At 54.1% G+C, this 69858-nt stretch overlaps 2 protein-coding genes across 2 annotated transcripts; one reads left to right on the plus strand and one right to left on the minus strand.

The window, feature by feature from the left end:
* Positions 1-864: 864 nt before the first annotated feature.
* NMNAT1 (nicotinamide nucleotide adenylyltransferase 1) lies at positions 865-15856 on the minus strand. The gene is made up of 6 exons (XM_056110992.1): positions 15685-15856; positions 15469-15601; positions 4142-4269; positions 3083-3266; positions 1944-2086; positions 865-1275 (listed from the first exon to the last, which is right to left on the minus strand). The coding sequence occupies exons 3-6, from the start codon at positions 4254-4256 to the stop codon at positions 881-883; spliced, it is 837 nt and encodes a 278-aa protein (XP_055966967.1). The 5' UTR covers positions 4257-4269; positions 15469-15601; positions 15685-15856; the 3' UTR covers positions 865-880.
* A 346-nt stretch (positions 15857-16202) lies between these two features.
* Positions 16203-29433, plus strand: LZIC (leucine zipper and CTNNBIP1 domain containing). Its single transcript, XM_056110995.1, has 7 exons — positions 16203-16224; positions 22280-22398; positions 25103-25238; positions 25639-25737; positions 27469-27564; positions 27929-28010; positions 29071-29433. Exons 2-7 carry the CDS (start codon positions 22298-22300, stop codon positions 29127-29129), a joined length of 573 nt encoding a protein of 190 aa, XP_055966970.1. The 5' UTR covers positions 16203-16224; positions 22280-22297; the 3' UTR covers positions 29130-29433.
* The last annotated feature ends 40425 nt before the right edge of the window (positions 29434-69858 follow it).

A 69858-nucleotide genomic window follows, 5' to 3' on the forward strand; every position in this document is an offset into this window, starting at 1 on the left:
GAATCAGTTCAAGTGCGATGGCCTCTCCGGCGTCTCGAGGGCTCTCTTGCAGGACGGCTCTGACCCAAGGCCGAGCAAGGGAAGGCAGAGGGGTCGAGGAGAGGGCCCCCTCTCCGAAGGGGCCGTTGGGATGGGGGCGCATGGCAGTGTCACCCCACGGTTCCAGCACGGCTGCTGCCGTGGGCGCATTTTATCTTCTGCAGCTGCCAAGGATTGGAGCACGGGGAGGCAGGGGTCGAGGCTGCAGAAGGGAAAGGGCCCTGGAAACCGCACGTGGCCCTGTCCCCGGCACCGCACCAGGGTCCCCAATCTCACGCTGTTCTCACAGAAACTCCTGGGTCTCCTGGCTATTTCGACTGGCTAAAGCTGCCACCGTTTTTTTTTTAAATCAGTAGCAAACCACGTGACAGATGTTTCTCGCATTCGAAGCTCTGGCTTTCTTCCTCCGTTCTGCTTTGGTCATGTTTATCTGAAAGGACCAATCAGAGAAAAGCTGAGAACCCGGGGGTGGGGGTGGGGGGCTCCCGGCTGCTTAAATTTTTGCAAGTGGTGAGCACAGTCGGCCCCCACGAGCGGGGGCCCGGCAGCGGGTTGGGGGGGGGGCGGGAGGGGCCTTCCAAAGTCGCTTCTCGCACTGGATCCTGGGACGAGGCACTGTTGTTGGGGGGGGGTCTTCAGCAAGGCCCGGGACCCTGGTTTCTGGGCCACACCCGGCGGGGCTTGGGGCTGACTCCCGACTCTGCACTCAGGGATCTCTCCGGGGGGCTCGGGGGGCGACACAGGCCGCGGTCAGGCCAGGCCAGCGCCTGCTCTGCTGTGCCGTCGCTCCGGCCCCCGTTTCTCCTCCGGAAAGCTCTAGCGTGTGCCGCACGCCCGCCGCCTAGGAGGGGGCGGCGTTCCTTTCCAGCGGGGCCAGCGTGAGCCCCGCGTTCAGCTCCTCGCTCTCGTGGCTGTACAGGCCGTGCTGCGCGATGTAGTCCCGCACGGGGTCGGGCACCAGGTAGCGGATGCTCTGGCCCCGGCGCAGGGCCTGGCGGATGCGCGTGGACGAGATGTCGTTGGTCACCCACTCGTTCACCAGGTGGATGTTGTGGCGGTGCTGCCACAGCACCTCCGAGTCGTAGATGAACTTCTGGGCGTCGCTGCCGGCCCGGGTGACGCACACAAGCCCGTAGTGGCCCACGATGAGGGCGATGTCCTCGCTCTTCCACAGGCGCGGGACCCCGAAGGACTCCAGCAGATCTGCCCCGCACAGCAGCTTCACCCGGGGCGCACCTGGGAGAGGAGCTGTGATCAGCCCGGGAGAGCGAGGGAGGGAGGGACGGAAAAGGATGGAAGGAAAGGAGGAAGGAGGGAAGGCGGAAAAGAAAAGTGGGGGAGGAGAAGAAGGTGCAAGAGAGTAGGAGGGAAGGAAGGAGGGAGGGAGAGAGGGAGGGAGGGAAGGAGGGAAGAAAGGGAGGAGGGAAGAAGGAAAGGAGGGAGGGAGGGAGGGAGGAAAGAAGAAAAGAAGGAAGTATGGAAGGAAGGAAGGATGGAGGGAGGGAGGGAGGGAGGAAGGGAGGGAGGGAAGGAAGGAGGAAAAGAGGAGGGAAAGAGGGAGGGAGTGAAGGAGGGAAGGAAGAGGGAGGAGGGAAGAAGGGAGGGAGGGAGGGAGGGAGGAAAGAAGAAAAGAAGTATGGAAGGAAGGATGGAGGGAGGGAGGGAGGGAGGGAGGAAAGAAGTATGGAAGGAAGGATGGAGGGAGGGAGGGAGGGCGGCAGGCAGGCTACTGCAGAATAGGCTCGGGGCTTCCCGCACGCTCCCACCCGCCCCCGGGGACATCAGGTGACAGCTTCTCCTCACCCCCCACACACTCATTAAGAAATGGGAACCAAGGCACTTGCCCAGCCCTAGACTCATCAGCCCTGTCTGGTCAACTCTGCTTTCCCCGGGAACATACAGACCCTTTCTGGGGGGCTCCAGGGCCTTCTTTGGACTTAGATCCTGTCTCTCTTCAGCCCACTTCCTCTTCCGTCCAGGCCTTTCCAGCACAGGCGAGTCCAGCTGGTCTTCCTGGTGGCTGGCCTGGAGCTTCTCCTGATGGTGCCTGTGAAAGGGCAAAGCACACGTATGTGGCTTCTCCCGCACGCCTCCGAGTTGCCGTCCCTCTGCCCAGGGGTCTCGGGGCCGAAAAAGGCAGGTGGGGGCACGCCCGGCCAGTTGCTTCCAGCGTCAGTGCTGCGGAGTGCAGCCTGGCCGAGGGAGAGCCACGGTCAAGGCCAAGGCCAAGGGCGGACGACGACGACGAGGGGCCCCGAAAACGGGGACCAGAACCTCGCTGGGCTCTGGGCTCTGGCCTATGGGGGCCGCGACCAGCCGGGCTGAGCTGAAGGTCGGGAGTCAGCCCATTGCCACAAAGTGCCCTTGCGAAGTCCCTGTGCCAGAGAGCCTACTGGCACAGCTGCCAACCCCCAGCACACACACACTCGTGCGCACACATCCTCACCCATGTGCACGCACACAATGCACTCACTGCTCTCACGCAGGTGCACACACGGACACGCACACACACACATGTTCACACTGCTCTCACGTAGGTGCACACACGCATGCACGCACACACACGTGCTCACACACACTACTCTCCCACAAGTGCACACATGCACACGTACACAAAGCACACACTGCTCTCACGTAGGCGCGCGCACACACAGGCGTGCACACGTGCTCACACACACTGTTCTCACGCAGGTGCACACGTAGACATGCAAACACTCTGGTTCCGGCATCACACCATGTCTCACGGTCTGAGTGTGGGGGCGGGTGTGAACCTGCATTCTGAGAGGGCAACCGCACGCGCCCTGCCCCCACCCGGTCCCTTGTCACCTCCCGGGTCAGCTGACTCCTACACTGGGGAAGCCAGAGCTGTGCCCTGCCGGACAGGTGGCCACAGACACGGGACGCAGTGACGAGTGTGCAAATGGCACCAGGCCACGAGGTCCCATGGGCTCCATGCCAGGGAAGAGCCACATGCAGGGAGGCGGGGGCAAACCTCCCACCCTGCGGGACCGAGGCCCGGCCCCCCACCCCCCTGCCCAGGCACCTCAGCACCTGCGCCGTCTCCGTCCAGCGCTTCTGGAGACTCTCCCAGGCGTCCACTGTCACCCACTGGGAGCTCTGGGTGGCGAGCTCAGCCATGGCCACCCGGTGGCGCGCAGCCACCAGCCCTTTCTTCCGGTAGGCGTCGCTGACGGGAGAAATGATGCCCTTGACCACTTGGTACCTTCCTGAGGACAGACACGCAATCAATGGCACCGCGTGGAGACGGGGCAGGGGTGCCCGCTTCATGCCCTCCCATCCGCTTTATTTTTTTCTTTTTGGGTTACCCCTGGCGATGCTCAGGGGTTACTCCTGGCTCTGCACTCAGGAGTTAACTCCTGGCGGTGCTCAGGGGACCACATGGGATGCTGGGAATCGAACCCAGGTCGGCCGCATGCAAGGCAAACGCCCTACCCGCTGTGCCATCTCCCCAGCCCCCGCTTTTGGTTTTTAAACCCCAACCTCCACCCCCCACCACGCAGCTTCCCCTTTCCCTCAGCTTTTAATCTTTTACATTGTTCTTTTTGGGGGGATCCAGACCCGGTGATACTCAGGGGTAGTTACTCCTGGCTTTGCACTCAGGAATTACTCCTGGTGGTGCTCGGGGGACCAAATGGATGCCAGGGATCGAATCCAGGTCGGCCATGTGCAAGGCAAATACCCTCCCCACTGTACCACCTCTTCGGCCCCAGTTTTTAATCTTAAAAAAATTTTTTTTAACTTGGGGCCACACCTGGTGCTCAGAGTACCATGCATGGTACCAGACGTGGTACCTGGGTTGGCCGTGTGCCAGGCAAGAGCCACCCCACTGTACTGGCGCTCGGTCCCATAACCTGTTTTGGTGTGAGGCCACCCCAGCCGTGTTCGGGCCACTCTGTGTTCTCTGGCTCAGTGTCATTCCCAGGGGTGCTGGGGGACCGAGCTGTCATTTGTTTGCGGTTGGCCATGGGAAGCACAGAGATCTGGGGACACGGCCCATCTCTGGGCACAGGGAACTGCCACAGGTGACCCATTCTAGAGGGGCCCTTCCCTCCACTGTCTCCCGAGTCTCTGCCCGGCCCACCTGTCCCATTCATGTGGTCCCTGGCCAGCTCGAACAGTCGGAGGTGCATGTTGGTGATGGGGTTGAAGGAGCCGCACGCGAGGAGGACCACTTCCGTCTTCTCTGCATCCTCCATGGCGGGAGTGCAGCTGTGGGTGGGCAGGAGAGGAGGGGGGACACTCAGGCATGGCACCGGGGGGCACGGGTGCACGTGCCCACACAGATGCCTGCTCCTTCCCCTGGTGCAAGCCCCGTCTGCCTGCCCACACTTGCTCTGCCTTGAGAGTGAGCCCAGGAAGGTCACAGCAGCAGGATAGACGCCTCCAGCCCTGCGACTAGACGGCTCCCAACAGCCACGGGACAGACTCAGGCCGCCACACTCACGGGCGAGCCACCCACCCAGCCTTTCTCATTAGCATTTATCCTGATAGTTCCGTGAAGATGGCATAACATCCGAGTAACTTTGTTTTGTTGCTAGGCCACACCCAGCATGCCCAGGGCTTAGTCCTGGCGGCCTTGGAGGACCATATGGGGTGCCAGGGATCAAACCCAGGCCAGCGGTGTGCAAGACAAGTGCCCTACCCACTGTACAATTACTCCATCCTTCTAAACATTTTTAGCTCAACAGGAGTCCAGGGAAAGAGCACAGTGGCACAGCGTGTCTGCCTTGCGCGCAAAGGGGCATGAGTTTGAAGCCCTGGCACCCCACATACCATAAGGATACCACAGGCAGCCCTGCCGTTTGCAATCTCAGTGCTAGCAGCCATTTCTGGCCAAATGATGTGCAATTCCCTCCTCACCCCACCCCCCAGTCCCTGCAGCTAGTGTGGCGCTTAAGAAGATGGCTGAGTACCACAGCCTTGAAGTGTGACCCACAAACCGTGCATCTTCACTAAGACTCACACACACAAGTACTGCGTCAGGAATGCCAAGGGCAGTGGGCATCCCGGCTGAGAGGGTGCTAGGGCGTGACAGTCCCCTCCCCCCCACCCCCGCCACGACAACAGTGAAGGAAATAGGGAGGAAGGAATGTCACCAGGGAGAGTGCCACAGGCAGGCCACAAGACTGACACGCTGTCCATCGCCCGAGCAAGTCCCCTGAGCCCCCTTTCAAATCATCCTCGGGCTTCTGGGGGGGTCCTCCCTTCCCCCCCTACACCTGCCTCCCTAGAGGTATGCCACAGGGAGCACCAAAAACAGGCCCGGGGCTACCGAGGTGCTGCTCGGGGAGCAATGAGGGAAACTGATCTCTCCATTTGCTCAGTCGCGGGGCTCTCCCTGCCACATCCAGGCCGACTCCCACATCCGTCCTATCCGCCACCTGGGGCCGAGACAGCCCGATCACGGAGGTCAGGAGTGTCGGGTTCCGGTGAGCTCTGGCACAGCCAGGGGCACTCAAAGAACACGGATCCCGTTGCAGACAGATCCAGAGGAGGGGCCAGCGGGGCTGTGGACGCAGAGGCCGCATGGAAGCTCTCGCCGGCTGCTGTGGATCCTCCTCACTCGCCTCCGTTGCCCGGACCCGTCGTCTGCATGATTCACTTCTGTCTGGCCCACACCGCCTGCCGTCTACACTGCTGGCTGCCCAGGACGCACCGGCTCCGGCTGTAAGTGCCCGGCCCAGCCCAAGGCGGCAGAACGTTCAGGGTTTGGAGCCACAGCATGGTGAGGCCCTGGGTTCCATCCCTGCATCCCCTCTGGTCCCTCGAGCACAGCCAGGAGTGATCCCTGAGCACCACCAGGTGGGAACCCCCCCTCGGCCCCCACCCTCCGAGGAAAAAAAAAAAGAAACCCAGAAATTTCCTTCCTTCCTTCAGCACTCAGGGGTCACTCCTGATGGGCCTGGGGGACACCGTGAGAGCCAGGGACCAACCCGGGCGACAGTGTGCATGGCCAACGCCCGCCCCAAGCCTTTTAGCTGCCCAGCCAACCTGCGGAACACTGGTTGTGCTGGGGCCAGAGCCAGTTTCATGGGCCGAGCACAGGCACGAGGCCTGGGTTTGACTCCCCGTGCCCTGAGCATCACTGGGAGATGCTCTGAGCACTCAGCTGGGAGTAGCCCTTGAAACTGCTTGCCGAGTGTAATCTCAAAGCCAGAAGTTAAATAAACTAAAATTCTTTTTTTTTTTTTTTTGCTTTTTGGGTCACACCCAGCAATGCACAGGGGTTCCTCCTGTCTCTGCACTCAGGAATCACTCCTGTCGGTGCTCAGGGGACCATATGGGACGCTGGGAGTCAAACCCGGATCGGCCGCATGCAAGGCAAATGCCCTACCCGCTGTGCTATCTCTCCAGTCCCAATAAAACTAAAATTCTTATGCGTAGACACAAATAAAGTCGCTTGTAAATCTTAAGTTTTTTAAATGCAAACTTAAAAAAAACTCAAACAAACCTAATATTGTTTGACTTTTCTTGCCGCATTCCAGAATGTTCACAATTAAATCTAATGATGAACTTGCCAAATGTTCATAATTTTCACTTCTAAAAAAAAGAAGCTACTTAATCAATGGCTGAATAGCAGTGCTCCTACATTATAAAAAATAATTTAAAAAAAATTAACAAAAGGAGCTATTCCCTGCAAAGAGTAATTTGAATTAGGTGATTACTTTTGGTTCTAATGATGTTCTCGCCTTAAATATTCAGAAGGTTTTGAAACTGTCTTTTTCTCCCTTTGAGTTACCTCTCATTGAGGAAAAACCCCTGCCCTTGTAAGATAGATTTGACTTCTATAAATAGCCACGTGGGCTCTAACCCCAAGCGGCAACACAGCCCGGGTGAGTAGTTTCCGTTGGGAAAGGCAGGGGCGAGCCCGAGGAGGAGACGCAGTTCCTGTGTGTGGCGATGACCAGCTGGCACGCCCAGAGGAGCCTCGGCCTTCCTTTATTTTGGCTTTTTGGGTCACACCCAGCGATGCTCAGGGGTTACTCCTGGCTCTGCACTCAGGAATCACTCCTGGCGGTGCTCGGGGGACCCTATGGGATGCCAGGGATCGAACCCGGGTCGGCCGTGTTCCAAGCAAACGCCCTCCCCACTGTGCTATCGCTCCAGTCCTGCCTCAGCTTTCTGAGCACTAACACAGACCCCATCTGGCCGGGAAGCGGGCCGACCACGCTGCTGGTCTGACACGTGGCGTGAGTAGCCGAGGGCTGTGGCAGGGACCCCACACCTGGCCCCAATCTGTCTGTAACTTCCAACCGGTGTTTGTCCCTGAACCAGCTACTTCACTGTTCTCAGATCCCCTTACCCCATTTTTCACTTCGGTTTTGGGGCCTCACCTGGCAGTACCAGGGGCTTACCCCTCTCTCTGTGCTCAGGGATCGCTCTGGCGGAACTCGGGGGGCCATCTGGGGCGCAGGGGATCAGGCCTGGGTCGGCTGCACGCAAGGCAGGCGCCCTCCCGTGCCTCATCCCCACGTGTGGGAAGCTCAGGCCCTGGAGAGCTGTAGGATGCACACTGATGATCAACGTCACTGACTCTTCCTCACGGGAGGTCGGCGGCTGCTGGGGGACCCACGGGGGCCCGGGGAGCCTCTGTCCATTTACCCCCTTTCTCTCTGGGGTCTAACCAAAGGGTCTCAAGAAACCGAAGCACAGTGTGGTTTCTGCACCCATGTTAACCCATGTTAACACTAGCCAGCCACAGAAACTCACTGCTCGCTTCCGTGCCCGCAGCCACGTGACGGTGTTCCTGTTTGCGCTCGCCTCCCTGACGCTGCAGCTCTATGTCCTTTATTTGTAAGTACTCTGGCCCCTTTCCTGGCCGCCACTCCTGGGCGTCACCTTCCAGAGGTCATGACGCAGTGGGAACAGCAGGGGCGAGAGGCTGGATGAGTGCGGGAGAAGGGAGACGTGAGGACCAAACAGCTCAGGGGAGGGACTTCCTAGTCCTTCCCAGGGTCTCGCCGGAGCCACTGCCTGCAGACCACGCAGACACGACACCAGATGACCCAGCATGTCCGCTCGGCTCCTACACTGGACATCCAGTCTCACACCAAGGTGCTTAATCACTATCAGTTGCTAACAAGTGACATCAAAACCACAGCCCTCCAGGTGGGCCTTCTGAGGCACGTGAGAGCTGGGTGAGAGTAGGGGAGGGACAGAGGACGATCGCCCTCAGGTAGAAGACGAAGAAACACAGTAAGGCAAGAACAAACGCCCAGGGGACGGACACTGAGAACTGGTCCCCAGCAGGAAACTCGCCCTAGTGGAGGCGGGGGGAGGGGGAGGATGGCGGGGGGAGCGGACAGTCTGGTTCGAGGTGCAGAGCTGGAATGTCTTATTCTTTTGAGCTGCATCTGACAGTGCCCAGGGCTGACTCCTGGGAGCACTTGGGATCAAACCTGGGCTGGCCGCATGCGCAGTAAGCACCTCAGCGCTGTACCGCTGCTCTGGCCCGCGAGATGTTCTCCTGCAGAAATCCTTCCCATTGCCCGTGAATCATGGTGCCCACAGCAGAATCTTTGTAGAACGCCAGCAGGGGGGGCTGCAGCTGGTGCTGGCAGGAGGCTGCTCCCACCCTGAGCTGCTTTTTGGGGGCGCTCAGGCCAATTCCCTGCTCCGAGATTCCCAGGGCTCCCTGTGGGCCAGGCCAAGACACGCAGCAAGCATGATCCGTCACTGCGACTCGGCAGTGTCAGTATCAGCCCGCTGCAGGGGTGAGTGCCTGGGCCTGAGCGAGGCGGCCAGTCCGCCCCCGCGCCTCCTGCTGCTCTGCTGACCGTGCTCATCGCTCCCCGAAGAGGGACACGGCCCCACACCCTGACTTGCTCCCCAGGCCCAGATCGTCCCGCTACTGCAGCCAGCCTCTCCTGCCCAACCTGGTCGGCAGCATCGTCTTCACCTTCCTCGCCATCGGTAAGCCAGCCGGCCGCCAGGACACCAAGCGGCACCTACTGCGGGGACTGTTTACCGGCACGGCAAAGTGCTAAAGGCTGGGCCGGGCTTCCTCCAGGCGGCTCCCAGAGGGAAGAGACTCAGGGATAAGTTTTAAAATCGGGGCAGCAGTTCCCCAGCCCTGGCAACACGTTTGTTAAAACCTCTAGGGCCAAGGCGTATGTCTGTACGAGACCTTACACACATGTACACCAGTAGGGTTGGTCCCTGGCACCACCAACAGGAAGTTTGTTAACTTTGATTAGTTGTCCTACAACCTGAATACGAAATCAAACTAAAGCTGGAGTGATAGCACAGCGGGTAGGGTGTTTGCCTTGCACTCAGCCGACCCGGGTTCGAGTCCCAGCATCCCATATGGTCCCCCGAGCTACTGTCCGGAGTAATTCCTGAGTACAGAGCCAGGAGTAGCCCCTGTGCGTTGCCAGGTGTGAACCAAAAAGTAAAAAAAAAAAAAAAAAAAAAGATGAAATCAAATTAACAAACTTTTTAGGGCTTTTTTTTTTTTTTTTAAGTTTTGGGACCACACCTGATACTCATGGGGCTTCTCTGGGCTCTGCACTCAGGAATAACTCCTGGCGGTGCTTGAGGGAGCATATGGGGTGCCGGGGATCAAACCCATGTAAGGCAAATGCCTGACCTGTTACACAACCGCTCCGGCCCCAACAAGCACTTTGTGTTTGTGCCAGAATTCTTTGCAGTTGGGGCCAGGGGGAGCATGAGCCTGTTTTGCATGCTCTGAGCCTGGGTTCGGGCCTCGGAGCACTGCCAGGAGCGACACCTAAGAGCAGAGCTGGGGCAAGAGCTGCTGGCTGTGGTCCGAAAACAAAACAAAACAAAAATCATAAAATATGCCTTATTAACCTGTTCAGTAATCAGCTGAGCAGAGGGTGTGGAATGAGACAAAAGAGAGAAAAACTTCTTGTACATCCTGGCAGGCCGAAGAAATGTGGAGTCTCAGGTCTGTTTATTCAGGTGTCTGGATCTTTCCTGCTTCGGGTGTGCTTCTAAGGCCGGGCCCTGGGCGGAACCCCTGCCACAGCCTGCCCCACCCCCAGCCCTTCCTGACCCTCAGGTACTGCCAAGCACTGCCCCGGAAGCCTTTGACCCAGCGCCCCGAGCACTGCCTACTGTGGCATCTGTCATCTCTCTTAGAAAGGGGGGCAAGGGGGGGCGGAAGTGATGGCACAGCGGGCCGGGCACTTGCCTGTATGTGACCGGCCCAGGCTGGCTCCCTGGCACCCAAACGGTCCCCCAGGCCCCACCACGAGTGATCCCTGAGCACTGCGGGGTGCGGCCCTGATCCCCCCCTCAGACTTCTGAGGCAGCGGAACGAGTAACCGCTGCGGTCTGCCGCCTTCCAGGGTTCACGGTGCTGCTCACCCAGATGGAGCCGGTGCCCCGGACGCTGAAGCAGCTGTTTGCGGGGTTCGGCGTGGGCTCCTTCGGAGCGGGGCTCTGTACCACAGTGCTAACAGTTCAGGCATCCGACTGTGTAAGCTCCTATTGTTTCTTTTTTTTTTTTTATTTTGGGGCTACATCTGGCAGTGTTCGGGCTCTGCACTCAGGGGTCACTGCTGGCGGGCTCAGGAGACCATTTGGGATGCCAGGGATCGAACCTGTCAGTCACACGTATGGCAGGTGCCCTACTATCTCACTGTCGCTCCGGCCCCCTAAGTATCAACTTACCGGGGCTAGGGGTGGCTTGGTCTTTGGTAGTTATGCTCTCCTTACGCTGAGACCAGTGATGGAGAGGTAGGATTCCTAGGAAGACACATGTCACACGTGTCACAGTCAAAAGTCCCAGTCTGGGGGCTGGAGCAATAGCACAGCAGGTAGGGCGTTTGCCTTGCACGCGTCTGACCTGGGTTCGATTCCCAGCATCCCATATGGTCCCCTGAGCACCGCCAGGAGTAATTCCTGAGTGCAGAGTCAGGAGTAACCCCTGAGCATTGCTGGGTGTGATCCAAAAAGAAAAAAAAAAAAGTCCCAGGCTGAAGAGAAGTACAGCAGGGAGGTGCTTTCCTGAGACGTGCCCAGGTCAGTCTAATCCCCACACATATGGGTCCCCGAGCCCACCAGGAGGGACCTCTGAGTGCAGAACCAGGAGTAAGCCCTAAGCACCGCCAGGTATGACCCCAAAACCAGGAAGGCGAATAATAAATATTATAATCACCCGCTTAGCAACCCAGGCCCGGGCTGAGAGCACGCAGCACTGAGGACGCAGGCCTGGTGAGGCCCCGTTAGTCTGATCCTGCTGGGTGGAGCCCTGGAGGCCTGAGCACTGTACGGGCAGCCTCCGGCCCTGCTCTGACCCGCTGACCACCAGTGGGGTCCTCACAGTAACAGCTCTAGGCCAGGGGCCAGGGAGGTAGTGCAGTGGGGGAGGTGGGCACGCACAGACACACGCATATGCATGCACGTGCTTGTACATGCGTGCACACCCCTGAGCCAATGAGCCGGAACATGAGTTTGAAGCCGCGTCGCTCACACGCACCTCCCTCTGCCGCAGGTGAGAACCACCCCGGAACTTTACTACCTGTCCGTGCTGCTGGCCGGGAGCAGCTCTGTGGCCACGGGTGCGTGGGGAGCCCCTCCCACAGCCCTCCAGGGTGGGGTCCCCCTCCTTCTTTGGGGGAGTGTGGGCTCAGAGAGGGTCATGCCACTCCCCGGCCCCTTTCCCAGGAAGCTCAGGAGTCTGAGAGGCACAGGAAGGAAAAGCAGGGGGGCCGGGACACGGCTCGAGGGGCCAGCCTGAGGGTTCCGAGGCTGAGCCTGGCGTCAGACGCACCTGTCTGGCCGAAGAGAGCCCTGGGGGGCTCCAGCCCACCGCTGGGCGGCCCCCAGCACTGCGGGGCTGGGCAAGGCATGAAAGCACCTGCACAGTCTGGCCAAGAGCTCCTGGCAGTGCCACTGCCCACCCCCGCCCCTCAGCACCACTTGGGAGGTTCCCCCAAACAGCAGGGCCAAGGGTGCAGCTCGGTGGGATGCAGGTGCCGTGTATGCAGGGACCCTGGCACCCCACACACCTGGCCAAAGGGCAGACGGGCTACAGCGGGACGGTCCCGGCCTCAAGTGGCTGCCACCCAACAACCCTGCTCTTCCTCCTCTGCTCCCCGCAGTGCTCTTCTCCAGCCAAGGGCTCATCTGGCTGGCCGGCACGGCCTGGCCCAGGCTCAATACCAAAGCAGGACCTGGAAGCTGGCACCGGAGTCCCGCTGGTCCTGCCGCAAACCCATGTCTTCAGGGAGCACTGCCACTGGGCCACCTGTCAGCACCCCCCAACTTCCCACCCACTCAAGGAGCCCCAGGTTCAGCAGAGGGCACTGTCAAGACCAGTCTTTTCTGATCGCAGACGGGAAGAACGGCTCCAGGTCCACCCCGCCACGCAGCAGCCGCCGCTTAAGGAAATTCCCGTTTTTGTTCCAATCAAGTTAGCCGTGGAGCTGGTGGCAGGAGCTCACGGTACTGAAAGCAGCGAGATGAGAATTGGAGTAATAAAAAGAAGATCCTGTTTCCAAAGGACGGGACGAGCTTACTGTGTATCTGAGCACCACTTGGTCCCCCCCCCCCCCACACACACACACAGAGTCTCTTCTATCCTGACACCAGCCTAGAGCGAACATCTGCTTCTATCTCCAACTTTTTGAGTGCATTCAAAGATCTTAAGGGATTTCACCTAGGAGCTTGTTACACAGGAGCAGCGGGTAGGGCATTTGCGGCCGCGCGACATCTTATTATGACATGTCATTATGTCATTCCTACTTTGGACAAACTGGAAGGCTACCGAATGTAGCCTGCCCACACGGCAGAGTCTGGCAAACTCCCCGTGGCGTCCCCAATATGCCAAATACCAGTAACAATGATGGGTCTCATTCTCCTAAAGAGCCTTGAAGATAATCTCAGGGCTAGGATGAAGGAGACGTTACTGGGACCTGCTCGAGGCAATCGACGAATAACAGGATGATTTGTGATTTGTTTGTGTGTGATTGTGGCCGACCCGGGTTCGATTCCTCCGCCCCTCTCAGAGAGCCTGGCAAGCTACCGAGAGTATCTCGCCCACAAGGCAGAGTCTGGCAAGCTCCCCATGGCATAATTGATATGCCAAAGACAGTTACTGGTGCCTGCTCGAGCAAATCGATGAACAACGGGAGGACACTTAACTACAGTTACACACTCTTAGAAGTAAGGGAAACCTCAATTCTTGAGAAGGGCAATAGCCTGGGATGGGGGGGGGGGGGCGTTAACAAAGCACAAACAGCTCTGATGGACACAAAGTTTCCTTCTATGGCTGGGGTTGGGTGGAAAGTGAAGAAAAGGAAACCCAAGTCAGCACACAGGGCCCCTGAGAGCCAGCAGTCAGCCCTGTTACTACTCTGACACAGCCCCCTGCCCCAAACCCCATGACCAATGCAGGTTGGCTAAAAGTCTCCCAGTTTGGCGGGAAGAGAGATGGTACAGCCTGCCCTGCATGCAGCGGGCTGGCTGAGGTTCAATCCCCAGCACCCCAAATGGTCCCCTGAGCCCTGACAGGAGTGATCCCTGACCACAGACCCAGGAGTAAGCTCTGAGCACTGCCAGGTGTGGCCTCAAAAAAAAAAAAAAAAAACCAACAACAAAAACTGAAGGTATCTCAAAGTTACTATTGCTACAAAGTTTTCTTTCCAACCACTTGTCCTGAAACCTGATCCACCCCCAGATGAAGTGATGTCATGGCTGAGGTCAGGTACCTCAAACACCCCCTTAGGCGTTTCTTTTCTCCCCTCAACGCTTTAGCAGGAAATTCTTTTCACTCCACCTTCAAATAATATCTGAAGTCTAAATCCACCACTTTTCACTATATGGAAATTTGTAACTGATCATTTTCTTTTTTGGCTTTTTGGGGTCACAACCGGCAATGCTCAGGGGTGACTCCTGGCTCTGTACTCAGGAATCAACTCCTGGCAGTGCTCGGGTGGACCATATGGGATGCCAGGGATCGATCCCGGCATGGCCGTGTGCAAGGCAAATGCCCTCCCCACTGTGCTATGGCTCCAGCCCTAACTGATGATTTCTTGAAGCTCAGGTATCATCCCTGGCAGGCTTGGGGTGCCGGGCATTGAACCCGGGTCAGCTGCATAGAAAGCAAGTGCCCCACCCACTGTACTACGGCCCTGGCCCCTGATGGTTTCCATCTGTGAACTTGCCTTCTCGAACTATCAATTCTGCTGCCATGGAGGCCACATGGAGCAGCGCAAGAATCAGAATCACACAGGACCTGACACGTGTCAGGCACACACCTGGCACAGCCCCCGCCCCCCGACCATTTCTAAAGATTAGGAGCCTCGATCTTTGCTGCTGCTCTTGTTTGGGGGCTTAAGGGGTGGTTCCCAGCACAGGGCACAGGGGACTCCATGGTTCTGAGGACTGAACCCGAGACTCCCACATGTAAAGCCTGCCCTTCACCCCAGCGATCCAGCGATATTTTGGATTTCCGCCTTGAAATTATACAACACTCTACAGAGTCAGGAGTAAATCCTGAACCCCACCAGGTATGGCCCCCAAACAAATGAACACCAAAAAGCAACAAAAAGACTTATAGAGGGGCCAGGTTATCTACTGGTAGACCCTGAAAAGAAGTCCAAGTTTCCAAGAATCTGAGGGCAGCACATTTTGTTGGGGGGGTTGGATGGGGCAAGGTGTCATTGTGGTCTTAGTTTTCTCCTGTGCTAGGGAGTTGCTGTCCCCCACTATATGGGGGACAACGCTGAACCTGAAACCCACGGAGGGGTGTGTGGGGGGGGCTTCTCTGACTCTCCCTCCAGCCCCCATGGGGCTTCCTGTCAACCTCCAGAGCTCCCTCCCCCCCACCCCCTTGGAGCAGCTCCTGCCAGGCTGAAGCACCCTAACTCCCTCCAGCTGCAGGGAGGGGTCAGTGCTCCCCCAGCTGTGACTCACATGATCTCTGTGAGACCCCCAAAGGGTTGTGACTCTAGGGTTCCATCTCCTAGCTCTGCACTCTGGGGCACAGAAGATGTAATGCGGAGCTGGAAATGAACTGGGTTCCGCCACGGGGGAGCCAGCCAGCGTCCACACTCTGTCTCTGCCCAGCCACAGCTCCCAGCTCTCTTCTGTGACCCCCCTCACTGCCCATCCTTCCTCAGTTTCTTTGCTCTTGTCACCCCACCTTCAATCCCACCCCACCCCCCTTCCCAGCTTTTGAGAACTGGACCTCAAGGCAACCTCCGACTACTGCCATCCCCAATGACCCGCCGACAGAGCGCAGAGGGTGGGCAAGGGAGCATCCCTCGGGATACCTCCGCCACCCCAGGGCCCCAGGAGTCAGGAAGAGCTGCCCCCACCCAGTCCAGTGCAGAAAGTAGGAAGTTTCCCTCCCGGCCAGCCGAGGACCGGCCCAAGTGGCTTGGCACCGAGCTGCAAACGGGTGCAAACGCTGCCCACTTCCGCGTCCCTACTCACCCAGAGAGGAGGAGGTGGAGGGCAGGGCACTGCACCCAGGCACGGGTCACGCGAAACTGGGGGCCAGGCGGCTGCTGACTCGGGTCCGGGACACTGCGCGGGCTGAAGCGAGGCTTTCCCTGCACACGTCCCCCTGGAACACAATCAAGGTCCAGTATGGGAGCCCGGGCCGGCCGGGTCCCGCCCGCACCTCGGGGTGCACCTCGGGGGGCTCACTTTGCTGTTGGCTTTAGGTGCACGCCTTCCGGGGCGGGGGGCTGGACAGAGTTCCCCTGGAAGGCAGCCCCCCTCGAGAGCTCTGACCAGACGCAGGGGTCCCAGAAGCTCCCCTGGCGCCCCTGGCCCGGGAGGCGGGAAGCCGGGCCCGGACGGTCCAGGGAGGCCCTGGAGGACGGTGCAGGCAGCGGCCGTCGAAGGTCAGCGAGGGCCTGACCAGGCTCTTGGTGTCTTAAGAAACAGGATCGAGACTTCCAGCCCCAACCTGGAGCCTGACCTGGCCGGGGCGCCGCTGGCTCTCAATTTCCGTTTAACCCACGCCCGCGCCAACGCCCCCAACGGCTCCCGCGCGGACGCCCCAGGGGCGGTTACTCCGGGGCAGCGCGGCGCACGGGCCCAAGTGCTGGCGGGCGCGCGCGCAGCCCGGACGCCGGCCGGGGGCGCACCCGCCGCGCGCCCTCATTGGCTGGCGGGCGCCGGAAGTGGTTCGGCGCCGGAAGTGCTCCCCGCGCGCGGCCCCGCCGGACCGCGGGCCCTCAGGTAGGCGGGTCCCTCCCTGCTGCCCGCTGCGGGGGCGCGGCGGGGCCGGGCGCGATCGGGGCTGCGGGGCTCGGCGCTCTGCGGGCGGGGGGCCGCGTGCGGGAGCCCCGAGCTCCGTGCGCGGCGGCCGCAAAGGGCTTTGCTCGGGCGGGGCCCGTGGGGGCGCGAGTGACGCCCCCGCGTGCGGGCTCTGCACGGTCCAGAGCGGGCGGGCGGGGCTGGACAGCGTCCAGGGCCCCCTCGGCTCCCCCGGGACCGAGCCCTGAGCCCCGCGGGGTGTGGCCCCGTGAGGCGTGAGCGCCTTCCTGCTTCTGCACCCGCAGAAGCAGGTACTGCGGGTACTGATGCTCGGTACCCAAGGCTGCACCCCAACGCCCCCGAGTGCTAAGTGCGGCCAGCGAGTGCATTGGGCGGACGCGTTCTTGGGCTGTTGGCTTTTCGTATATTGCACCGGTGGTTTGTTTTGTTGTTGGGGAGATGCTCGGGGACGACACCCGCGTGGCTCCGAGCCCGGTTCTGGATCCTGCGTGCGGGGCTCGTGCACGGTCCAGAGCTGACTGGGCGGGGCTGGACAGAGCCCAGGGGGCCGCCGGAACCGAGGGGTGTGGCCCGAAAAGGAAGGGGAAAGTCCCGGGAGGCTGCAGAGAGGGAACCCGGGGCCCGGCCTGCGGGGTCCCGTGCCCGGGAGGGGCGAGTGCGGCCGCGGGGAAGGCACCTGTCGCGGACCAGCTGCCCCCGACGCCGCTCCGAGCTGGGCCTGGGCACCACCAGGCGTGGCCCTTGCAGGAGCCCGCAGCCCTTAGGACTGCGGAGAGGGAATGCTGGGCATGTAGGACAACCCCGCTAAGTCCCCAGAAACAGTAACTGCTGCCCTCTGAGAATAAGTCACACAAGGAGACACTTTACGTGCTGAACGACAGCTCCTTGGGCTCTGCAGGTAACTGTTACTCCTTGGGCATAGAGCAGTTGGCCTGTGTGTTGTAAGAATATTCCTGCAGTGGGAGGTGCCGAGACAAGGAACACGAGAGAAATTATTTTCCACGGAGGGCCCGGATTGGCTCAGATCCAGTGACAAAGGTAGAGAGTCCTGAGATCTCCTTTTATTATCCCCTCTAAACAAAGTTCAGAAGTCCAAGGAGGAACATTGTGGCATTCAGGCATACATTGTTTCATTGTATCCTAAGCCTGCTAGTTTCAACCCTCCTGAAAGCAACTGCACAGCCAAATGTTCTGGCATGTAAATTACAACCTCAAGCACCCGGGGTCAAGCTGGGCCTGGGGCCGAGCTGGGTCTGTGAGAAGAAGACGACTGACTCTTTCATTATACTAAGATTTAGGTTATTTGCTGAAGGCAGCTTAAAGAAAGAGATGTTCAACTTCATCCAAACCAGTCTGGACGCATGAGTCATGTCTCGCCCATTTTCATGGGTCCCTGTGTTCCTGCCCGTTTGCAGGACAGTCTATGCGGGCTCATCCTGACCGTCTAGTCCGGCCCCAACACCTGTGTTTACATAGGAGTGATGATTAGGATGATTTAAGCCAAGGTTAGACAAGAGCTGGGTAGATGACTGAGAGTGAGTTGCTTGAGTGCCCTGGATTTGAGCCCATACTGCAATTCCCTACCGCCACCAGCCCCTCAGGTGTGTCTGGGAGAGCATAATTTTGGAGGAAAAAAGCAAGTATTAGGTTGCTAGCTCAAAGGGCTGAAGCATATGTGTTGTATACTTGAAGCTCCAGGTTTGAGAGCCGACTCTTAGAGCCCTGGTGACTCCCAAGCACTCCTGTTTAACAAGAAAAATGGAAGGGCATTATGGGGCAGTAGTACAAGGGGGTTGGGGGCTTGCCTTGCCCATGGCAGATCCTGGACCATCCGAGCATTACCAAGTGTGGCCAGAAAACCAAAAAGAAAAAAAAAATAGGGCTGGAGCGGGTAGGGCACTTGCCTTGCATGTGGCCGACTCAGTTTTTATCCCTGCCACCCAATGTGGTATCCTGAGCACTGCCAGCAGTAATTCCTGAGTGCAGAGCCAGTAGTAACCCCTGAGCACTGCCAGGTATGGCACAAAAAAACTGAAAATAGAATTTCAGTCTGTTTTGACTATCAGGAATATTTCTGTTCAGTATCGAGTGTTCTCGTAATATGTGATGCGTTGGTGTTGGCGCAGGGGCAGAGCACTTGGCCTTCGCATGTGGGAGGCCCTGGCTTTAGGGTTCGCTCCCTGCACCCTGAATTTTAAAATGTCCTAATAAGTTACTCTGGGGGTTAAGTTGTGGTGAATGCTGATACTAAGCACACCATGTTTCCTGAGAAGGATGATGTTTAGTTTTTGGGGATAAACCTATAACATTTTGGGCGGGGGGGGGGGGGGCTGGAGCGATAGCACAGCGGGTAGGGCATTTGCCTTGCACGCGGATGACCCGGGTTCAATTCCCAGCATCCCATATGGTCCCCCCTCCCCATCCCCTGAGCACTGCCAGGAATAATTCCTGAGTGTAAAGCCAGGAGTAACCCCTGTGCAATGCCAGGTGTGACCCAAAAAGCAAAACAAAAAAAAATTTGGGGCGGGGTACCCTCTCAATCAGTCATCAGGGGCCACTAGGGTCATACTTGGTGGCTCTGGAGGACCCTGGACCTAGGAAGAATTCGGGCCTCTGTCTGCCAGGCAGGCGCTCCAACCCTTGAGCTGTTCTCTGGCCGTTGAAAGCGATCAGTGGAGGCGGGGAGAGAGTGCAGAGGGCTAACGTGGCTTTGCCCACAGAGGTCAGACTTTGACCTCCAGCTGTGCCTGGCCCGAGCCCTGGAGGGAATTACTCTCAACAAATAACTGGGCGTAGCCCCTAGGCATCCCCAGTGCCCTCTTATTCCCCCCAAACAAACTTAGAAACATAAAGCTCCTCGTGTTAATTTAAGGGGGATTCATTCATTCATTCATCATCCTGTTATTCGTCGATTGCCTCGAGCAGGCCCCAGTAACGTCTCCTTCATCCTAGCCCTGAGATTATATCCAAGGCTCTTTAGGAGAAAGAGACCCATCATTGTTACTGGTGTTTGGCATATTGGGGACGCCACGGGGAGTTTGCCCGACTCTGCCATGTGGGCAGGCTACATTCGATAACCTGCAAGTTTGTCCTAAGTAGGAATGAGATAATAAGATGTCATAAAAAGATGTCTTGATAACATGTCGCGCGGCCGCAAATGCGACCGCGCGGTTCCGGGACCTGGGTTTTATAGTCTCTGAAGGGGGGATGCAAATAATATTAAATCAATAGCATTTCTCAACACTAGCAATAACCAGAATTACAATAACGAAGACTATTCCCAATAGTAACCCCAAAACAGTATCTGACAGTAGCCACTTAGAGACCTATGTGAACAGAATAGTGCTTTTAAAAAAGAACTAAAAATCTGAATCAGGGTTACTTCAGAGGCCAAGGTACTTTCTTTGCATGAGGATGGAACAATAGTTTGAACCCTGGCACCACCCATTGTCCCCCAACCATCACCAGGTGTGACCCCTGAGTACTTCAGGGTGTAGCTGCTAAAAAAAAAAAAATCAGACTGAAGAGATAGTGGCTAAAATGCTTGCCTTGCATACAGCTGACCCTGTTCTAATCCCTGGCACCCCATGTGGTCCCCCAAGGCCCTCCAGTAATGATCCCTGAGTCCAGGGTACAGAGTAAACCCTGAGCACTGCCGGTGTGGCTCCCACACCACCCAAAAAAGGGAAAAGGACTCTCCATGGAGAGGGGTGTCGCAGGAGAGTGGCCGTTCCAGGGACATTCTTATTCAAGGCTGCTATTTTCTACACATTCATCTCCAGTCACACTTTGAATCAGGTGCTCACCCTTCCCTTCTTTTCGTGGCAGTGACTGGTCACGCTCAGCAGGTATGCAGGCTCGGGTCACAGTGCTCGCTTGGGTTGCAGGTGGTTGTTGCCCCGGGGACCATAAATTGCCATGCCAGGATTGAACTCCGTATGAGGCCAAGCCAGCCGTCCGATTCTGCCTCTGCCTGGCCCTCAGCCCCCAAGTTGAAATTGTTTTGTTTTGTTTGGAGCTTCACCTGCTGGTGCTCACGGATCACCACTGGCTCGAGGCTCAAGAAGTGACCCTTCTCGGTGCTTAGGAGAGCATCAGCACCAGGGATTAAACAGAGGTCCACTGCCTGCAAGGCAGTCACCTTTTCCCTCTAAAGCTCCAGCCCCTTAAAACTTCTTTTGGGCCGGGAGTCCCCAAGGGACTGGGGCACATGTCTGTCATTGGAGGCCCCACATCGGTCTTGGCACCTGATCTGAGCTTCCCCACAGGCTGTCTCAAGTGGCCGGCACAGTGCTGGCCCCATGTGGCCGAGCACTGAACTGTCTAGCCCACATTGTTGGCCAGTATCACCGGGAGAGGCGGCCGGCTCTGCCTGCAAGTTGCCAAAATAAAATCATAAAAAAAATCCGAGATGTTTAGGATGTGCCCTCATGGGACACAACACTACAAAACCAAGAACACGTGGGCACCAGCGCCATATCACAGCAGGGAAGGCGCTTACCTTGCATGCGTCTGACCCGGGTTCTTTTACAACTTAAGACTTAAAGGGAAAGGTCTATAGAATTGGTCCTTAAAGATAATAATCTATAGACTGGAATTCTAGTACAACTAGTAGGGTGCTCGCCTTATACACAGCCAACCAACATTCTATCCCCAACAGCCCATATGGTCCCTGGGTCTGCCAGAAGGGATCCCTGAGTGCAGAGCCAGGAGTAACCCCGGAGTACCACCACCAGGTATGGCCCCCCCCCCAAAAAAAAACAATAATAATCTGCTATAACAGACACCAGAAATAAAATTGTTAGAGAGCTGGAGAGATAGTATAGCAGGTAAGACCCCTGCCTTATATGCAGCCAACCTGGGTTTGATCCCCAGCATCTCGGGTGGTCCCCTAATCCCCCAGTGAGGATCCAGGAATAGGCCCTGAACACAGGTGGGTGTGACGCAAAAAGAAAAATGAAAAGAAAAAGTCAGGAGTTGGAGAGATAGCAGAGGGGTTAAGGTGCTTGTCTTGCCTGTGTCCGACCGGGGCTCCCATATGGTGATCACATATGCACCACATATGGTCCCCCATCGCCACCAAGATGATTCGGTTCCTTAGAGTAAAACTCGAACAAGCCCTCAGCACAGGTGGGTGTGGCCTCCCCCTGCCAAAAAAAAAGCCAGGAGATAATATTTGCTATATGATGACAAAGCCTTCATTTCTATGCAGTTTAGAGCAGAGAAGGGCAAGCCAGTAGGAAAAAATGAGCATATTTCTTCAGAAGGAATCCATACCAGGATGGCAGAGATAGTTCAGTGGGTAAGCCTTGCAAGGAGTGATCCTGAGCACCGCCAGATGTGACCCCAGAACTAAAAAAATAAAATAGAAAAAAAAAGAAAAGGAAAAGAATGATATTATGGATCTTTCTATAGACCAGTTCAGTCATATTTGACCTGTTTATAAATGTACATTTTTGTCACATTTATATGGAGACCAAGAATGAAGACTTCTAAGATTTCCCATACTTTGTAGCTTAGTAAGAGTATAACTAGCTGGGACTGGAGCAATAACACAGCGGGTAGGGCGTATGCCTTGCACGCAGCCAACATGGCCAACCTGGGTTCGATTCCCAGCATCCCATATGGTCCCCTGAGCACCGCCAAGAGCAATTCCTGAGTGCATGAGCCAGGAGTAACCCCTGAGCATCACCGGGTATGACCCAAAAAGCAAAAAAAAAAAAAAAAAAAATTAAAAAAATTTTAAAAAATGTTAAAAAAAGTATAACTAGCTGATTTTTAATTTTTTTTTTTTGTCTGGTTTTGCTTTTTGGCCTCCTGGGTGGTGCTGGGGCCCTGAGGGCTACACCCAGCAGTGTTTAGGAGATGTCAGGACTAGGTATACCCTCGGGGCCCTGTTCATGCCAGCCACGCACGCTACCCTTTCCCTGTCTCCCCGGCCTTTTACGGCCTGTCAGATTACTGTCCGTGGATCATTTCAAATGACCAAATATATATTGTACTTGGGTTTTTGCAGCTCTACTGAGAGATCAAAATGGCTTCCAGAGGAAAGACCGAAACAAGCAAGTTAAAGCAGAATTTGGAAGAACAGCTGGATCGACTCATGCAGCAGTTACAGGATCTGGAGGAGTGCAGGTAGCCGTGCGGCCATGTGCTCCCTTGCCGGAAGGGGCTTTTCTCCCCGTGGCGGGACCCTCAGCTCCGCTGCAGGCCCCCACTGGGCTCTGGCTTCCCCCAGGCTGGTCACAGCACTTTGGCTGTTGGACAAATAAACACATGACAGGTCAGAGGTCTCAAAGGCGGGGGCTGGAGCGATAGTACACAGGGAGGGCGCTTTCCTGGCATGTGGCCGACCTGGGTTCGATCCCCGGCATCCCATATGGTCCCCCAGGCACCACCGGGAGTAATTTCTGAGTGCAGAGCCAGGAGTAACCCATGAGCATTGCCGGATCTGACTCAACCCACCCCCCGCCCCCACAAAAAAAAAAAAGAAAAAGTCTTAAAGGCTGGGGAGTGAGAGTCTGAACTCTGGCGTAATCCTCAGTAATCCTGCCCAAGTCCCCATTTCCTTCAGTATGATGTCATGATCACACCTTCCTTGTCTTCAGTTCTTCAAAGAACTCTGCATCTGACCTTTGGTTTCTAGCAAGCCTTAACCGAGTCGGGGCCAAGTGTGTTCTCTCTTGTGAAGCTGGGGACTGAGCTGGGGCCTCATCTGGTCGAGGCGTGTGTTCTGCTGCCGAGTGCTCTCCGCAGCCCTCATGTGTGCATTTCTAGCCCTCAGCTGGTGATTCAGGGGGCTGCTCCCACCTCAGTGCACAGCCTTTGCTCCTGTTGGTAGGCATCAGACACAGCCTCCTGCTTGCAGAGTGCGCTCCGGTTGGTCTCACTGCTGGTCTCACTCCAGCCATTTCCCTTTCTTTAACAACCTTAATAGGTTATAAATAAAACAAACAAAAGAAGGTGCCAAAGCCTTAACACCCAGTGAGTGGGGGTATTATTTGCAGTGAATGTTTAATGAGTGGATTGTTGGGGAGCCTCTGACACAGGTGACAAGTACTGTATTGTTGTAGCTCAGTGGACACAAGCTATGGGTGAGGATAGTAATATGATCAAGTACCTGTCACATGCAAACACTTTCTATATCTCAGCAAATAATTATAACAAGGAGGGGCTAGAGAGATAATACAACGAGGAGGGTATTTGCCTTGCATGTGGCCAACTTGGGTTGGCTCTGGGGCATCCCATATGGTGCCCTGAGCCCGCCAGGAGTGATCCCTGAGTACAGAGCCAGGAGTCACCCCTAAGCACTGCAGGAGTAGCCCAAACCTCCCTACCCCCAAAATAACAATAATTATAACAAGCTCACAAAACACACAAATATTTTATAAAAGTATAAAATAAAAGGGCTGGAGCAATAGCACAGCGGGTAGGGCATTTGCCTTACATGTCGCCAACCCGGGTTCGATTCCTCCACCCCTCTCGGAGAGCCCAACAAGCTACCGACGGTATCTCGCCCGCACAGCAAAGCCTGGCAAACTTACCCGTGACGTATTTGATATGCCAAAAAAAGTAACAAATCTCACCATTTGTCGTGAGACATTACTGGTGCCTGCTTGAGCAAATCGATGAACAACAGGAGGACAGTGACAGACATTGCTACAAAATAAGTACTATCCATATCTGCAACTTGAAGATAAGGGAATTGTCACTTGGCTTTCCCTTTCTCAGAACATGCCATTTATATGCTATTTAAAAGAAAAGATGTGGGGGCTGGAGCAATTGCACAGCGGTAGGGCGCTTACCGGGTTTGATTCCCAGCATCCCATTATGGTCCCCTGAGCACCGCCAGGGGTAATTCCTGAGTGCAGAGCCAGGAGTAAAACCCCTGTGCATCGCCAAAAAGCAAAAAAAAAAAAAGATGTGGTTTATTAACTGTGCTTCACCTTAATTAAAGAAAAACATTCAATTTTCTATTTTGAAAAATCGTTAATTTGGGAACTGGAGCAATAGAAAAGTGGGTAGGGCATTAGCCTTGCACGCAACTGATCTGGGTTCGATCCCCAGCACCTGATAGGGACCCCCCACCAAGGACCACCAGGAGTAATTCCTGAGTGAAGAACCAGGAGTAACCCTGGAACATCATTGAGTGTGACCCAAAAAACAAAAAGTGTTATTTTCAATAACACTCTCTATATTTTTTTTTCTTTTTGGGTCACAGCTGGCAACGCACAGGGGTTACTCTTGGCTCTGCACTCAGGAATTACCCCTGGCAGTGCTCAGGGAGACCATATGGGATGCAGGGAATTGAACCTGGGTCGGCCACGTGCAAGGCAAATGCCCTACCCGCTGTGCTATCACTCCAGACCCTCAATAACTATATTATAAGAAAAAGTCTTTGCTGCTAATATTTGAACATACCCATCATTAGTATTTTAATATTTCAGCCTTTTCCCCCCAAGAATATTTTTTGTAAATGATATTTTTGGAGGGTCTTGACTGTGCAATCAGAGGACCAGCCATATGTGGTGTCAAGGATTATGTATTATCTCTCCTTCCCACTTTGTGTTAATATGAGTATCTAGTGTCTTAGTGTAGGGGGCTGGAGCGATAGCACAGCAGGTAGGGCGTTTGCCTTACATGCGGCCGACCCTGGCTCGATTCCCAGCATCCCTGAGCACCACCAGGAATAATTCCTGAGTGCAGAGCCAGGAGTGACCCCTGTACATCGCCAGATGTGACCCAAAAAGCCAAAAAAAAAAAAAAGTCTTGATGTATAAATAATAGAGCTTTTCACTTGGAACTTTTGATCTGGTTATGATGTTCATTGTATTTTCAGAGAGGAACTTGATACAGATGAATATGAAGAAACCAAAAAGGAAACTCTGGAGCAACTAAGTGAATTTAATGATTCACTGAAGAAAATCATGTCGGGAAATATGACTTTGGTGGATGAACTGAGTGGAATGCAGCTAGTAAGCATAAGTTAATTATTTTGATGACACTGGGTACTTAACTACTTAGAATCTATTGAATATAGAAACAGAGCATTTTGGGTGGTGATTAACTTCCAGATGAGTGTCAATTTATGGACAAGCGAATAACATTTTGGGTTTTATGGATAAAAAGTATTGCTTCTAGGTCTTTGCTGGGTAAAATCCTGATTCTGCTGACATGAATAGAAATAACAAAACAGTAACAGTGTTTGATAAAGCAAAGAAGGGCTAGCAGTAGTTATTAGGCATCCTTGTATTGTTGTCTTGCTAACAGACTTCCAGCAGTGTTAACATAAGATAAACGGGTGTTCCAGAGTGTTCTGGTCAACCTAACCGTAAGCAGACGTTGCAGTCAGCTTTCACCTTCTTGCGTTTCTAGGCTATCCAGGCGGCAATTAGCCAGGCCTTTCAAACCCCAGAAGTTATCAGATTGTTTGCAAAGAAGCAACCAGGTCAGCTTCGGACAAGGTTGGCAGAGGTAAAGTTTCTTTAACTTCATCTAATTGCTGAGTGTTCCTTTTTCCAGCTCCCAAATTTGCTGATTATGGTATTTGTGGGTTTTAATTTGAAAATCGGTCACCAAGAGCCAGGGCTCAACTCTGGCGCCAGCTGCAGCCTAAGTGTCACTGAGCAGCGCAGGCTCCATCGGGCACAGTAAATGTGCCCCCTGGGTGGGGATATTTATAACGAACGGGGAGGCTGTTTGCCAGTGCAGGCGGGTGCGGGTGGGAAATCTCTGTCCCTTTAGCTTGACTTACTGGAACCATAAAGCTGCCCTTTAAAAAGAAGTCTATTGGTGGGACCCGGGCGATAGTACCGCAGGTGAGGCGCTTACACTGCACAGAGCTGACCTGGGTTCTCTCCCTGGCACCCCATATGGTCCCCTGAGCACCATAGGAATGACCCTGAGTGCACTGTCAGGAGTAAGCCCTGAGCATCGCAAGGTGTGGCCAAAACACCAATAATCATTTACTTAAATAAACTGTCCAATCTACTATTGACCTCCCTAAAGGCTGTGTGGGCCACCAGGGATGCCCAGTGTTGCTCAGGAGACAGGGCAGTGCCAGGGACTGAGCCTGTGTGTAATCCATCCCTTTGAGCTGGCTCCAATCCCTGCCAAGCTTGGGACCCTGAACCTCACCTTGGAGATACGCACTTCATCTGTGGGCTCACCGCTGGCCCTTACATCTCTGACTCTATGAGTTCACATTTCCATTCAGAATGATTGTTTGGCTTTTGTTTATGGCGGCCACACCTGACAATGCTTAGCGTTTACTCCTCGCTCTGTGCTCAGGGATTATTTGAGCAGGGCTCTGTGGAACTTACGCTGTGGGTGGCAGAGGGGAGCGAGTCTGGGTGGCCACTTGCAAGGCAGGTGCCCCACGCACTGCACTGTAGGCCCAGTCCTGCCTTTGGAGTTTTTTTGTCTGTTGGTTTGTTTTTTTGCTTTTTGACTCACACCCAGCGATGCACAGAGGTTACTCCTGGCGGTGCTCGGGGGACCATATGGGATGCTGGGAATCGAACCCGGGTTAGCCGCATGCAAGGCAAACGCCCTCCCCGCTGCGCTGTGGCTCCAGCCGCTGCCTTTGGAGTTTTGAGTTGACACTGCTATCTCGATTCTTTCCCATGCGCTTCTTTATGTGTATGGACTTAAGTCTGAAGAGTTTCATGCATCTACAGAACCTTACAGAACAAACATCTGCAGCTGTTATACTCAGAGATACTTTCACAGAGTGGGATATAAGTAAGTCATTCACTGTAGCAGTTCAGTAGTGAGATAGTAACATGAGCTTAGGTCACACTGGCCGGATTCAAGCGTTCAGGGAGCTTGTGGAGCTCCCTCTTGGGCAGGTTATTGTTTGCTGTCTCTTTGGCCTCCAGATTCCCCTTCCCTGGGAGACCTAATACCATTTACCTTCCTAATCCCGGGGATCATACTCAGGTGCAGCTGAATGAGTTCGCAAAGGGCGTTTCCTCTCAAAGGCAGCCGGGACCCATCGTTTTCTCATTCGAGTTCATTTCGAAGACGTTGATGATGGCTGGCGTCAAGATTTATTAGAACTTACACTTCTGTTATGCGTGCCTCCGTCGTTTATATAAATTCCTTCTGATAGTAATTAGCCAGAGGAAGTTTTCAGTGGGTCTGAAAAGAAACTTTTCGGCTGTGTGTCTTTAGCCAGGTGCTTTGCGTTTATCCGTTATATAGATGGATCGAGACCTCATGGTGGGGAAACTGGACAAAGACCTGTACACGCAGCAGAAAGTGGAGATCCTGACGGCGCTCAGAAAGCTGGGAGAAAAGGTACCAGTAGTTCATTGATTAGGTATAGAGGAAAGGTGTGCAGTATTCCGTATAGAGCTGGGGGGGAGGGGGGCGGAGGGGAGGGGTTACAGACCCACCGCTGCGTAGGGGTCTTCTCAGCTCTGCTCAGGGTTCACTCCTAGCATTGCTCAGGGACCATTTGTGGGGCCAGTTATCAAAACAGAGCTGGCTACGTGCCAGGCTAGCGCCTTAACCCTTTTCCAAGTGCTCAGAGATCACAGACCAAGGACAGACCAAGGAGTGGCCGAGAACCTCTTGCTCTGTGCCTACTTTTGTGTGCTCCTGAGTGTCCTGTGGCTCCTGGAGCCCGCGTCAGTCGGCGCTGTTTTGTTTTGTTTTGTAGCTGACCGCAGATGATGAAGCCTTCTTGTCCGCGAACGCAGGCGCCATCCTCAGCCAGTTCGAGAAAGTCTCCACTGACCTTGGTGAGTGCTCTGGCGTTTTTCAACACGAGGCGTGTGTTACTGTCCCTCCCTGACACCTTGTTTTGGGTTTAGAGGGAAGCAAATGTGAATGTGTTTGCCTCTGAACTCAGACTCATAAATCGCATGTTATTGGCCTTATTTCCCAGTGCTTTTAAATAACGCAGCCTAGGAGCTGGAGAGATAGCACAGCGGGTAGGGCGTTTGCCTTGCACGTGGCCGACCCGGGTTCGATTCCCAGCATCCCATATGGTCCCCTGAGCACCGCCAGGATTAACTCCTGAGTGCAGAGCCAGGAGTAACCCCTGTGCATCGCCAGGTGTGACCTAAAAAGCAAAATAAATAAATAAATAAATCACTTCACTTAATCACTTAATCCCCGTTATTCATCGATTTACTCGAGCAGGTGCCAGTAACGTCTCCATTCATCCCGGTTGCGTGCTAGCGTAACCCAATGGTATCTGTTTGTTCTAGGAACATGCAGAGCCTCAAACCGATCATTCAGGGTCCTGACAAAGAAGTCTGACCATTTTGTAGGTGGGCGTCCACGTGATCTTTTGACGTCCCGTGGAATCCAATCAGTAATGGCTCTAGTCTGTAAACTAGCGGTTTGTCTGTAAACCTCATTACGTGTCCAGCCCATCTGATTTTTGATGCCTTGGCAAATGAGACAGCGTCCCTGATTCTTGAGCGTTGACGAAGATCAGAACTCCGGATTCTATCTCTCATTTGAGTGAATCGTGATATTCCAAGCATAGCTCTTTCGATTCCTCTTTGAGAGACCCTAATGTGTGCTCTTTATTTTAAATTGTGTTATATTTACTAAGGTAAATGAAAGTAGCCTCCATTTTCTTTAAGATCTCCAGTTAGGATGAGCTTCTGTGACCTGTAAGGCCTGCGTGGCAGTTATCTGTGGGAGGACTGGGGTGGAGGCGGGAAGGCTTAGAACACACTGGGAGCCGCTGGCACGATTCTCATTCACGTGTGCATGGTGGTCTGCCTGCAGGCGTGACAGCCAAGAAATGACAAGCCTCTTTTCTTTCTTCTCTGCCTTCCTCCTTAGGCTCTGGAGACAAAGTTCTCGCTTTGGCAAGTTTTGAGGTTGAAAAAAACAAAAAATGACATGGCGTGGAAGCCTGGGACCTTAATGACATCTCTGTCACAAATGGCATTTTTCTTCGGGGGATTTGCGGCACAGCGGAGAACATGAAGAGATTCGCACAGTGTATTCGTGGGGAGGTGCCGGGACCAGCCGTGCGCTTCTCTGCCGGGCCCGCCACCTCGCGCCTTCTGGTTTGTCTGAGGGAACAGAGCACTTATTGCCTGTTCATCTTAAGGCTCCTTGGGTTGGGTGATATTTTTTTTCTTTTTCTTTTCTTTCCTGCAGATAATTTATCCCCACCTGGCGGAGTAAATAATGTAGCAATATTAACAGCTCTCATCTGTATCCTAGAATTTTATAGTCTCAGTGATTGTAGATGTCAGATTCATGATGGGCTGGAGAGAGAGGACGGGGGTGAAAAGCACGTGCCTTCTATTGTCGCCAGCCAGTCCCCCAAGCACTGGTCACCCTCAGCACTGAGCCAGGGCTAGGGTCTGTATGCTGCCTGGTGTGGTTCTGAAGCCCAAAAGGAAAACAGTCGTCTCTGTGTTGCAAACAAGGAAATAACAGAAAACCTTAAACCCTCCGAGAGCTGGTCAGACGCTACGGGGACTCCGTCTGACGTCCATGAGCGTCGCTTCTTTATTCTGTGCTGTGGTGGATTTGGTTTGGCGTTTTTTCATTTGTCCCGGGGTTTGGGTTTTGCTGTGCTTGGCGGTGCTCAGGGTCTTCCTCCAGCCGTTTGCTGGGGGCTGGAGCTGGGCCGGCCCCGAGCCTACTGCCTGCGAAACAGGAGCTCAGCCTCTTGGTCCCTCTCTCCAGCCCTATTTCTGTGCTGGTTGTCTTTTTGCTTGGTTTGGTTTGGTTTTGTTTAAATACATATTGTGCAAGTTCTGTTTATAAAAATTTCGTTTCCCAGCAGAAAGTTGCAATTTAGGGACCTTGCGCCAGCCAGAAGCACTGGAGTAGATGCAGCTGATCGCCTCTCTGAGGGTTCAGCCTGGCAGCCCCGCTGCAGCCCCACCTGCTCTGTTTCGCTGGGGTCTAGTGTGATTGATTGGCAGCTGAGACCCTCGGGTGGAGACAGAGCTAGCATGTCTGCTTCCCTTTTGGAGAAACATGAAATCAGAAGGGAGCACAGGCCTCTCTCCTCTGTTACACTCTCTTCCTGCCCACCCGAACGGATCTGTCCTGTGCACGTGTGTCACAGCTGTCTCTTACGCTCTGACCACTTCAGAAACTCTCCTGGATTGCTTAGGATGCATTTTCTTTGCCCTTTATAACAGTTAAAAAGACTGTTCCAGCCACTTTGAGGCTGTAACTCTACTTGGTGCTCGCCGGCTGGACAGAGCTCGGGGACCAGAGTCACATTATGTCTTAACGTGGAACCTTCAGTGGGTAACTTTTGTATATTGGTTTATGATGGCCCAGATGTCTTTGACGTTTTGAGGGACCAAGAGAAAGCATGTGACCTGCTTTTCAGCTGGCCGTCCTTCCTGAGAGGGGGCACTGACCCAGAAGAGCCAGAACCATCTGGAGCATGGTGGTAACTCTGTGGTCGGGAGGTGCCATATGTTCACTCCAAAGGTAGATTCCCAGTAGAATTCTGAGTGATTTGCCCTTTTTTCTGAAGTGGAGTTGGAAGGCCAAATAATTTTAACAACCCCTAATTTGATTTTATGATCATTTCATTATTGTTGATTTTTTTTTTTTTAGCCACATCTGGCGATGCACAGGTGACTCCTGCTGGCTCTGCACTTAGGAATCACTCCTGGCGGTCCCCCTGGGACCATATGGATGCCGGGGATTGAACCTGGGTTGGCCACATGCAAGGCAAGTGCCTTACCCTCTCCCTCTGTTCGTTATCTCCATCCCCATGTTGTTGATTTTTTTTTTTTTTTTTGCTTTTCGGGTCACATCTGGCGATGCACAGGGGTTACTCCTGGCTCTGTATTCAGGAGTTACTCCTGGCGGTGCTCAGGGGACTATATGGGATGCTGGGAATTAAACTCAGGTCAGCCGCGTGCAAGGCAAACGCCCTCCCCGCTGTGCTAGCTCTCCAGCCCCCTGTTGATGTTTTTTTAATTAAAAAATTCATCTGACGTAAAACTCACCATCTTAGGGGTCAGGGAGATGGTATCGCGGGTAAGGTGCTTCCTTTACCCAACTGTATGGGCTAACCCGGTTTCTGTCCCTCATACCCGCTATAGTCCCCTGAGCCTGCCAGGAGTCACCTCTGATCTCAGAGCCCAAGTTAGGAGTAAGCCCTGAGCACCGCCAGGAATAATCTTCTCCAACCTCCCCCGCAGATTTCACTGTCTCGGGTGTGGGGTGTGACTGAGCACTTGCCCTGTCCATGAGGCTCTGGGTTTGATCCCCAGCACCATCTTAAAGTGTGTACTTCGTTACACTTAGGATTTTTTTTTTCTTTTTGTTTTGGAGACACACCTGGCAGTGCTCAGGATGTACTCACAGCTTGGTGCTCAGGGGCCACTCCTAGCAGAGCTCACGGGACTGTGTTGTGCCGGGGATTCAGCCCAGAGGAGCACTGTGCAGGGTATGAACTCTGGCCCGTTGGCCATTTCCCAGCCCTTGGATTATTTTTGTGGTACCAGGGAAGGACCCCAGGGCCTCATCACTATGCCCGAGCGGCCTTTGTCACCTGCATGTGGCAGATGTGTCACCATTTCCTGGTGTGTGAAAACCTCAGCGCGGAGCTGGGGCGGCTCCTTACCTCGGGTGACACTATGAGGGATCACATATTAACAGATGTTTGCGGGCTCTCCAGGTGGCTCTCTCTCGCCGCCCGCTTTCGGTGCTCTGAACCACTTCCCCACCCCGGACGGCTGTTGCAATGGGAGGACGAAGGAAGAAGGAAGGCCAGGCTGGTTGGTGATCAGTTGCCATTCAGTCCATCTCTCGTCCCTCCCAAACTCTGAACAGCTCTCTCCACCTCGCAGCTCTCTAACTCAGCTCTCCGACCCTCTGACTCCATAACGCTCCCCCCAACTCCCCCGCAATTCTGTCTCTTGCTCTCCTGCCACTAGCCCACCACTCTCTCGGCTCTCTCCAGCCCCTCTCACCATGCCTGCCCCCGAAAGCACAGCCGGCATGCTTATCATAAGCCTTCCAACCACCTGCAGCCCACGAGGGCAAAAGAGCACTGAAGGTGTGTTTCTCCTCTCCTTAGATCGGTCATTTAATTAAAATCTTAATTCTACTTCCTCATATTTGCCTTTCTGTATGGACACGGTAATAGACACATTCAGGCTTGACTCTCCTGGGGACAGCTCACCATAGGCTTAGACTACAGTGCTCAGGCCGGATTAGTCATTCTTAACCCTAGCAGGGTCCAAATCTAGTCATTACTTTTTGGATCATGACAGAATTCGCCCATGACTACGCTCTTAACTTAGACCGTAAGCATTATGGCACTTTGGCCAGGCCCATTTCGATGCGAGGGTAGCTCACACCTTGCCCTGGGTCCATCCTGTCCCTCATTGGGACCCTGCTTTTGAGGATCTAGGAAGGAAGGGCAACTGAGGCTTACGTGGAGAGAGCAGATATCCAGGAGGTAATATTATCTGGAGTCAGTTAACTCCCAAGTGACAAAAGACAGAAGACAGTCTTTTTAACTGTCTTCCTGTGTCCATACAAAAAGTAATTGCTCTGAAGTAACTAACCATGCAAAGGACATTAAGGAGAGGAGGAAAACAGTATTTAGGAGTCAGCAGAGTCTGATCAGGAGACAAAGGTAATTGACAGGTTGGGGGAGCAGTCGACAAACCCAAACTCCCCGCGGCCAGGGAGGAAGGGCAAACCAATGTTATCCTACATTCTAGTTCATTCCATTTCAGTCCCCCCCCAGACAGCCCAGACCCGTTGGGTCCTCGCTCCCCGCCCCCTTTTCCTCCGAGCCTCCAGAAACCAGAAACCTGCTTTCTCTCTGGACATCTGACACTCACGAAGTCACACGTTGTGACCTCTCGTGTCTCTTTCACGAAGTGCATTGTTTTTTATTAATATAAACTTCGTGTCTGGAGGGTACAGATTCACCCTTTGAAGTGTACGCTCATGAGTTTGTTTAGTTCTTCTGTTCTTGTACTTTAGTATTTTCTAGGTGAATCCACAATGTGACACGAATCATCAGTACTTCTTTCCTTGTATTGACTGAATTTTATTCCCTGGCTTGGATTGTGTTATTTGTGTGTACATCTGCTCATGCTTACTTCCCTCCTCCTTTTTCTGCTGTAGTGGATGTTTCTGCTCTGAACCTATTTGTGGATTTGTTTGGTTTTAGCCATAATAATATTCCCATTCCCCATGATTCAGCGATGAAGAAAATCAGCAGTGTTTTTCACGGGAGAAGGTGGTGGACCACCCCTGGCGGCGCCCAGCATCTCTTTCTGGCGCTGTGCTCTGGAGTGACCCCTGGCAGTGCTGAAGAAATGCAGTACCCAGGAGCAAAGAGGTTGGTGCCATAAAGGCCCTTCCCTCCTATACAGTCTCTGTATCCCAGAAAATTAACTGTAGCACTGTCCTCCCGTTGTGAATCGATTTGCTCAAGCAGACCCAGTAACATCTCCATTGCGAGACTTGTCGTTACTGTTTTTGGCATATTGAATACATCACGGGTAGCTTGCGAGGCTTTGCCATGCAGGTGAGATACTCTCAGTAGGTTGCCAGGCTCTCTGAGAGGGGCGGAGGAATCGAACCCAGGTCGACCTTGTGCAAGGCAAATGCTCTACCTGCTGTGCTCTGGAGCATGGGTGGTTCATTGGTAGAATTCTTGCCTTTCACGCAGGAAAATTAACAAATTTTTTATTTAAAAGGAGCTAGAATGAATCTTAAGAGTCCTAAATTTTGTTTTCCTTAAATTATATATATATAACTATAAGCACTTCAGTGAAAAATTTTCTCTATAATCACCTTAATGCCATAAGTAGTATTCGTGTTTTACACACTAATAGTCAGTTTTCCCTAAGGGTGACCAGGATGCAGTGCCACCCAGAGCCCTGGTGGCATGTTGCCCGCACTAGTTTCATCCCTGTCCACCTCCTCTTCCTCTTCTGGGCGGTGAGATGGGGCCCGCCCACCACTCAGGCTCCCTGTGCTTCCTTCACTTCCTGAAGGCTTGCCCGGAAGCTCCTCACCATCAAAAGAAATGACCCTTCCAGGGCCATGTGATGTGTTTCAGATAGTTGGAATTTCCTTCAGAAAGAATTTGCAAAGTGAGTAGATTCTCTGCAACTAAAGTGATTGAATGACTCGGTCTGTTTCCTGTTCAGAGTTGGCTGTATCCAGCCTTTTTCTGTCTCAGGCTTCTTGGAATTGTAAGAACTAATACTCAGACAGCTAACTTAAATTTGATGTAAGAACATCAGAACAAGGCTGGTGGGATAGCACAGTGAGTAGGGCGTTTGTTTGCCTTGCACATGTCTGACCTGGGATCAATTCCCAGCACCCCATATGGTCCCCTGAGCACCACCAGGAGTAATTTCTGAGTGCAGAGCCAGGAGTAACCCCTGTGCATCACCAGGTGTGACCCAAAAAGAAAAAAAAAAAAGAACAGAGCATCAGATCCTTGGAACAAGTCAATATTTCAGTGGAAAGAATTTTCTGCAGTGTACAAACAAGTTGAAGCAGACGTAAATTCCAGTGAGCAAGTGTCCAGTGGAGCTGTTAATGAAATCTGATCATTCAAACAGTTGTCTGCGTTTCAATGTTTTGGGGTTTTTGTTTCTGTGTTTTGGTTTGGGGCCACACCCAGTGGTGCTCAGGGTTTACACTTGGCTTTGTGCTCAGGGAGCACTCCTGGCAGTGCTCAGATGACCATATACATTGCTAAAGATCACACAAGACTCCCACTTGCAGGCAAGCGCTTTAATCTGTTCTCTCTCTCCATCCCTTGATGTCTTGTTTTGATGTGGTGCGTGGAAGATTGTTATTCTAGGTGGGTGCAAAGGACGAAACCCAGTAATGGCATGAGCTCTTCCCGGGAAAGAATCAGCATTGTAGGCGCAGGGATCGTTAGCCTTGATTGCAGACGTTGATTGATGCAGCTCGGCCCGGGGTCAGTTATCTTTAGCCAATTGAGGCTGTGTAACCCCACCATTATGACAGTATTACAGTGACTATGGTTAGTTTGAAGTTCTGAAAAAAGAAGCCCAAAGTTGGAACTGAGGTAACCACCAACCACTTACTGAAGCAGGAGCAATAGTACAGCGTTTTCTTTGCATGCCGTCAATCCAGGTTCGACCCCCAGCACCCCATAAAGTCCCTTGGGCCTGCCAGGAATGATCCCTAAGTGCAGAGCCAGGAATAAACGTTGAGCAGTGCTTAGTATGGACCAAAATCAATAAAAAAAAAAAAGGTAATCACTTCCTTGTCCATTTCTTATTCTGATCATTATTAAGACCAGCGAGATACTCTTGGTAGCTGGAGCGATAGCACAGTGGTAGGGCGTTTGCCTTGCATGCAGCCAACATGGCTGACCCGAGTTTGATTCCTCCGCCCCTCTCGGAGAGCCCAGCAAGCTCCTGAGAGGATCTTGCCCGCACGGCAGAGCCTGGCAAGCTACCCGTGATGTATTCGATATGCAAAACACAGTAACAACAAGTCTCATGATGGAGACGTTACTGGACCCACTCGAGCAAATCGATGAACAACGGGAGGACCGTGACCGTGACTATTAAGACCAGCAGATGAGGGGGAGAGAGAGCACTGCAGGGAAGGCGCTCCCCTGCAAACGCCCACCTCGGGCTTGATCCTGCCACCCCATTGTGGTCCTCCCAAATCTACCAGGAGTGATCCCTAAGCACAGAGCTGGAGTGAGCCTTGAGCACAGCCAGGAATGACCCAAACACAAAACAACACTTGCTTTGTACCCCACAAACCTGGCCTGATCCCTGGCACTTCGTGTGCTCCTCCCAGGAGCACCAGGGGTCACTCCTGAGCATAAAGCCAGGAGCGGCCTTGGCCACTTGGTATGACCCAAAACCCAAAGCAAAAAAGACAACACGCCTGAAATAATTCTATCCTAAGCCCGAGTGTTGCCTTATGAGTCCCTGGCTGCAGAATCGGGACGGGGGCCGGTAAAAATCAGTTCCCATCAGGTTCCTGAGGAACTTCCAAAGTGTTCCTAGTCTAGGAATCGTCCAGCTGCTTCTGGGAAAGCTGGGCTGTCTTCCAGGGAGGAAGGACTTCAGAGCATCTGTGTGCTCCGCTTGGCCCAACACCAGGTGCCTCTGGAAAGGTGGGTTTTTCTCCTGAGGGAGGTTGGAGGCAAATTTATCAGGTTTTGATCTCACAGAGAAAATGGACAAGACTGTCCCAGGGCTGGAGTGATAGTACAACAGGAGGGCACTTGCCTTGCATGTGGCTGACCCAGGTTTGGTCCCTGACACCCCATAGTGTCCCCATGAGCCCCTCCAGGAATGACCTCTGAAGACAGAACTGGGGGTAAGCCCTAAGCACAGCCCATTGTAGCCTATCCCCAGCCCCCCCACCAAAGACTCTTTGGCCCAGCCTGAGTCCCGCTCTGCTCTGGGGGACTGTGGTTCCACTGAAGAACCAGAATCTTGAACACTCCTGAATCCTGCTTTCAGCCAGAACGACGTCTGTTGGTAAACAAAGGCAAAAATGAAGAAATAGGCCATCTGCCATCAGAAATTTTCTTCATGGCAAAAGAAATTACTGGGGCTGGAGCGATAGTACAATGGGGTAGGGTGTTTGCCTTGCACCAAATGATCAGGTTCGATTCTCAGCATCCTATATGGTACCCCAAGCACTGCCAGGAATTAACACCTGAGCATCGCCAGGTGTGACCCAAAAAGCAAAATAAATAAATAAAATAAAATACTCCTAAGAAGACAATCACTTGAAGGAGTATCACACCAACCATCTGGCAAAGGCTCAAGTCCAAGATCAAGCATCCAGGGGCCAGAGGGCTAGTACAACGGGGAGCACCCTTGCCTTAAATGTGGTAGACAGTGTTCCGTCCCCAGCACCCCATATGGTCCCTCGAGCCTGCCAGCGTCCCTTTGCACAGCCAGGAGTAAGTAAGCTCTGCGCCACCGAGTGTAGCCCAAAACAAAAAAGGACCCAAAAAAGTAACTGAATTGAAGGCGTGGAGGTAGAGGAAGCGGGCAGAGACGGCGGGCAGGCAGACTAGAAGTGTCCCAAGAAATCTTGAGCACTTTGGAGGAGGTTCCGTAATTGTACAGCATGAACAGCTGTAAATCATGTTACTGAACAACAGTAATACTTTCACTGAAAGGAGTGAGCACAGAGCTGCCGCCTTTGCCCTCCGCAGACTGGTTGACTCCGGGGATCTCAGGAACCACCAGGAGTGATGCCAGAGCACAGGGAGTCCCGAGCACATTCATTCAGGTGTGGAGCAAACCCGCCCCCCAGACCAAGGGCCCGTGTTGGGGCCGGAGACAGCACAGCCAGCGGGTAGGGCGTTTGCCTTGCACGCGGTGGGCCCGGGTTCGATCCTCGGCATCCCATAGGGTCCCCTGCGCATCACCGAGTGTGACCCCAAAAGCAGAAATAAATAAATAAAGACTCTGCTGGAAAACCCAGAGATGGTCCAGGATTCAGGGGCGTGGCCTACGGGCCCAAGCGCTGGACCCGCCGCGCGCCCTCATTGGCTCGCGCGCGCCGGAAGTGCTCCCGGCGCGGCCCCGGCGGTAGGCGGGTCCCTCCCTGCTGCCCGCTGCGGGGCCGCGGCGGGGCCGGGCGCGATCGGGGCTGCGGGGCTCGGCGCTCTGCGGGCGGGGGGCCGCGTGCGGGAGCCCCGAGCTCCGTGCGCGGCGGCCGCAAAGGGCTTTGCTCGGGCGGGGCCCGTGGGGGCGCGAGTGACGCCCCCGCGTGCGGGCTCTGCACGGTCCAGGGCGGGCGGGCGGGGCTGGACAGCGTCCAGGGTCCCCTCGGCTCCCCCGGGACCGAGCCCTGAGCCCCGCGGGGTGTGGCCCCGTGAGGCGTGAGCGCCTTCCTGCTTCTGCACCCGCCCCGGTACTGATGCTCGGTACCCAGGGCTGCAGCCCCAACGCCGAGTACTAAGCGGACGCATTCTTGGACTGTTGACTTTTCGCATATTGCAACCATGGTTTGTTTTGTTGTTTGGGGAGATGCTCAGGGGCGACACCCGCGTGGCTCAGAGCCCGGTTCTGGATCCCCGGAGCTCCCGCCAGCCGGGCATCCTCCCCGCCCTCTCCCTGGGCATCCTCCCCACCTTCACCCGGGGCTCTTCCCGGCCGCAGAGTTCGAAACTTGGAATGAAACCGCCCTAGAAGGTGTTGTGCCTTCACCGATGGCCTTCAGCGTTTGAGGGACTTTTCAGTAGTGTGTGCCGAGGTCAAGAGGGGCCTCGGACTCGTCGTCTTCTTATTTTGTTTTGTTTTGGGCCACACCCTGCGATGCTCGGGCTTATTCCTGGCTCTGCTGCACTCGGGAACGAACCCTGGTAGTGCTCTGGGGACCCTACGGGATGCTGGGGATCAAACCTTGGTCAGCCGCGTGCAAGGCAAGCGCCCTGCCCCTCACACTCATTTTCTACCCTCAGGGCTGAGAGTGTGGAAAGACAAACGTCTGCCAGAGTGAAATCCCCTGATTCGTGGCAGAAATACGTGCTAAGAAGAGACCACGGCGTGGGTTGGTGCCCATGACTTAGTTCTCAGTTATTAGTCTCCACCTTTTTTGTGTTCAGGCATCATTGGGGGGGGGGGGCAGGTGCTCTGAGTACCCTCTGGGGTCCCAGGGGTTTTACTCGGTCAGCCACACGCAAGACCAGAGTCCTGACCATTGCGCCGTTCCTCCTTCCCTTACTCCTCTCCCTTCTGTCAGCCCAGATTTTCTATCCGAACAGATTGCTGGTGTGTAAAGAGAAAGTAAAGCCCCTGACCTCAAGGCAACTCACAACCAGGTGACTGGGAAGAAACTAAGGAAAAACATCTCGGTCTCAGAAGCAGTGTAGAACTGGGCCTTGAAGGACGGGTGACCCTGGCTGGGTGGTAGAAGTGAGGACGACCTGGAGTGAGTGCCCAGCATGGACAGGTCCAGGTGGCTCCCTGCAAAGTCAGGAGTGACCCCCAGCACTGAGCAAGCACTGCCAATGTGGTACAAAAACAAACCTCCCCAAATAAAACAGGAGACCCCTATAGGTAGAAGACCCCTATAGGTAGAAGACCCTATAGGCAGAAGACCCCTATAGGCAGAAGACCACTATAGGCAGAAGACTGCTATAGGTAGAAGACCCCTATAGGCAGAAGACCCTATAGGCAGAAGACCCTATAGGCAGAAGACCCCTATAGGCAGAAGACCCTATAAGCAGAAGAACCCTATAGGCAGAAGACCGCTATAGGCAGAAGACCCCTATAGGCAGAAGACCCCTATAGGTAGATGACCCGTATAGGCAGAAGACCCCTATAGGCAGAAGACCCCTATAGGTAGAAGACCCCCATAGGCAGAAGACACCTATAGGCAGAAGACCCTATAGGTAGAAGACCCCTATAGGTAGAAGACCGCTATAGGCAGAGACCCCTATAGGTAGAAGACCGCTATAGGCAGAAGACCGCTATAGGTAGGAGACCGCTATAGGTAGAAGACCCCTATAGGTAGAAGACCGCTATAGTTAGAAGACCCCTATAGGTAGAAGACCGCTATAGTTAGAAGACCCCTATAGGTAGAAGACCGCTATAGGCAGAAGACCCCTATAGGCAGAAGACCCCTATAGGCAGAAGATCCCTATAGGCAGAAGACCCCTATAGGTAGAAGACCCCTATAGGTAGAAGACTGCTATAGGCAGAAGACCCCTATAGGCAGAAGACCGCTATAGGTAGAAGACCCCTGTAAGTAGAAGACACCTATAGGCAGAAGACCCCTATAGGCAGAAGACCCCTATAGGTAGAAGACTGCTATAGGCAGAAGACCCCTATAGGCAGAAGACCGCTATAGGTAGAAGACCCCTATAGGTAGAAGACCGCTATAGGCAGAAGACCCCTAAAAGTAGAAGACACCTATAGGCAGAAGACCCCTATAGGCAGAAGACCCCGATAGGCAGAAGACCCCTATAGGTAGAAGACACTATAGGCAGAAGACCCCTATAGGCAGAAGACCGCTATAGGTAGAAGACCCTTATAGGCAGAAGACCCCTATAGGTAGAAGACCCCTATAGGCAGAAGACCCCTATAGGCAGAAGATCCTATAGGTAGAAGACCCCTATAGGTAGAAGACCGCTATAGGCAGAAGACCCCTAAAAGTAGAAGACACCTATAGGCAGAAGACCCCTATAGGCAGAAGACCCCGATAGGCAGAAGACCCCTATAGGCAGAAGACCCCTATAGGCAGAAGACCCTATAGGCAGAAGACCCCTATAGGCAGAAGACCGCTATAGGCAGAAGACCCCTATAGGCAGAAGACCCCTATAGGTAGAAGACCCCCATAGGCAGAAGACCCCTATAGGCAGAAGACCCTATAGGTAGAAGACCCCTATAGGTAGAAGACCGCTATAGGCAGAAGACCCCTATAAGTAGAAGACACCTATAGGCAGAAGACCCCTATAGGCAGAAGACCGCTATAGGCAGAAGACCCCTATAGGCAGAAGACCCTATAGGTAGAAGACCCCTATAAGCAGAAGACCGTTATAGGCAGAAGACCCTATAGGCAGAAGACCCCTATAGGCAGAAGACCCCTATAGGCAGAAGACCCCTATAGGCAGAAGACCCCCATAGGCAGAAGACCCCTATAGGCAGAAGAACCTATAGGTAGAAGACCCCTATAAGCAGAAGAACCCTATAGGCAGAAGACCCCTATAGGTAGAAGACCCCTATAGGTAGAAGACCCCTATAGGCAGAAGACCCCTATAGGTAGAAGACCCCCATAGGCAGAAGACCCCTATAGGCAGAAGACCCTATAGGTAGAAGACCCCTATAGGCAGAAGACCGCTATAGGCAGAAGACCCCTATAGGCAGAAGACCCCTATAGGCAGAAGACCGCTATAGGCAGAAGACCCCTATAGGCAGAAGACCCTATAGGTAGAAGACCCCTATAGGCAGAAGACCGCTATAGGCAGAAGACCCTATAGGCAGAAGACCCCTATAGGCAGAAGACCCCCATAGGCAGAAGACCCCCATAGGCAGAAGACCCCTATAGGCAGAAGAACCTATAGGTAGAAGACCCCTATAAGCAGAAGAACCCTATAGGCAGAAGACCGCTATAGGCAGAAGACCCCTATAGGCAGAAGACCCCTATAGGTAGAAGACCCCTATAGGCAGAAGACCCCTATAGGCAGAAGACCCTATAGGTAGAAGACCGCTATAGGCAGAAGACCCCTATAAGTAGAAGACACCTATAGGCAGAAGACCCCTATAGGCAGAAGACCCCTATAGGCAGAAGACCCCTATAGGTAGAAGACACCTATTGGCAGAAGACCCCTATAGGCAGAAGACCCCTATAGGCAGAAGACCCCTATAGGTAGAAGACCGCTATAGGCAGAAGACCCCTATAGGTAGAAGACCCGTATAGGCAGAAGACCCCTATAGGCAGAAGACCCTATAGGTAGAAGACCCCTATAGGTAGAAGACCGCTATAGGCAGAAGACCCCTGTAAGTAGAAGACACCTATAGGCAGAAGACCCCTATAGGCAGAAGACCGCTATAGGCAGAAGACCCCTATAGGCAGAAGACCCCTATAGGCAGAAGACCCTATAGGCAGAAGACCCCTATAGGTAGAAGACCGCTATAGGCAGAGACCCCTATAGGTAGAAGACCGCTATAGGCAGAAGACCCCTATAGGTAGAAGACCCCTATAGGCAGAAGACCCCTATAGGCAGAAGACCCTATAGGTAGAAGACCCCTATAGGTAGAAGACCGCTATAGGCAGAAGACCCCTATAAGTAGAAGACACCTATAGGCAGAAGACCCCTATAGGCAGAAGACCCCTATAGGTAGAAGACGCTATAGGCAGAAGACCCCTGTAAGTAGAAGACACCTATAGGCAGAAGACCCCTATAAGTAGAAGACACCTATAGGCAGAAGACCCCTATAGGCAGAAGACCCCTATAGGTAGAAGACGCTATAGGCAGAAGACCCCTATAGGTAGAAGACCGCTATAGGCAGAAGACCCCTATAGGTAGAAGACCGCTATAGGCAGAAGACCCCTATAGGTAGAAGACCCCTATAGGCAGAAGACCCCTATAGGCAGAAGACCCTATAGGTAGAAGACCCCTATAGGTAGAAGACCGCTATAGGCAGGAGACCCCTATAGGTAGGAGACCCCTATAGGTAGAAGACCGCTATAGTTAGAAGACCCCTATAGGTAGAAGACCCCTATAGGTAGGAGAGCACTATAGGCAGGAGACCGCTATAGGTAGAAGACCGCTATAGGTAGAAGACCCCTATAGGTAGGAGACCCCTATAGGTAGGAGACCGCTATAGGTAGGAGACCGCTATAGGTAGAAGACCCCTATAGGTAGGAGATCCCTATAGGTAGACGACCCCTATAGGTAGAAGACCGCTATAGGTAGAAGACCCCTATAGGTAGGAGACCGCTATAGGTAGACGACGCCTATAGGTAGAAGACCCCTATAGGTAGGAGACCACTATATGTAGGAGACCGCTATAGGTAGAAGACCCCTATAGGTAGAAGACCGCTATAGGTAGGAGACCCCTATAGGTAGGAGACCGCTATAGGTAGGAGACCCCTATAGGTAGGAGACCGCTATAGGTAGGAGACCCCTATAGGCAGAAGACCCTATAGGTAGGAGACCGCTATAGGTAGAAGATCGCTATAGGTAGAAGACCCCTATAGGTAGAAGACCGCTATAGGTAGAAGACCCCTATAGGCGGAAGACCCCTATAGGCAGAAGACCCCTATAGGTAGAAGACCCCTATAGGTAGGTGCTTGACTGGAAGATTTCAGAGGTTCACGTTTTCTCCATGCTAATCGATCAAGCTTCAGATGAATCTTCCCCCGCCTGTTCTCTTCCTTCTGTTGCCCCACCAACTTGGAGTCAAGCCTTTCCTCGCGGGCTCAGCTGTGGCACTTACCAGGGTCTCACTTTTCAGCCAGGGGCTTGTACTAGTTCTGGTCACAGTGATCCCCAGGCCCCACATGGTTGTGGCCCTGAGCGTAGTAAATTGCAGTTCCAGCCTGACGCTGGCCAGTGAGCGAACTGCCTCACTCCTGAAGGTGGCCACTCTGCCTCTGAACTGCCCCTCAGGCGTGTGTGTGTGTGTGTGTGTGTGTGTGTGTGTTTTGGGGGTTGTGGGCTACACCGTGCAGTGCTCAGGGGCATGGTCGGGATTGAATGGGACCCAGCCAGCTGCAAGGCTATAGTCCCGGTAGTGTCTCCTGAGCCTGTCAAATTTTAACTTATTTTTGCTTTAACAGTGACCAGGCTGCGGTGCCTCACCAGACAGAGCCCTGGTGGCATGTGGCCCGCACTAGTTTCATCCTTGTCCACCTCCTCTTCCTCTTCTGTGCAGTGAGATGGGGCCCAGCCACCACTCAGACTCCCTGTGCTTCCTTCCCTTCCTGAAGGCACGAGGTTTCCCCGGGAGCTCGTCACCGTCGAACCCTTCAGGGGCCGTGTGACATGTTTCGAATAGTTAGGATTTCCTTTGAAAGAATTTGCAAAGTGAGTAGATTCTCAAAAAGGGAAGTGATTGAATGACTCGGTATGTTTCCTCTTCAGCGTTGTCAGCATCCAGCCTCGTTCCATCTTAGGCCTCTTGGAACTGCAAGAACTAATACTCAGTTAACTGTGTGACTTTTTTTTTTTGTAGGAGTACTGCTATTTATTCAGCCACTGATTAGCTGATTGACTTTTTTTTCATTTTTTATAATTTTATTTATTGAATCACCGTGAGAGCAGTTACAAAGCTTTCGGGATTAAGTCTCGGTCATACAATGAAACACCCGTATCTTCACCAGTGCCCATTCTCTACCACCCCAAAACCCCCATATACCCCCATCCCACACCCTCCCCCTACCTGTGGGGCAGATGATTTCCACATTAATCTCTCTCTACTTTGATCACATTCAATATTTCGACACCAGACCCACCATTATTATTTGGGATTTTACCCCAACACTCAGATCTGCTGAAAAGGCAACAGTAGACAATATGTTTTCTATTGCTTGTTAAGAATAACATATGATGTGACATTTCTGCCAAAAGCCACTGGGTTTCGAGATTTGTTTCTGAGTCTCTGGGATCATGGCCGTTAAGCAGCTTGCTTGATCAGGAGCCAGAGAGGCCGTTTGTGAGCGGTGACTCGGGGTCTCGTTGGGGTGGGGAGGAAAGGGCCGACTCCACTCCCATCCTTGAGGCCCCGCGTGTCTCGTCACTGCGGTCCCAAGCCTGACTGTCCAGTGGCCTCTGGAGGATGGTGGCCACCGGGCTGCCGGGGGAACAGGCCAAGGCATGAAACCTATTCCCACCTGGGTTGGCCCAGCCCCGGTAACCTACTTCAGAAACTGGACGCATTTCTGCCAAAAGCCTTTGGGTTCCAAGATTTGTTTCTGAGTCTCTGGGATCATGGCCGTTAAGCAGTTCAATCAGGGACCAGAGAGGCCATGCCTCCAATTATATAGCTGAGCCCGAGGTGGTTTGTGGGTGTGTCTCCCACATATCTAACTTTTGGCCGTTTACTTTCTTGGTAAACTTTGCCCCAAGTTTTTGGGGTCCAACCAAAGGCACAGCAGCAATTTTGGGGTATCTGGAAGTCTGAAGGTGCCATCGGGCTACTGATGCACTTGCCTCACAGGTACAGATTGACCTGCTGGTGGCACCATACCCCCTACTGTGTGACATCTTGGGTCAAGCTAACAATCCAGTGAAAAAAACTTACTGCAGTTTCGGGGCAGAGCGATATAGTATACCAGATAGGACACTCGCCTTGCACACTGTCAACCCGGGCTAATCCCCAGCATCCCATGGGGTCCCCTGAGCACTTCCAGGAGTGATTCCTGAGTACAGAGCCAGGAAGAACCCCTGGGTATCACCGGGTGTGACCCCCCTCCCCCCAAAATTCTGAAGTTTTTTTTTCTTTTTGAGGGGGTTACACCGGCGATGATCAGGAGTTAGTCCTGGCTCTGCAGTCAGGAATCACTCCTGGTGGTGCTCGGGGGACCATATGGGATGCCGAGGCCCCGAACCCGGGTTGGCCATGTGCAAGGCAAACACCCTGCCTTCTGTACTATATCTCCAGCCCCTAAAGAACAGCTTGAAGCAGAAGTAAATTCCAGTGAGCAAATGTCCAATGTCAATGAAACCTGATCATTTAAAACAGTTGTCTGCATTTCAGTGTTCTGGATTTTTTGTTTCTGTGTTTTGGCTTGGGGCCACACCCGGTGTTGCTTGGGGATGACTCCTGGCGGTGCTCAGATGACCATATGCAGTGCTGGGGATCAAACGGGTCCCCCACCTGCAGGCAAGCACTTTAACCTGTGTTATCTCTCCGGTTCTCAATGTCTTGTTTTGGTGCTGTAAGTGTAAGATAGTTATTCTAGGTGGGTGCAGAGGAAGAAACCAAGTATGGGCTGAGCTGTTCCCAGGAAAGAATTGGCGTTGCAGACACAGGGATCATTAGCTTTGACTGTAGACATTAGTTATGAAGCTCGGCCCGTCTTAAGTCGATTGAGACTCTCTTACTCACCGTGGAGACAGTATTACAGTGACTATAGATTGTTGAAAATTGTTCCGGAGGGGGGCCGGAGTGATAGCACAGCAGGTAGGGCGTTTGCCTTGCACGCAGTCGACCTGGGTTCAATCCCCGGCATCCCATATGGTCCCCCAAGAACCTCCAGGAATAATTCCTGAGTGCAGAGCCAGGAATAATCCCTGAGCATTGCTGGGTGTGACCCAAAAAGCAAAAAAGAAAAAAAAAAAAAGAAAATTGTTCCGGAAAAAAAATAAGCCCAGATCTAGAGCTTTCCAACAACTCCTTCTTGAATTTTTTTTTCCTCTTAGTTTTATGATGTCATTAATGTGTGTTAACATAATAACAAAATACTTGACTCAAGTTAAATTTTCTCTTTTGGTTTTTTTGTTTTTGTTTTTGTTTTTGTTTTTGTTTTTTGCGGGGCTGGAGCGATAGCACAGCGGTAGGGCGTTCGCCTTACAAGCGGCCAACATGACCGACCCGAGTTCGATTCCTCCGCCCCTCTCGGAGAGCCCGGCAAGCTACCGAGAGTATTCGATATGCCAGACACAGTAACAACAAAGTCTCCAATGGAGACGTTACTGGGCCCGCTCGAGCAAATCGACGATCAACGGGAGGGCCTTTACCTTTACCTTTTGCGATGCCTGGTGATGCTCAGGGCTTTCTTCTGACTCTGTACTCAGGGATCACTTCTGGTGGGGCTCAGGAGGACCATTTGGTTGCCAGGGATTAGCTGTGGTGGCCCGTGCACGGCTTCCTTCCTTCCCACAGTCCTGTCTCTCTGGCCCCTCCTGTTACATTTCCTAAGGTGAATATTAAAGAGTCTTGGCCGCTGATGGGATTACACGGCGCCAGGGGGCCAGGTGGTGGGTGTTACCCCCGCCTACTGGAATTTGGAGGATCTGGGTGGAAGATGCTCGACTCCAATTCGAGTAGGCTTGGAGGTCTCGGCCCCGGAACCCGCGTGGCTTTGTCCCTCTGCCAGTACCTTCAGGTGTGCGGAGAGTGGTCTCAGCATGGTGGTGGCTGGTCCTGGAGGTCTCCGGCTGCCGTAGCCCTGGCCGGGGCGGGGAGGAAAGCTCAACCCGCTCCCCTCCAAGGGACTCCGGGAAGGAACACCCATCAGCGGCCAAGACTCAGAGACTTTAAAATCCAGAACCCGGACGAGAACAGTGCAGTCTCTGCCCCCGCGCCTGGGTGTTCCTTCCCGGAGTCCCTTGGAGGGGAGCGGGTTGAGCTTTCCTCCCCGCCCCGGCCAGGGCTACGGCAGCCGGAGACCTCCAGGACCAGCCACCACCATGCTGAGACCACTCTCCGCACACCTGAAGGTACTGGCAGAGGGACAAAGCCACGCGGGTTCCGGGGCCGAGACCTCCAAGCCTACTCGAATTGGAGTCGAGCATCTTCCACCCAGATCCTCCAAATTCCAGTAGGCGGGGGTAACACCCACCACCTGGCCCCCTGGCGCCGTGTAATCCCATCAGCGGCCAAGACTCAGAGACTTTAAAATCCAGAACCCGGACGAGAACAGTGCAGTCTCTGCCCCCGCGCCTGGGTGTTCCTTCCCGGAGTCCCTTGGAGGGGAGCGGGTTGAGCTTTCCTCCCCGCCCCGGCCAGGGCTACGGCAGCCGGAGACCTCCAGGACCAGCCACCACCATGCTGAGACCACTCTCCGCACACCTGAAGGTACTGGCAGAGGGACAAAGCCACGCGGGTTCCGGGGCCGAGACCTCCAAGCCTACTCGAATTGGAGTCGAGCATCTTCCACCCAGATCCTCCAAATTCCAGTAGGCGGGGGTAACACCCACCACCTGGCCCCCTGGCGCCGTGTAATCCCATCAGCGGCCAAGACTCAGAGACTTTAAAATCCAGAACCCGGAACCGCGCGGCCGCATTCGCGGCCGCGCGACATCTTAACAGAACTTTTTTTATGACATCTTATTGTCTTATTCCTACTTTGGACAAACTTGCAGGCTATTGAATGTAGCCTGCCCACAGGGCAGAGTCTGGCAAACTCCCCGTGGCGTACCAAATATGCCAAATACCAGTAACAATGATGGGTCTCATTCTCCTAAATAGCCTTGAATATAATCTCAGGGCAAGGATGAAAGAGACGTTACTGGGGCCTGCTCGAGGCAATCGACGAATAACAGGATGATGAAATGAAATGAAAATGAAATGAATATTAAAGAAAAGTGTTTGTTGATTTGTTTTGGGGCCACACCTGTGGTACTCAGCGCTTGCTCTTGGCTCTGTGCTCGGGGACCATGCCCAGCGGGGCTTAGGAGCCGTACATGGTACCAGGGATCGGGCCCAGGTCAACGGCATCCGAGACAAATACAGTCCCCGCTGTGCTACGGCTCTCACCCCAATCTTTTCTTTTTGTGGGGGTCATTCCCGACCATTTTCAGGGGTGGTTCCAGGTGGTGCTCGGGCATCATGGGGCCTGCCAGGGGCCACTCGTGTGCTGTCTCGTCTTCATTCTCCTGCCAGTCTTTCTGCTCTTCCCCGTCCTGCGAATTTCAGGGTGACACAGGTAACTGCTTGGTGGAGGCCGACCTTCCCAGAGGGTTGCATCCCTGCCTTCTGCACTGACCCAGATAGGCAGGTTCTGGGTTGAGTTTGTCCGAAAGCCCCTTACATGGTCGGAACCTGCCCGAGTCCGCCGGAGTTCTCACGCCTCATGGTCATAGTAGACGCGCATGTGCTGTCCGCGCTCCTGAGACAGTGCTCAGGGCTGCCGCTTTGCAGGGATGTGTAGGCTCCAGCATGGGGCCTGGCCCCATCACCACCTTCTCTCGGTGATTGGGCCGAGCCCTGGACCTCACCAGCGACCACTTTCTCCTGTCGCCTGCAGGGAGTCGCCGTGCTGGGGTCCTCCATAGCATCCTCCCTGACCCTGGCCGCCATGGTCCATCCACACGCCCAACATGTCCAGCATCATGGTCGTCCCTTGAAGCCTTGGGGACTGGCCATCATGCCACGGCTCCGGTTCTACCAAGCCCTGCCGAGTTGCTGTGGTGAATACAGGAGACTCCAGACCCCTCAACGCTCGCGGGTGGTCGAGCACAGGTTGGCCGTGTGTCAGCAGACAGCCTGCCCGCTCTCGCTCCAGCCCCATGCTCTGGCTCTTCTCTAAGGAAAGGCCCTCGAGGCCCCTTCTTGGGGCCCAGTGTTGACCCAGTATTGACCAGTGGTGAAGGCATCTGTGTTTCCACAAGGCCACGACCCTGAGGCGGGAGCCTCGCTCTGCCATGACTCAGGGTTCAGAGCGTGTCCAGGGACCAGAGAGGCAGCACAGCGGGGAAGGTGGTGGCCTGCCCGAGGCCAGCCTGGTTCCATCCCCAGCACCCCACATGGTCCCCTGAAGCCCACCAGGAGTAATTCCTGGGTACAGAGCCAGGAGGAACTGCTGATTATCACCAGGCCCCAAAACAAAGAATGCTGGCCAGGGGCTGGAGAGAGTGCAGTGGGGAGGACGTTTACCTTGCACGCAGCAGACCCAGGTTCAATCCCCGGCATCCCACGTGGTCCCTGAGCAATGCCAGGAGTAAGTCTTGAGTGCCAAATCAGGAGTGACCCCTGAGCATTACAAGGTATGACCAAAAAAATGTCCAAAAATAAATAAAAATTTAAGAAAAGAATGCTGGCGAGGACTAACTGCCCACTGGGAGAATGGTGGGTCCCGCTGAGATGGAGCAGAGAAGACCTCCCCAAGGGCTGCTCCGCAGTGGGAAGCACTTGGTGCGGACAGAGCGGGCTCCATGCAGCAGGGACCCTCCTGGCCATGGCGGGGGTGGGGGCTGCAGGCTTGACAGTGAGGCCTGGGGGCCAGCACAAGCGCGCAGAAAGGCCTTTCGGGCCATGCCGGAAGATTTGGGGGCAGTGCCCTGCACAGACAGATGGCTGCCCAGCGCTGGCCCCACGTCTGTTATGGGAGGGCTTCCGACAGTCTGGGTGTGTTTGAGGCCACACCCAGCAGTGCTCAGGGCTGACTCCTGGCATGCACTCAGGAATTACTCCTGGAGGGGCTCAGGGACCCTATGGGATGTTGGGAATCGAACCCGGGTCAGCCGCCTGCGAGGCAGACGCCTTCCCCGCCGTACTATGGCTCCAGCCCTTGAACTTCAGAGAAATCTGAGTGGGTTAAAAGCTAGAATACTCCAGTAGGGGAGACAGAATTTTTTTTTTCAGATTCTAGTGTTTATTGGGAACTTTATTTTATTTTATTTTTTATTAGTGAAGCATCATAAGGTACAGTTGTAGACTTACAAACTTTCGTGCTTGGGTTTCAGTTATACAATGATCAAAGACCCATCCCTCCACCATTCCCATTCTCCACCACCAATGATCCCAGTAGCCCTCCCACCCCCCACCCCATTCCCCCCACCCCAACCTGCTTCTGCAACAGGGCATTCCCTTTTGCTCACTCTTTTCTTTAGGGTGTTGTAGTTTGCAGTAGAGATATTGAGTGGCCATTGTGTCCGGTTTATAGTCTACTTTCAGCACGCATCTCGCATCCTGAGCGAGTCCTCCAAACATCCTTTACTTGGTGTTCCCTTCTCTATCTGAGCTGCCTTTTCCCCCAGCATGTGCTGTCGGCTTCCAAGCCATGGAGCAGACCTCCTGGTACTTATCTCAACTATTCTTGGGTCTTCGACTCCCATTTTGCTACTTTATATTCCCCAGATGAGTGCAATCTTTCTATGTCTGTCCTTCTCTTTCGGAGACAGAATATTTTTACCCTTTAAAGTTCTACACCAGGGGCTGGAGCGGTAGCAGCGCGGGGAGGGCATTTGCCTTGCATGTGGCTGACCTGGGTTCGATCCCTGGCATTCCATATGGTCCCCTGAGCACTGCCAGGAGTGATTCCTGAGCACAGAGCCAGGAGTAACCCCTGAGCATCGCCAGGTGTGACCCAAAAAGCAAAAAATAAAAATAAAAAATAAAAAAAAATAAAGTTCTACACCAGGACTTCTGAGATAAGATATTAGTACGAGAGAATATCTGGAGTGGAAAGTTGGCACAGATGTGAGGCACTGGCCTTGAGCGCGCCAACCCAGATTCCATCCCCGGCACCCCATGTGGTCTCTTAAGCCTGCCAGGAGTAAGCCCTGAATACCACCAGGTGTAACCAAAAAAAAAAAAAACCATTAAATAGAAAAACAGTCAAACCCGGCCCGGTGGGGACTGGTGGGCCACAGAGGGGCATGTGTGGTGCCCAAGGGGTGCAGCTTCTGGGTGGCTGTGAACAGCCTCCAGCCCTCTGGGAGCCGAGACCACCTCTCCCCGGCAGCTGAGCACAGAGGCGCTGGGCTTCCTGTGTCAGCTCTGGGGCTGCCCAAGGCTCCCCTTGATCTCAGGGCCAGTGTCCTGCCAACTCCGGCCCCCTCGGCCTCACACCTGCCCTCCCCGAGGCTGAGCAGACAGCCCCGAAATGGCTGCTGGGAGCGGGCGGTCCCGGGTCTCCCAGCACTGTGGGCTGTCCCAGCAGGTGACCCCCGTGTCCAGGGCCACTCCCATAGTCAGTGGTGTGCTGAAGATTCAACCAGGTCAGCAACATGGCCAAGCATATGTGGTACCTAACACACGTGTCGCCCGCATCTCCCCTCACGAGATGTGGACTTTCATGCTTTCTGTCTGTTGGGTAACATTGCTTTGTCCTTCTACAAGAAGCCTAGGTTTTACCTGGTTACACCCATCAATCTGGTTACACCCATCACAGTGCTCCTGAAGCACTTCCACTTCCATTGCGTTTATCTGTAAACAGTCTTCCCTATGCTCTCCTTCCCACCCAGTTAATCAGCTTTCCCCTTAATCAGACTTTGTTGATTTGTAAGGTCAGTTTCCCAGAAATCTATGATTTTCCATGTATGAGTGAAATATTGCCTTTCTCCTCTCCTTATGCCTTATGAACAGTTTACCTTAAAGTAATATCCTTTTTGTATAGATACAGGAAGACCGTTAACATTATGCTTTGTAACTTAGGATTTGATTGGCCTTGAATATTATTCACTCCCGGGCATCTTTCTCGACTTAAGCCTCAGTTGCCCTTAGTTCCTAACACCCCAAAAGCAGGGTCCCGACGAGGGACTGAATGGACCCAGGGCAAGCGGTGAGCTACCCTGGCAGCGAAATGGGCCAGGCCAAAGTGCCACGATTCTTAACTATAAGTTAAGAGTTTGATCATAGACAAATGCTGTCATGATCCAAAGGACAACGAGACTAGGATCCTGCAAAGGGTGGGAAAGACTATCTGGCCTGAGCACCGTAGTCTGAGATCAAGATGGCCCTAGGAGAGCAATTCTATAAGTTTAAGATATTTCTTACTGTATCCATACAAAATGATTTATATTATATTCTTATATGCTTGTCGGACAAGGAGAGGAGAGGCACACCCATGGGATTATGCTCTAGGGTGGGTCCTCCTGCTGAGGAAGGATCTGTCCTAGGAGCGGTGTTCCCTGAGGCTAAGATTTCTACCCCTATTGATTTCTACACCTATTGATTGTGACCACACCTATGTGTAATTGTTCCCCCAATTCCTCATGGAGAAAGGATTTAACTGTACTGTAGGAGTGGGCAGGGGGCAGAAGGAAGAAGAGAGTTCAGAGAGAGGATGAGAAGGAAGAGAAGGAGAATGAAGTAGCTGGGGGAGGAAGACTGGGAGCAGAGATAGAAGGAGAGGGGAGCAGAGAGACAGAAGGAGAGGGGAGCAGAGACAGATGAGGAGAGAATCAGAATAAACTACTGATGTCGGTGGACCCCACGGATGACTTATGTGAAGTGGGGAGGAGAAAGACAATCACTTTCTCCCCACCCGCCCCTGCCACCCGGGACCCTGGGTGGGCTAGGACCGGTAAAGTCTGCAGTGAGCACCTGCTCGGCACGGGCCTAAGCCCCGCCAGCCCCACAAGGTGGCCGTCAAGCCACACCTGAAGTCCGCTTGATCTTCTCGGCACGGGAGTTAATCCCCGCCACCCGATTGCTCGGGGAGCCACGGACTCAAGCTGGGGCGAGAATTCGCTCTTTGCAGGAAAGGAGAGACCAGTCCCAAGCCTTACCCGGGGTTTCTAGGGTTCTCGTCTCGCTCGCAGAAAAGAATTTCAGGAGTAGACGAGCAGTGAAGTAACAGGTTTTATTTGGAGGCTTTTGGAGAGGGAGAGGAAGGGATAAGCAGATAAGTCGGGGAATGGAGAGTGAGAGAGAGAGAGTCACGCGTCCAGAGGGAACGCGGGCTTCTCCAAGGGTGGAGAGAGCACCAAGTGGGCTCTCGAGCTGGTTCTTATAAATCCTTCTGACTCGGAATGTTCTGGAATCTCCTTGGGGCTGGGTCGCTGGAGTTAATCGGATTGAAAGGGGGTTTGAGAATCATCTGACTTGGAATGTTCTGGAATCTCCTTGGGGCTGGGTCGCTGGAGTTAACCGGATTGAAAGGGGGTTTGAGAATCATCTGACTTGGAATGTTCTGGAATCTCCTTGGGGCTGGGTCGCTGGAGTCAACCGGATTGAAAGGGGGTTCTCGGAAAGGAGGAATTTCATGGGGAGGAGGCCCATATCTTCAGGGTGTGGGGATGGTCTTATCAAGTCCTTATTCTCTGTCTCCACAGGGTGGGTCGGTCCTAGAATTCTTCTTCTAAGAGACTTTGTTTCATTGCAGAGAGCCTTTCCCCATCTACCTGCCTACATCACTACGACTAATACCAACCAGCTTGGCCCTCGTTCCTTCCTCCGCCTGACCATCGCCATCGACCTCTCCAGGGTGAGAGAAGGGTGAGACTACCGAACGCGGGCGGCGGGAAAGATAGAGCCACCGCCGCTGTGTGAGTGTGCTGCGCCCCTTTTGTGTGAGTTTACACACCTGTCTAATGCTGGGGATGTGTGTAGGGGTCCTCCGCCCTTGGAGAAGCCCGGGTTCTCTCTTGAGCACGTTACTCTCCACTCTCTCTCACTTTTTTCTTCCTCCTTCCCTTCAAAACCTCCAAATAAAATGTTTTACTTCCAAAAAAAAAAAAAAAAAAGAGTGACCGATGTTTTGCTTGCAGGAGACCAGGGTTCAGTGCCCAACACCACATGGTCCCCTGAGCACTGCTGGGAGCAACCCCCGAACATCCTTTGCGGTATGACCCAAAAACAAAACACAAAAAAATGCTTGGGAGGGGCCAGAGAGAAATCACAGTGGTTAGGGCACTGGCCTTGCATGTGGCTGAGCCAGGTCCATCCCTGGCACCCCAGAGGGTCCCCTGAGCACTGCCAGGAGTGACACCTGAGTAAGTCCTGAGCACTGCTGGGTGTGGCCCAGAAACAAAAGCAAACCAAAAAGGGATGTTTGGAACGGGTGATGGGGCCTGTGGAAGGTGCATGAGCTGGGTCAGCGGCCTGGGCCTGTCGGGCTGTTCTGAATCCGGCGACTCAGCTACCTGCGTGCAGTGCAAGGTTCCGTTCGCGGCTGCAGCACCCCAGGCCTCAGTGGCTCGTGCGGCTGTGATACCGTCCAGCGCGATGTGCACCTGGCAGGGAGCCCTGCCGTCGGCATGGCCGTGTAACGGGGACAGTGTTCCATGCATCACCAGCTTCGGGAATGGAACTTTTAGAGCCTTGAGCGAATGCAGCTTGTTAAGTTCTGAAGGTCAGAACAAAGGGGGCGGGAGAGAGGCGCGGGGGCCGGATCCCAGGCTCGGCACCCAGCGTGTCCCCGGCACCTTCATCTTCGGGCACTGCTGTCCCTAGCACATGCTGTGTCTGTCCTCTGAAGAGAAATGAAAGGAAGCCCGTCTGCTCAGAGTCCTAAATATAGGCGCAGGTGTTGGCTTCCTGTGACCCCGCCATGCTCTCTCCTTCCTAAAAAAGCGTCTGTAAAAGTAAAGTAAAGGCCCTCCCGTTGATCGTCGATTTGCTCGAGCGGGCCCAGTAACGTCTCCATTGGAGACTTTGTTGTTACTGTGTCTGGCATATTCGGGAGCTTGCCGGGCTCTCCGAAAAAAGCGTCTGTGGATCCGGGAAATGTGCCCCTCGCTGTTCTCCCCGACTTGGCCACCCATCAGTGCTCGGGCACAGGAGACGGCCACCCTGCTCCGGGATGCCTTTGACTGCCAGGGGTCTGCACAGCTGCGCCTATCAACCGGGTGCCATCTGGCCCTCTGTGCCCACCCCTGTGCCCCAAGGTGGCAGTCTTGTAGAAGGAGGCCACCCCATGAGACTCGGGCCAACCGGTAGGACCTGGGGACCACAGCGAGGGGGCCACGGTCGGACAAAGGTGGAGAAACGCTGTTCTGAACGTTTGGTCTGAGCCCTAGAACTATTTCAGTCTCCCAGGGAAAATCTAAAGGGTAGGGGCGGGGGGGGGGTGAGGGGGAGGGCACAGCGGGGAGGGTGCTTGCCTTGTGCACAGCCACACCGAGTTTGGTTCCTGGCACCCCATAGGGTTCCCCAGGCACCCTATGCATCGCCACCTGTGTTTCCCCCCACACACACCAAAAAAAAAAAAAAACATCTGAGTGGTGGTGGCAAGCCCAGTGGACCGGGTCTGCACAGTACGTGCAGGAGGTCTGGCACCAGGCCCCAGTGCTGCCGCTAGGGCCCCTGGGCACACAAGGACAGACAGACAGACAGACACACACACACACACACACACACACACACACCCCTAAAATTAAAGGACTGAAACCATAATACAGCGGGGAAGGCCCTGCTTAATCCCAGGGACCACAGTTCTCCCGAGCCTTGACGGAGGGGTCCCTGAGCTCAGAGCCTGAAGTAAGCCCTGAGCACTGCCAGGGGTGGCCTGTCAAATTATTTAAGATCTTGCCAAGCCTTTAAATGAGTCATTGCCATTTGAACGTCAAGTTTGGGGCTGGAAGGTGGTGCAGGCTGGTGGCCTGTTTAGCCAATGCACGCATCCCAGGCCCGGCATGCCTGCCGTGATCCCAGCTGCACTGTAAAGTAAAGTAAAGCGTGCAGTTCCTAGGTGCATGGTCATTGAAACTGCTCGAGCGGGCCCAGTAACGTCTCCATTGGAGACTTTGTTGTTACTGTGTCTGGCATATCGAATACTCTCGGTAGCTTGCCGGGCTCTCCGAGAGGGGCGGAGGAATCGAACTCGGGTCGGCCATGTTGGCCGCTTGTAAGGCGAACGCCCTACCCGCTGTGCTATCGCTCCAGGTCATCGAAACTATAGAATTAAACCAGGTCATTGAAATTATAGAATGAAAACGGTGTCAGGCCTAGGATATAGCCGGGGTAGAGATTTGCCTGACAAATGTGAGGCCCTGGATCCAATCCCCGGCAGAGGAAATGAAAGGAGAGACTAAAAATAGTTTAGTATATAAGGAAGGTGCTTTCCTTCCCCCAAGCATGCAACAGACTTGGGTTCGATTCCCGGCATCCCATAGGGTCCCCTGAGCCTTGCCAGGAATGATTCTGAGTGCAGAGCCAGGAGGAACCCCTGAGCATCACTGGGTGTGGCCCCAAAACCAAAAATAGTTCTGGGGCCAAGAGAGGTGCACAGTGAGTAAGACTCTTGCCTTGCACCCGCGACTGATCCCTGAGTGTGGCTGCAAAAACAGAACAGGAAGTTCTATTCTGCACACCTTCATAATATTGACGTCCCCGGGAAGCCTGGCTCGGGAGAGATGCCGTGAGTATATGCCTGAGTGCAGGAAAGGGAGCAGAGGAGGAAGCAGAGAGTGGGAATGAGGCCCGCAGAGGACCCCAGCACCACATAGTACTCCCTGAGCACCACCAGGGGGCACTCCTGAGCAACTCCTGGCTCAAAAAAAGAAGGATGAACTTCACAGATAAGCTCAAGAATCAGGACTGTGGCACAGGTTCCTGTCACCACACCGTCCCCCAAGCATCTAGCCAGGAGTGGCACTACCACTGGTTGTGGCCCAACCCTCCCCGCAAATCAGGACTTAATATTTATAAACTGAATATTAAAGGGCCGGTGTGATAGTACAGCGCTTGCGTGTGTTGACCTGGATCGGAGCCAGGATCGGGTGTGGGGGTCACACCCACCAACTGGCCCCCTGGCACCGTGTAATCCCATCAACGGCCAAGACTCAGAGACTATAAAACCCAGCTCCCGGAAGCGGACATCTTATCATCTTATCATCTCATTCCTACTTTGGACAAACTGGCAGGCTACCGAATGTAACCAGCCCACATGGCAGAGTCTGGCAAACTCCCCGTGGCCTACGCAATATGCCAAATACCAGTAACAATGAAGGGGCTCATTCTCCTAACTCTGAAAGAGACTTGAATATGGCACTTTTTTAAAAAAAAAAATCTCTTTTTTAAAAAAAATCTCTTTTTTTAAAAAAATCTCTTTTTCAAAAAAGCTAGGACGAAGGAGACATTACTGGGGCCTGCTCGAGGCAATCGACGAATAACAGGATGGTTGTGATTGTGAAGGGGCTGGCGTGATAGTACAGCGCTTGCATGTGTTGACCTGGATCGGAGCCCTGGCTCCCCATATGGTCCCCTGAGCAGAGCCAGGAGTATTTCCTGAGCTCAGATCCAGGAGTCACCCCTGAGCATCTCCGGGTGTGGCCCCCAAACCCTAGCTAGCTAGATAGAGATGGAAGTACATATTTCTGCCATCTTAAGTCGAGTGCCTTGATCAGACTTCTTCATCAAGATCATGAACGATCGGTTTGAGGCTCTTCGTGTTCCTAGAACGAACAGATGCTATTGGGCTACACTAGCACGCGACAGGGACGAATGGAGACGTTACTGGAGCCCGCTCGAGCAAATCGCCGATGAACGGGAAGTCAAGTGATCGAGTGATCAAGTTGAGTGCCTAATGTGTCCTTCCTTTTGTTTCTGGGCCATACCTGGAAGTTTCTGGGGGCTACTCCTGCCTCAGTGCTCAGGGTGACTCCTGGCAGTGCCAGGTACAGACCCAGGTCTCCCACAGATGATACCTGCACTTCGACCCCTGGAGCACTGTTCTGTCCATTTGGAAAGGTAATTCTAGTATCTTTGGAGCAACAAGCCTAGACTCAGCTTTCCTGGGCAAAGTGGAGACCTCCTCCTCCTCCTCCCTCCTTCCTTCTTCCTTCTTTCTTCTTCCTCCTCCTCTTCCTTTTCTTTTTTTTTTTTGTTTTTGTTTTTGGGTCGCACCCAGTGATGCTCAGGGCACTCAGAAATTACTCCTGGCCGTGCTCTGGGGACCATATGAGATGGCGGGAATCGAACCCAGATCGGCCGCATGCAAAGCAAACGCCCTCCCCGCTGAACTATTGCTCCAGTCCCTCTTCTCGTCTGCCCAGCTTTCAGGCTGTGCCTTTATTCAGACCCATAAACCTTGTCTTTCCTTTTCATTCTGGGGGTTGCTGATGCATGACCCACTAGCAAAGGTTCCCAGCATCGAGGCCCCTAATCGTGGGTCCCTGCTGTTCGTATGAATCGCGTCCCCCTAGCCCGGTGCAGTTTATCCTGTCTCCTGGCCCTCGTTACGACAATAACTGAAACTTTCACGGAAATTAAGGATCTCCCGAGTGGCACGTGCCAACCCACTTGACTCAAGTTATACGTGTACGTAGGAGTAAAGGGGGAGGGGCTGGAGCAATAGCACAGCGGGCAGGGCGTTTGCCTTGCATGTGGCCGACCCAGGTTCGATTCCTAGCATTCCTAGCATCCTATATGGTCCCCTGAGCACCGCCAGAAGTAATTCCTGAGTGAATAAACCAGGATTACCCCCTGTGCATTGTCGGGTGTGACCCAAAAACCAAAAAAAAAAAAAGAAAAAAAGTGAAGGTGGATCAGTTCGTTTCTGAGAACTTGAATCATTCATTGTTACAGCTTGGGCTCCTGATCTATCACCCGCAAGGGTACGGATACTGCAGCGTTCACCTCAATTAATAATGGGGCCTTGGGGGCCGGAGCGATAGTACAGCGGGGAGAGCACTTGCTTTGTGTGCAGTCGACCCGAGTTTAATCCCGGCCACCCCATCCGGTCCTCCAAGCACTACCAGGAGCAATTCCCGAGTGCAGAGCCAGGAGTCAGCCCTGAGCACCACCAAAACTAAAACGAAATTTGGGTTTTAGGACCTGATGCTTTCCTGTAAATAATCAAGGTCGTTCTATGCTGGTAATATCCTGCCAGTTTTATAGCAAAACTTTGAGGCAGATGGGGAAGCCGATAGATAGTAGAGTGGTTGGGGCGCTTTTCTTGCACGTGTCCGGCCCAGGGTCGACCCCCGACTCCGTATATGGCCCCCAGACTCCCTTGGGCACCACTGGGTGTGGCCACTTGCTTGCGGGTGTGACATGGGGGATCAGGAAGCGGAGGCACTGCTGGGCCCACTCAGCTGGGCTTCGTGCCCTCGGACCCACATCTCTTGGTTTGCTGTGCTCACACTCCTGGCGGCAGTCTGACTGGAAACGCCCACAGTGCAGTTGCCAGGCACCACCGTGGCTGCTGGGATTACACCCTGACCAACCAGGGCTCAGACTTGGAACCTCACGCTTGGCAAGGCCGACGCTTAGCCCCGGAGTCACTTTCCAGTCCCAGAAATTTAGCTTTCTTTGGGAAGGAGAGAGTTTGGGGCTGCACCCAGAGGTTCTCACAGGTTGCTCCGGGCTCTGTGCTCCAGGGTCAGCCCCAGCCATGCTTGGATGATGGTGTGGCATGGGGGAATCAAACCTGAGACTCCTGCATGCCAAACGTGCACTCAGAACTGTCTCCTGGATCCAGGACTATGACTTTTTCTTTTGTTTTTGGGGACTCGCCTAGCAGTGCTCAGGACTTACTCCCGGCTCTATGTTCGGGGATCACTCCAGGCAGTGCTCAGAGGATCCTATGAGGTGAATGGGATCAAACCTGGGTTGGCAGTTTGCAAGGCAAGCACTAAATTTACCCACTGTACTGGTCCCTGACCCTTTTTTTTTGTTTTTAAGGGAAAAGAATGATAAAGAGGGCCAGAACTTACAGCATATAGTGGGGAGAGTGTTTGCCTTGCACGAATCCAACCTGGGTTCGCTTCCAGGCATCCCACATGGTCCCCCGAGCACCGCCAGGAGTGATTTCTAAGTGCAGAGCCAAGAGTAACCCCTGAGCATCACTGGGTGTGACCCAAAAAGCAAAAATATATATATATATATATATAGTGATAAAGAATTAAAACGGGCTGGAGTGATAGCACAGTGGGTGGGGCGTTTGCCTTGCACGCAGCCGACCCGGGTTTGATTCCCAGCATCTCATATGGTCCCCCGAGCACCGCCAGGAGTAATTCCTGAGTGCATGAGCCAGGAATAACCCCTGTGCATTGCCAGGTGTGACCCAAAAAGCAAAAAAAAAAAAAAAAAAAGAATTAAAACAAAATATTTAGCTATTAAACGTGGTTATTTCACTTGGCTCTAAACTTCGTGCTAATTAAAATGGTTTCAACAGAAGATCCCGGGGTGCTTCTCTCTCCTGCTGCCCGGCTGGGCTCTCGCATCTTTGCTTAAATAATTGATGGCCGTCACCGTTTGTGGTGCCGTGTGTGGCCTCTGGGATGGTCGGGCCTTCGCCACATGCCCGGCCCCTGCTCAGGCTTTTATGTCAGGCTTCTCGCTGGCCACCGCCAGTGGGTGGCCATCTACCCTCTGCCTTTCACAGTGATTTCCTTGCCAGAAAGCCCCTGGGACTCGCCAGCTGGGCCCAAGTGCCACTGAGGAGAAGTTCTGTCCCTGTGTGAGGGGTGAGGGGTTTGGAACTGCAGCGGTCACTGAGGTTGAGCATCACTGCATTATCACTCCAATGCTAGACTCCCGCATTACACCCGGCAAAGGGTGTCAGACGCCTCTCACAGTAGGCTGGCGCTTCCGGCCGCATGCTCCCTAAAACACATCGCTCACTTGCTCGTCTCGATGTCCCTTTGCGTGCTGTTTCCACTCTAGAGAAGCCAGTGTTCACTCTCAAACATGTATCTCTCAGGACCAGAGAGGTAGTAGAGCGGGAAGGGCACTTGCCTTGCACGCGGCCAACTTGGGTTCAATCCCCAGCATCCCATATGGTCCCCGAGCACCTCCAGGAGTGATCCTTGAGTGCAGAGCCAGGAGTAACCCTTGAGCATCACTGGGTGTGGCCCCAAGACAGAAAGGCCCCCCTCTTTCTCTCTCTTTCTCCCTCCCTCCTTCCTTTCTCTTTCTCTTCTCACGTGTTTCTAAGTTTCAATAAAACTTTCCTTGCTTCACTAAAAGAAAAAAGAAGCCTTTTGATCTGGACAAGTGTGAACCGCAGTATTTGCTGCCTCAGGCTTAAAAAGTTTCTACTGCCTCACATGAGACACAAAAAAAGAATCAAGGGCTGGAGCGATAGCACAGCGGGAAGGGCGTTAGCCTTGCACGCGGCCGACCCGGGTTCGATTCCCAGCATCCCATATATGGTCCCCTGAGCACCGCCAGGAGCAATTCCTGAGTGCAGAGCCAGGAGTAACCCCTGTGTATCGCCAGGTGTGCCCCCCCCCCAAAAAAAGAATCAGGGGTCAGGGTGATAGCACAGCAGGGAGGGCATTTACCTTGCGTGTGGCTGACCAGGGTTCGAACCCCAGCATCCCAGATGACCCTCCCCAGAGCACCACCAGGAATAATTTCTGAGTGCATCTGAGCACTGTCGGGGTAAAACCCAAAAAGAAAAAAAAAAAAGAGAAGACAGGATCAGAGCTGAGGGTGGAGCGAGAGGACAGCGGGGAAGGCGCATGCCTTGCGTGTGGCCAGCCCAGGCTTGATCCCTGGCACCTCATATGGTCCATCAAGCCTGCCAGGAGTGATCCTGGCATGCAGAGCCAGGAGTAAGTCCTCGGCACCACTGATGTGACCACCACCCCCCCAAACTTTTTTTTTTTTTTTTGCTTTTTGGGTCACACCCGGCGATGCACAGGGGTTACTCCTGGCTCTGCATTCAGGAATTACCCCTGGTGGTGCTCAGGGGACCATATGGGATGCTGGGACTCGAACTCAGGTCGGCCGCGTGCAAGGCAAATGCCCTACCCGCTGTGCTATCACCCCAGTCCCTCAAACATTTTTTTTAAAAAAAGGGATTGGAGCAAGGCGACAGATCCATGACAGTAACAGGCCTACTCCTTGTCCACAGTGTTTTTTTCTCTTTAATTTCTTTTTTTTTTTTCTTTTTGAGCGGTCACAACCAGTGATGCTTAGGGCTTACTTCTGGCTCTACACTCAGGGATCCCTCCTGGCGGGCCTGGGGACCCTCTGGGGTACAGGAATTGGTGGGTTGGATGCAGGCAAGACAAATACCTTCCCTCATGCTCTCTCTAGTCCCCTGTTCACAGCATTGAAACTCTCTTCTCTCCTGAATACACTGAAAACATTCTAAAGTCCACCAATCTGAAATGCATTATGGGTAGGAGGGAAGCCCATTCTTTGTTTGTTTGCTTTTGAGTGACACCTGCTGACGCTTAGGGGTTACTCCTGGCTCTGCACTGAGGAATTACTCCTGGCGGTGCTCAGGGGACCAAACGGGATGCTGGGAATCGAACCCGGGTCGGCCGTGTGCAAGGCAAACGCCCTCCCTGCTGTACTATGTCTCCAGCCCTTGTCAAACATTCTTTTCCCAATGTTCCCTGAGAACAGAGGCCATCTGCTGATTTAGGGCTTTTCGTCTGTGTTTGTGTTTGGGCCACCTCGGCAGTCAACCATATGCAGGGCAAAAGCCCTCCTGCTGTCCTATCTCTCTGGGCCCATGTGACAGATTTTTTTCTGATGTTTTATTGGCCAAGAGCCAACAGGGAAAAGAGATTAAACAGAGTACAGAGCTCTAACCCACGAGGCTGAGCACTGGGTTCCAAATTGAGGCCTTGTGCTGGTTTGTCTTTATTGTCCGATTAGGATCTTTGAGACTGCCAGATAAAACCCGAACAATCAAAGAAACACGGCTTCTTTACCTGGTGTCCGTCTGCAGTGCCAACAGGACTGGAGACTAGGGAGTGGAGGAGGGGTCCGCGGTCAGGCCCCGGGGACAGGGTGGCAGAGAACCAGATGCTCAGAGATGCACAAACCCGCTCACGACAGATATGTTTATTCGCTCATCTACAAAATGCTTTCATCGCTGTGTTTAATAATTCCTTATCATCTCCAAAGTCAAATTAGCTGACTAGCATTTGCCAAGGTGAGACCCCGGAGAGTCGCGTGGCTGCCTTGTCTCTGGCTGTCCTCGGGGGAGGGGCGCTGGCCTGAATGCAGGTAGAATGACAAGTAGGGCTGGACCAGAAATGATTTACCCTTTTTTTTTTTCCCTTTTTGGGCCACACCCAGCGATGCACGGGGCTTTCTCCCGACTCTGCACTCGGGAATCACTCCTGGCGGTGGGTGCTTGGATTGGCCGTGTACAAAGCCAGCACCCTACATGCTGTGATTTACTGTTCTGATTTGACTCTCGTGCCAGGGATCGAACCCAGGGCCTTGCACATGCCAAGCCAGTATGAACTTGTGACACATCCCCAGCCCCCCATTCCTGGAAATTTTCCTCTAAGTGTTGGTTCTCAGGACGGAAACAATAGTACATGGGGTAGGGAGCTTGCCTTGCGTGTGGCTGAACCAAGTTCGATCCCCACCATCCCACCTGGTCCCCTGAGCCCTCAGGGAGTGATCCCTGAGCACTGCAGGATATAAGGTGAACCCCACCAAGAAAGTTGATTCTTAAAACACCAAAACTAAAATTGTTCTCATTCTTCCTTAACTAAAATACCCATTTCGCTTCACAAAAATCTCTCTTCCTTTCACCACATACCTGTTCAGCTGGCCAGTAAGGAGGTGCTGGGTTTTGTTGTTTGGGGACCTCACCCAGCAGTGCTCAGGATCTACTTCCTGGATCAGTGCTCAGGGGCTATGTTAGCCCAGGGGCTGCACCCCAGCCCCGCCCACTGAGCCACCTTCCAGGCCCAGGACGATCCTCTCCTGGGGTGAAATATGGGGCCCCCATTGGCATCATTGCTTCCTCACCGACCTTCTTCCTGGCAGTCTGCTACGTGCCAGTGTGGTTTGATGCTCCGCCTAAAATGTCCCCTCTTCTAGTTATCTCATTGCTCTAGAGAATAGAGGCTTTTTGCCCTAGACAGCAACCAGCTTTAGTTTTGGGCTTTCTGTTCGTTTCGGAGTCACACCTGGCGATGCTCAGGGTTTGTTCTCCTGGCAGTGCTCAAGGGACCACATGAGACACTGGGGATTAAGCCCACATCAGCCATGTGCAAGGCAAGTGCCCGCCCCGCTGTGCTATTGCTCTGAGCGCTGATGGCAGCTGTTTAAAGGTGTGACCCAAAAAGGTGAAACAGAATCACTTTATTGAGGAAATGAAAGTGAGAAGTTGACAGTAGTGGCATTGGGGGGAGGCATGGGGACGGGGGAGTGGCCAGTCAATGGATGGAAAGTTCTGGGGTGGATACTAAGACTCTCCCCCTCCCCTGTTCTCCGCTCCCCTCCTCTCCCTCCTCCTTTCTCTTCCTCTCCTGCACCATTCCTCCCCTTTCTCTCCCTCCCCTCCTCTCCTCCTTCCTCCTCCCATCCCCTGCCTCTCTCCCATCTCCTCACATCTCTCACCCTGTCCTGGGGTCTCACCCAGGGCCTCACACCGACCACACAGCACACCCCGGCCCCCAGACATTTGTTTCTTCAGGAATGCTTGTGGAGTATAGCGGGTACCAGCCGTTGTGCCGGGTGGACGTGACTGCCAGTGTCCTCCCTGTCTGCAGGGACAGGCCAGGCGCAGCGAAGGAAGGTTGACCCTGAGGGTGAGTCAAGATGACCACATCTCAGGCCGAGCCCGGAAAGAGGCTTCACAGGAGCTGCAGGGGGAGGCCGGGCCTCCTGAGTGGGAGAGGGCCCCAGGTGGGCACCATGCCGTGGCCCAGCCCCCGTGGACACAGAAGTCCCGAGGTGCCTCTGGACTGGGAGCCACGCCCAGTGCTTCTCCACTTCTGGGCTCACCCTGGCGGTGCTGGGGGCTGGGCCGTGCCAGGGGTCCGAGCTGGGCCTCCGGACTCCAGCCTGCGCTCTCTGGCCTCATCTGACAAGGATGTCTGGGGTGCTGGGGAAGGTGGGGAACTCCACCTTCGAGATAACTCGAAAACTTGTTATTGGTGGAGGCAAGTGAGGGGGAGGAGGTGGAGGAAGTGGGGAGATCTGAGACAGGCTGAGACAGGGAGGGGACATGAGGGGCGGGACCTGGAGATAAGGGACAGACTGGGAAAATTATACTTTTATTATTTTGGGAGGCTGGAGTGATAAGGCACTACTTGCCTTGCATGCAGCCTCCCCCGGGTTCGATTCCCAGCACCCCACATGGTCTTCCCAGCACTGCCAGGCGTTATCTCGGAGCACAGAGTCAGGAGTAAGCCCTGAGTACCACCAGGAGTGCCCCCGACAGCAAAAGGATACTGTTAAGTTTTGAAAGTTTTGATCGTTTGGGAGGTCACACCTGGTGATGCTCAGGCTTACTCCTGGTACTGTGCTCACTCCTGGTGGCGCTCAGGACACCCTTTGGGGTATCAGGGATGAAACCCAGGTGGACCGTGTGCAAGGCAAAAACCCTCCCCACTGTATGATCTTTCCAGCATTAAAATACTCCTTTAAATTACTGGTATAGAGGTCACCAGTTGCCCCCCACAAGCGGCTCTCTGGCACGGCCACGACTCCAGAGCACAGAAACCAATCTCTTAATTATCTGACTTTCAGTAGAAATACTTCCAGGGTTAATAAGTAAAATAGCGGAAATCTAAAACCAACATTTAATTCTTGAACCCAGCTGTAGGAAGCAAATCATTTCTCAATGCTTTTTCAGCATGTCTGATTTGGGGGGCGGGGGTAAACTCTAAATAATAGTGGTGCATCTTTTATTGAAACAATGAATCTAATCAAAGCAGATAGAGTGTTAACTAGAATTCAACTGCCTCGCAGGCATTGGGAGGGGTGGGGGGTGAGGTTTTATTGGGGCTCTTCGTGGTAAAAAATAAGTATTGGTCAAGGGAAATGTGTTTGATATTTGCATGACTGAGACCTAAACCTGAAAGCTTTGTAACTTTTCCCACAGTGATTCAATAAATAAATAAATTATTAAAATAAATAAATAAATAAATTACTGGTATAAGGAGCTGGAGAGAGAGGGCAGGAGGGAAGGGACTTGCTTTCTATACAGCCACGTCAGCTGTGACCCTGGTTGAAACTCCCAGCATCTCGTATAGTTCCCTGAGCACAGAGCCAGGAATAGTAACAGCAGGGTTGGAGCGATAGCACAGCAGGGACAGTGTTAGCCTTGCACGCGGCTGACCCGGGTTCAATCCTTGGCTCCCTGAAGGGAGATCGAGAAGGAGAATGAAGTAGCATGGGGGAGGAAGAAGCAGAGGAGGCAGAGGAGAGAGACCGGAGTGATGGAGAGAGTATTGGAATACACTGCAACTAAGACCAACCAGCCTGGCCCTTGTTTCCTTCCTTCGCCTGCCCATTGCCATCGACCTCCCAGGGTTGGGGAAGCAGGGGGAGACTACCGAACGCGGGCGGCGGGACAGATAGACCGCTGCTGCCGCAGTGCTGTTCTTTTTTGAGATTACACAGCTCCCCATATGGTCCCCCGAGCACCACCAGGAGTCATTCCTGAGTGCAGAACCAGGAGTCAGCCCTGAGCATCGCCGGGCGTGACCCCAAAAGCCAAAATAAAATAAAATAAAATAAAAAGCAATAGCTCTCGTGCACTCCAGATATGGCTCAAACACCCCACTCCCCTCAAATATATAAATATCTGGTTTGGGGCCACACCTGGCTGTGCTCAAGGCTTATTTCTGGCTCTGTACTCAGGAGTCACTCCTGGTGGTGCTCAGGAAACCATATGGGATGCCCGGGATCTTACCTGGGTTGGCCACATGTAAGACAAGCGCCCTACCCACTGGACTATCACTCTGGCCCCATATATAAATATTTTTAAATGATAAGTTCCTGGGTGCCGTTTCCGGCAGCTCGGCTGGCGGCGATGCCCAGTGCTGCCCAGGACTGTAAGGAACGTCTCCGGCAGCACAACCCGGAACATGCAGGCACCAGAAAGGACTGCAACCCCGCCCGCTTGGGTGTGGTGGCACAGGAACCCTGGGCAAACCCTTCAACCACAGCTGCACGCTTCCAGCAAAGCAGGGCTCAGCAACAGCACAGCAGGAGAGCACTGGGCTTGCCTGCGCTGACCTGGGTTGGACCCAGCATCCTATATAAGCAGGAGTGATCCCTGAGAGGAGAGCCAGGAGTAAGCCCTGAGTATGCCCTCCCCCCAGAAAAACCCACCCGATCCCCCCAAAAGCTCATAATTTTCTTTTTCTTTTTTGGGGGGGTCACACCCGGCAATGCACAGGGGTTACTCCTGGCTCATGCACTCAGGAATTACTCCTGACGGTGCTTGGGGGACCATATGGGATGCTGGGAATCGAACCCGGGTCAGCCGAGTGCAAGGTAAATGCCTTACCCGCTGTGCTCTTGTGCCAGCCCGAAATAGTTCTGTAGCACTGTCCTCCCGTTGTTCATCGATTTGCTTGTGCTGGCACCAGTAACGTCTCACAAGAAATTGTGAGACTTGTTTTTTTTACTGTTTTTGGCATATTTGTTTTTACTGTTTCTGGCATATCAGATACATCACGGGTACCTTGCCACGCTTTGCAGTGCGGGCGAGATTCTCTCGGTAGCTTGCCAGGCTCTCCCAGGCTCTCCGAGAGGGACGCAGGAATCGAACCCGGGTCGGCCACGTGCAAGGCAAACGCCCTACCCGCTGTGCTATCGCTCTAGCCCAAAATAAATAAGATAAAATACATCGTCCATTTAGGGACCCGGTTGTGGCTCAGTGGTAAAGCACGACCGCTGCATGCGTGAGACTGGGGTTCCATTCCTGGCACCCTACGATCCCTGGGCATCCCGTGAGACCCCTCCAAAATAAAATACGAAGGGCTGGAGCAATAGCACAGCGGATGGGGCGTTTGCCTTGCACGCAGCCAACATGGCCGACACAGGTTCGATTCCCAGCATCCCATATGGTCCCCCGAGCACCGCCAGGAGTGATTCCTGAGTGCATGAGCCAGGAGTAACCCCTGAGCATCGCTGGGTATGACCCAAAAAGCAAAAAGAAAAAGAATTACGGCTGACTGTGGAGTCAAACAGCCATAGTGGGGCCAGAGTCATAGTAGGTGGGTAAGCGTTTGCCTTACGTGGGGCTCACCAGGTCCAATTTCTGGCATCCCACAGGCTCCCCATGCACTGCCAGGATTGATTCCTGAGTGCAGAGATAGGAGTAATTCCTGAGCATCGCCAGGTGTGGCCCCCAAACCAAACAAAAGAAAGTGACAAAAAAAATAATAAAAAATCAGTGCTTTGGGGCTGGAGCGATAGCACAGCGGGTAGGGCGTTTGCCTTGCACGCAGCCAACCCGGGTTTGATTCCCAGCATCCCATATGGTCCCCCGAGCACCGCCAGGAGTGATTCCTGAGTGCATGAGCCAGGAGTAACCCCTGAGCATCGCTGGGTGTGACCCAAAAAGCAAAAAATAAAATAAAATAAAAATTAAAAATAAAATACGGCCCTTTAAAAGTGGTCAGCAGAGAGCAATTGTCCTTTCCTTACGAATGGTTTCACTTCCAGCAGATTAGAACCGGTGAGAGAGATTTTATACAAAAATCATTTAATCATGCCCTTCTCCCAGAAGATACAGGCACGGCCCGACACGCGATGGCCCACGCAGGGGGTGCGGGGAGGAGACCCCCGGCCTCACTGCTTAGAAAGGCAGCAGAGGGTCCCTCCCCCCCCACCCCCACCCCCCAGCCCGACCTGGGAAGACCACGCCTCTGAGCGTTGTGCAACCTGGTCCAATTCAGATTTTCCAGGGGTCCTGGAAGACTCCGCTCAGTCGGTGCTGGAGAGATAGCACAGCGGGCAGGGTGTTTGCCTTGCACGCGGCCGACCCGGGTTCGATTCCCAGCATCCCAGATAGTCCCCCGACCACCGCCAGGAGCAATTCCTGAGTGCAGGAGCCAGGGGTAACCCCTGTGCATCACCAGGTGTGACTCAAAAAAGCAAAAAAAAAAAAAAGACTCCGCTTAGTCTGGCCGTCGCCGTGTTCGGAGCCAGGACCCGTGTGTGGGCCATACTTGGCGCAAGGCCCTTATTTTTACGGGATCTCGGCGCTCCCGGGGCGTGCAGGGCTGTTACACCGCAGCGCCCGCCGGCCCCGCCCCCACCCGGGCCCGCCCCCATCCAGGTCCGGCCACGCCCCCAGGTCCAGGCCCCGCCCCGCCCCGCCCCGCCCCGCCCCTCCCCTCGGCTCCCGGCGCGCGGCCACCGCGCGACCCCTTCCTCCGCGTCTCCGGAGGCCCCGCCCCGGAGCGCCTGGCCACGCCCCACCGACCGGAGCAGACCAATGCGCGCCCTCGCCGGCTCCGGGCCCCGCCCCTCGCCGGCCCCGCCCCACCGACCGGAGCAGACAAATGCGCGCCCTCGCCGGGCCGGGCCCCGCCCCGGAGCGCCTGGCCACGCCCCACCGACCGGAGCAGACCAATGCGCGCCCTCGCCGGCCCGGGCCCCGCCCCGCGCCGGCCCCGCCCCCGCCGGGGCGGAGCCGCGGCCGCGCCCCCGCCGCCCGCGCGGAGCCCGATGCCGCCCCCTCGGCCGGTCCCTCCCCCGGCGCCCTGGCGCCTCCCTCCCGGCCCGCCGCGGTGACTCACGGAGCGGGAGGCGGAGGCTGAGGCTGCCGCCGCCGCCGCGGAACAGGCCGCCGCGCACCGACCCGCAGCCCCGCCGGCCCGGCCGGCTCGGGCGGCCCAGGTAAGCGCGCGGCGCCGCCCCCGCCCGCCGGCCGCCCCGCGCCGCGCCCGCCGCCCGCGCCGCCGGCCCTTTGTCTCCCGGGGAGGGGCCGCGCGGGGCGCCCGCCCCGGCCCCCCGCCCGCGCCGGCCGCCCCAGGTGTCCCCGCGCTTGTCACCGGGGCCGCCCCTGGCCGCCCCGGGCGCCGCGCCCGCGCCGCGCGCGTCCCACCTGCCTGCAGGCGTGGCCGCCCCTCCCCCCGGCGGGCCACCCACCTGCCCGCGCCCTCCGGGAGGCCCGGCGGGACGTGGCGCC

The sequence above is a fragment of the Sorex fumeus genome, unplaced genomic scaffold, assembly GCF_029834395.1.
Source record: "Sorex fumeus unplaced genomic scaffold, SorFum_2.1 ptg000011l, whole genome shotgun sequence".
Taxonomy (NCBI): Eukaryota; Metazoa; Chordata; class Mammalia; order Eulipotyphla; family Soricidae; genus Sorex; species Sorex fumeus.

Excerpts from the sequence above, each read along its gene's own strand:
- NMNAT1 (XM_056110992.1), bottom strand. The coding sequence starts at position 4,256 with ATGGAGGATGCAGAGAAGACGGAAGTGGTCCTCCTCGCGTGCGGCTCC. Across the intron at positions 2,087-3,082 it reads GAGACGGCGCAGGTGCTGAG|GCACCATCAGGAGAAGCTCC; the intron begins GTGCCTGGGCAG and ends GCCCTTTCACAG. Across the intron at positions 1,276-1,943 it reads CCTGGAGCCCCCCAGAAAGG|GTGCGCCCCGGGTGAAGCTG; the intron begins GTCTGTATGTTC and ends CTCCTCTCCCAG.
- LZIC (XM_056110995.1), top strand. The coding sequence starts at position 22,298 with ATGGCTTCCAGAGGAAAGACCGAAACAAGCAAGTTAAAGCAGAATTTG. Across the intron at positions 22,399-25,102 it reads CAGGATCTGGAGGAGTGCAG|AGAGGAACTTGATACAGATG; the intron begins GTAGCCGTGCGG and ends TTGTATTTTCAG. Across the intron at positions 25,738-27,468 it reads TTCGGACAAGGTTGGCAGAG|ATGGATCGAGACCTCATGGT; the intron begins GTAAAGTTTCTT and ends TCCGTTATATAG.